The sequence below is a fragment of the Podarcis gaigeae genome (assembly GCF_964106915.1).
Source record: "Podarcis gaigeae genome assembly, chromosome: 12".
Lineage (NCBI taxonomy): Eukaryota > Metazoa > Chordata > Lepidosauria > Squamata > Lacertidae > Podarcis > Podarcis gaigeae.
In genome coordinates, this window is record NC_139688.1 from 36,627,848 (window position 1) to 36,699,775 (window position 71,928).

Sequence of the window (71,928 nt, forward strand, 5' to 3'; positions counted from 1 at the left end):
AAAAACAGTTGGAGACCCAACTTTGGGAAACACTGCTCTAGGATCTACTATGATAGTCTCAAAAGATACACTGTTCACTAATTTTAACAAACCACCTTCTTCTTCTTCTTCTTCTTCTTCTTCTCCTCCTCCTCCTCCTCCTCCTCCTCCTCCTCCTCCTCCTCCTCCTCCTCCTCTCTTCCCCCTGATAATTAGTTGGCCGCTAAATATATCCATTCCATTGTTTATGGAATGGTCCATGGAACTGCTCTGTGTGTGCATGCGTGGGGGAAATTCTTACAGAGCTTTCCACTGTATGAACCCTGCAACTTCAAGCGCAGATAGAATTAATCACACCCAAGTTTTTTAATAGAATATGGGCATCAAGGAACAGAACAGTCTTATAGGAACAAAGAATCACAGAGTTGGAAGGGACCACGAGGGTCATCAAGTTCAACCCACTGCAATACAGGAATATTTTGCCCAATATGGGGTTCAAACCCATGACCCTGATACTAAGAGTCTCATGCTCTACCTGACGGAGCATTGATATTTCTAGTTCCGGCGGTGAGCAGATCTAATGGTTGCTTCTTCATGATACATTGTGACTACGTTCTGGGAAAGATCAGAATCCTGCGCTTTTGCGGAAAGTGCTGCTGCAAATTTCCAGTTCAGTGTGACAAGCAAGACTGGTGAGCAGCAGGAAGCTTGTGAATTATACATAATAGAGCAGGTGGATGGTAATTACAAGACAAATAACGTAGCGTGAAGAATTATGCGTGGTTCAAAGGACTGCTTCCAGCAGCCATTGTTTCAGGACCACACAGTATGAGCTCTCCCTCATGCCACAATCGTTCTCTCTCTTATGCTCTCTCACACATATATATAAGCTTCAGATGACATTAGCATCCTTGTGTAATCAACCCCCCTTCCCCCCAAAATATACCAAGGCAAGTGAGCAGATAGTTCTCTTTACATCAAGCACACGAAAGCTTAGGTGGGATTTTCCTTTCATTTGCTACGCCAATTTGACTCTTTCTAGCTGAGAGATAATGGAATGCGCCTCTAAGGGTGAACAGTACTGAAGTGACCTGCCTGAGGCACAACCCTGGGCAGTGTGCATAGAGGTCTTGGGCTGCCCAGTCGACAAGACCCCCGCACCCTCTCGGCCCCACTGGTGTGGTCCAAAGGAAAGCAGCCAATATGTTTGGCACCAGCTTTGCTGCAGGAGTTGTCAGAAGGAATAATAATAATAATAATAATAATAATAATAATAATAATTTATTTATACCCCGCCCATCTGGCTGGGCTTCCCCAGCCACTCTGGGCAGCTTCCAATAAAATATTAAAATACAGTAATGCATCAAACATTAAAAGCTTCCCTTAACAGGGAACAGACTTGCCTTCAGAAGTCTTCTAAAAGTCTGGTAGTTGTTGTTCTCTTTGACATCTGGTGGGAGGGCGTTCCACAGGGCAGGTGCCACTACTGAGTAGGCCCTCTGCGTAGTTCCCTATAACTTCACTTCTTGCAGTGAGGGAACTGCCAGAAGGCCCTCAGAACTGGACCTCAGTGTCGGGCAGAACGATGAGGATGGAGACGCTAATTCAGGTATACAGTTGTACCTCTGGTTACGTACTTAATTCATTCTGGAGGTCCGTTCTTAACCTGAAACTGTTCTTAACCTGAAGCACCACTTTAGCTAATGGGGCCTCCTGCTGCCGCCACGCCACCAGAGCACGATTTCTGTTCTCATCCTGAAGCAAAGTTCTTAACCCGAGGTACTATTTATGGGTTAGCGGAGTCTGTAACCTGAAGTGTATGTAACCCGAGGTACCACTGTACTGGGCCGAGGCTGTTTAGGGCTTTAAAGGAAGGAAGTGTACAAGACACCATCCATCCATCTTAGGGACTCCATTCCGGATTTGTGTAGGGTTCACTCCCTTAGCCTTTTCTTCTCCTAAAGATATCCCACAAAGCAGTAGAGGTTTAAGATCAGAATTTTTCCTCTCCTAGATGAGCTACCTCCCTAGGGTAAACATCTTTAGATCCGGCCAATTTGGCCAACTATCGCCCAGTCTCAAATCTGCCATTCTTGGGCAAGGTGATTGAGCGGGTGGTTGCTGAACAACTCCAAGCACGCCTGGAGGAAACGGACCATTTGGATCCCTTCCAATCGGGATTCAGGCCTCACCATGGGACTGAAACTGCCTTGGTCGCGCTGGTTGATGATCTCCGGCGGGCTAGGGACAAAGGTGAGAGCTGTTTCCTAGTTCTGCTGGATCTCTCAGCGGCCTTTGACACCATCGACCATAACATCCTTCTGGACCGTCTAGAGGGGCTGGGAGCTGAGGGCACTGTCATACAGTGGTTCCGCTCCTTCCTCCTGGGCCGTGTCCAGAAAGTGGTGGTGGGGGGTGAGTGTTCAGACCCCTGGGCTCTCACTTGTGGGGTGCCTCAGGGTTCTGTCCTCTCCCCCATGCTTTTTAATATCTATATGAAGCCGCTGGGAGAGATAATCAGGGGGTTTGGACTGGGTGTTTATCAGTATGCAGATGACACCCAGCTCTACCTCTCCTTTAAATCAGAACCAGTGAAGGCGGTGAAGGTCCTGTGTGAGTGCCTGGAGGCGGTTGGAGGTTGGATGGCGGCTAACAGATTGAGGTTGAATCCTGACAAGACAGAAGTACTGTTTTTGGGGGACAGGAGGCGGGCAGGTGTGGAGGATTCCCTGGTCCTGAATGGGGTAACTGTGCCCCTGAAGGACCAGGTGCGCAGCCTGGGAGTCATTTTGGACTCACAGCTGTCCATGGAGGCACAGATTAACTCTGTGTCCAGGGCAGCTGTCTACCAGCTCCACCTGGTACGCAGGCTAAGACCCTACCTCCCCGCGGACTGTCTCGCCAGAGTGGTGCATGCTCTAGTTATCTCACGCTTGGACTACTGCAACGCGCTCTACGTGGGGCTACCTTTGAAGGTGACCCGGAAACTGCAATTAATCCAGAATGCGGCAGCGAGACTGGTGACTGGGAGTGGCCGCCGGGACCACATAACACCGGTTCTGAGAGATCTGCATTGGCTCCCAGTACGTTTCCGAGCACGATTCAAAGTGTTGGTGCTGACCTTTAAAGCCCTAAATGGCCTCGGTCCTGTATACCTGAAGGAGCGTCTCCACCCCCATCGTTCAGCCCGGACTCTGAGATCCAGCGCCGAGGGCCTTCTGGCGGTTCCCTCATTGTGAGAAGTGAGGCTACAGGGAACCAGACAGAGGGCCTTCTCGGTAGCGGCGCCCGCCCTGTGGAACGCCCTCCCATCAGATGTCAAAGAGATAAAGAATTACCTGACATTCAGAAGACATCTTAAGGCAGCCCTGTTCAGGGAAGTTTTTAATATGTAATGCTGTACGGTTTTTAACACTGATTGGGAGCCGCCCAGAGTGGCTGGGGAAAACTCAGCCAGATGGGCGGGGTATAAATAATAAATTATTATTATTATTATTATTATTATTATTATTATTATTATTATTATTATACTAGGGTGACAAGCCCCATCTGCCTCGCACTTCCCTCTACAATGCATGCAGAAACTGTTTTCTTGACCATTGGACCCACTATTGCTGTTGTCTGTTCAGTCTGCCAGTGCCTGCAAGGGAAGTCCCTAACTCACCAAGAGTTTGATACCCTTTGGCTGCCCTCACCTGGTTTAACAGCTCAGTTCAAGGATGTGGCCACTGTGGCATGCTGACAGCTTCTTGGAGCCACAGGTGAGAGCTGAGTTGAAGGTGGGGTGCCCAGAAGGAGCAAGGTGCGTCCCCCACCTGGAGTTACTATCCCTCCCCAAACAATTGGTATGAAACTTGGCAGGCCAGGAAGATCATGACATGGTATGTTGTCGTAATTCGTTTCTCCATTTTAGATGCTTTCCTCAGGCCAGCAAACAGGATTTGTGGGCAGATTAGTGGTGATATGGCAGAAAGGTTTTGTTTGACATGAACTTCTGCATAACCCAGAGTTTGATGCAGGGTTATTCTGCATGCTTTTCAATTGCCCTTTGTGAACTTTAGCAGAAAGTAACGAGCAAAACACAAGGGTTTCAGAGATTGTACTTTAGGTATGACATTACAGTACAATTCATCTTGCATCTTACTCGTGACAAAGATTCCTTTATTTTGTTAAAACATTCTACAAACCAATGTAAAGAGACAGTCTAGCACAAAATAACTAAGCAATCTAAAACTAGCATAATATTTTAAAACTAGCAGATTTAAATGAATATTTATACATTTGTAAATAAATTTGTAAGAAAATAATATTCTAAAATGGCAGTGACCTAAGAACAACGGGAACAGATTAATTGCTGTGGATTTTAAAAAATGGCACCAATTGCATAGCCCTAGAAAATTAGTTCTGTAGGGAAGGGGTTGTCCCTGAGAAGACCCATCACTTCTGCCCACCATCCTAACTGATCCTAAAGGTAAGCAAACAAGCAAGGCCTCAAAAACTGCTTAATGCATGGCCAGGTTCACCTTCAAGTGCCCTGAAAGTGTTTTGAAAACACTACTGAAGAGCTGACCGAGGGCACCTCCAAAACCATTTGCAACACCCAGCTATCAGCAGATTGTCAGGTCTTACAGAACAGTCTGCAGTGTTATTTGCAAGACTCTTGGTTCTTGAGAAGTCCCTGGCAGAGCATTCTGCAAGAACTCCACGACGTCTGCCAATCACCCAGGTCTTTCTTGCAGAGTGCTTTGAAGAGCTCTAGCGCAGGCACCCCCAAACTCGGCCCTCCAGATGTTTTGGGACTACGACTCCCATCATCCCTAACAGTACCAGTGGTCAGGGATGATGGAAATTGTAGTCCCAAAACATCTGGAGATGGGCCAAGTTTGGGGATGCCTGCTCTAGCGTATGTCTCTGCGTGGCTTGATTTCAATTTGCATAGGCCAAAAGATGTCACCAGGTGTCACTGTGATTGACAGATGGGTGGCCTTGCCCACCTGCCAATTTTGCCACTGGTGGAGATGATGACCCGGCCTGCTTGGAGGGTCACTCACTGTGAGTGTGAACATTACTGAACTAAGTGGACTTTTGAACTAAGTGGACAATTGTGTAATTAGGTCTAAGGCCGCCTCCACTATAGTTCTCTCTTTGGTCATTGCAGGAGGCAGGACTAAATGAATGTTGTGACCTGATCCAGCAGGTCTTTCCTGTTCTCTAGAAACCTGTTAGTCTTCGAATACATAATGGATAAGTCTATCAATGGCAATTAGCCTTGATGACTATATTATCCTTGCATTGTCGGAGGCAGTATGCCGCTGAGTAACTGTTGGCTAGGAATCACAAGTGAGGAGAATGATGCTGTGCTCATGCTCCCTGTTAACATCTGGTTGGCCACTGTGGGAAAAAGATGCTGGACTGTGGGAAAAAGATGGGACAGGACTTGGGGACATTTTTAAAGCCTTGGGGGCACATTCTCACACATGGGCGACCTGGGGGCAGAGGAAAAATATAAAAGTGGTGGACATGGTCAGAGGCACAAAAGTTTGAGGAGCAACTGATATGATCCTTGCCTTTATAAAGTAGGCTACTTTCAAGCCAGGCAAAATTCAGGATTTTCCCACACATACCTCTCTCCATCCAAGCAAGTTACAGCCATTATCCTAATGCAAGGACACATTATTCCCGGCAGGTAAAATCCCTGGGTGACTATTATAAGAAAAACTGCTCCCTTTCCCTTATTATGCGGTATTCCAGAGCCCATATAGAGTCTTTAAGTGGGTTCCCTATTGGTAGAAGAAATAACAGAGGTCAACCAGAGTATATTGTCTCAAGGCAAATCTAAAAAAAAATGTAGTATAAACATTGACAACTGGGAAACACTGGCCTGTGAGCACGCCAGTTGTAGAAGAGCATTTACCGAAGGTGTAATGGGCTTTGAAGACACTCGAACTCAGGACGCAAAGGAGAAATGTGCTAAGAGGAAGGCACACTTGGCAAATCCACACTGATCAACTCCCGCCCGGAAACCAATGTCCCCACTGTGGAAGGATGTGTGGATCCAGAACTGGCCTCCACAGTCACTTACGGACTCATTGTTAAAACCATGTTTATGGAAGACAATTTTACTCGGCTAAGAGTGATTGCCAAAGAAGAAAATTGAGAAGCAAAGCAGCTAGTAAGCCTTATCTTTATTCAAGGAACTGTTGCAACAGGGTCCCCACTCACCACAGACAGGAGGGAGGAGAACTCTGAACAATGGTGCGCAAGCCCTTATATAGACTTTTAAATAAATAAATGATGATGATGATGATAATTTATTATTTGTAGCCCGCCCATCTGGCTGGGTTTCCCCAGTCACTCTGGGCGGCTCCCAACAAAACATTAAACAGAATAAAACTTCAAATGTTAAAAGCTTCCCTAAGCAATTTTGAAATTGTCCACTCTGTAGCCCAAGACCACCCCCCTGAAACATCATACATACATCACAGAAGGAGGCGGTCTACAGCAGAAATCCTGCCTCCCAGGATACCTATAATGGTCACTGATTGCATTACCCAGGCAGTCTGGCCATTCTTTTGTGATGGTTAATACTTTAGTTCCTGAAACCAGGTCACAGGCTCACCTTATTCATACACAAATGTGCCCTTAAGACAGGATTTGCAAGCAAAAAATGACAATGGGAAGGCTTTCCCCATTTGCCTCCCTTACTGCAGAGGAATATTTGAGGTCATTGGGAGAGTCAAAAGGGCTTCAGGATTGCTCTCCCACACTATTTCAGACACATGGTTCATATATTGAGATATGTGTGCATTTATGAATATTTATTCTATATTTAAGACCTTAAAATTCTTATAACAGTGACCTTGGGCCTCTCAGCCTAACTGGGTCGGGGAGGGGGGTTAATAAAATGAGGAGAAACATGTAGACCACCTTAAACTCCTTGGGCCAGAGGCTTGCAAGGGAGACTGATTGCAAGAGTGAGCATTGCACCTTCCCCCTAAGCTGTTCAGAAACTTTCCAGGCCTTGGGCAGGAGGCACCAGGGGAACATTTGGGGTACTAGCCTAGTTTCCATAGTCGTGACCGCATGCCACTGGGGATGGATAAAAGGAAGGCAAGGGCGTGTCCTGGGAAGGAGAATGAGCCTGGATGGCTGCATTTGGGTTCTGGGTGTGAGGTTCCTTATCCCTGCTATAGGCCTTTGGTCTGGACCCCTGAGGCTTCTGATGTTCTCAAGTGCCGCAATCATCTCTCTCTCACTCTCTATTTGGGGTACCACAAAAAAGTGGCTGTTTGTTGTTTGACTTTTCATTTTCATTTTCTTTAACTGCACTATTGTGTATTGTATATATTTAAAAGAATGTGACGTCTGCTAAATATCTGCTTCTGATGTCGTCAAGTGCAGCAATCATATTTCTCTCTGTATTTGGGTCACTGCAAGAAAGTGGCTGTTTGTTGTCCGACTTTTGATTTCCATTTTCTTTAATTACACAATTGTTGCTAATAATAATAATAATAATAATTTATTATTTGTACCCCGCCCACCTGGCTGGGTTTCCCCAGCCACTCTGGGCAGCTTCCATAGAAACCAAAAATACACTAAAATCACACATTAAAAACTTCCCTGAAACAGGGATGCCTTAAGATGTCTTCTGAATGTCAGGTAATTGTTGATCGCTTTGACATCTGAAGGGAGGGCGTTCCACAGGGCGGGTGCCACTACCGAGAAGGCCCTCTGCCTGGTTCCCTGTAGCTTTGCTTCTCGCAATGAGGGAACCGCGAGAAGGCCCTCGGCGCTGGACCTCAGTGTACGGGCAGAACGATGGGGGTGGAGACACTCCTTCAGGTATACTGGGCAGAGGCCATTTACGGCTTTAAAGGTCAGCACCAATACTTTGAATTGTGCTCGGAAACGTACTGGGAGCCAATGTAGGTCTTTTAAGATCGGTGTTATGTGGTCTCGGCGGCTGCTCCCAGTCACCAGTCTAGCTGCCGCGTTCTGGATTAGTTGTAGTTTCCGGGTCACCTTCAAAGGTAGCCCCACATAGAGTGCATTGCAGTAGTCCAAGCGGGAGATAACCAGAGCATGCACCACTCTGGCGAGACAGTCTGCAGGCAGATAGGGTCTCAGCCTACATACCAGATGGAGCTGGTAAACAGCTGCCCTGGATACAGATTTGACCTGTGCCTCCATGGACAGCTGTGAGTCCAAAATGACTCCCAGGCTGCGCACCTGGTCCTTCAGGGGCACAGTTACCCCATTCAGGACCAGGGAATCCTCCACACCTGCCTGCCTCCTGTCCCCCAAAAACAGTACTTCTGTCTTGTCACGATTCAACCTCAATCTGTTAGCCGCCATCCAACCTCCAACCGCCTCCAGGCACTCACATAGGACCTTCACTGCCTTCACTGGTTCCGATTTGAAAGAGAGGTAGAGCTGGGTATCATCCGCATACTGATGAACACCCAGCCCAAACCCCCTGATGATCTCTCCCAGTGGCTGCATATAGATGTTGAAAAGCGTGGGGGAGAGGACAGAACCCTGAGGCACCCCACAAGTGAGAGCCCAGGGGTCTGAACACTCATCCCCCCCACCACTTTCTGAACACGGCCCAAGAGAAAGGAGCGGAACCACTGTATAACAGTGCCCCCAGCTCCCAGCCCCTCTAGACGGTCCAGAAGGATGTTATGGTTGATGGTATCAAACGCCGCTGAGAGATCCAGCAGAACTAGGAAACAGTTCTGTTTATACATACATACATATATATATATAGGGGACAGGGACACGGGTGGCGCTGTGGGTTAAACCACAGAGCCTAGGACTTGCTGATCAGGTTGGCGGTTCGAATCCCCGCGACAGGGTGAGCTCCCGTTGCTTTGTCCCTGCTCCTGCCAACCTTGCAGTTCAAAAGCACATCAAAGTGCAAGTAGATAAATAGGTACCACTGTGGTGGGAAGGTAGGCGTTTCTGTGCGCTGCTCTGGTTTGCCAGAAGCGGCTTAGTCATGCTGGCCACATGACCCGGAAGCTGTACGCTGGCTCCCTCGGCCAATAAAGTGAGATGAGCGCCGCAACCCCAGAGTTGGTCATGACTGGACATAATGGTTAGGGGTCCCTTTACCTATATACATATACATATATACAGTATACATATACATATATATGAATGTGACTTCTGCTAAATATCTGCTAAATGTGCAGCGCTAAAAAAGTGCCTTCCGCTAAATAAAGTATTTCCCCACTGAATTGATCTGCCCAAGCCTTCGGCGCCTCCTTATCAAACTTGCGGGACCCAGACGGGCTGCAATCCTGCTTCCCTTTCATTTCCCCGGCCCCCCCGCCTTCCTCCTGGTCTTTCCGATCAAGCCAGCCGCTCTCCCAGCCTTCTTCCATTGTTATCCCTCCCGCCTCCTCGTCGCAATCGCATCACGTGACGCCGCCCTCCGCGGCTCCTCTTCCTCCTCCTCCTCCTCTGGCTGGCGATCACGTGTCTGCGAGCTCTTTGCTCCTGCCCCGAAGTAGCCTCGGCGGCTGCTTTTTATTCATTCGTCGGCGCGTCTTAGCTACGGCAGCGCACAATCTCGGGCTGCTGTTGCTGCCGCCGGTCTCGTTGCGGGAAACGGCGCCCAGGTAAGTCCCCCGAGAAGCAGCCCCACCAGGCAGGGCAAAAGCGCCTCGGCTTGCCTCGCGGTTTCGGTTTCTACGGGAACGAGGGAAACCCAGCTTTGGGCGCTGATGCTGCGCGGGATGAGCGTCGGAACCGGGTCTTTCCCCCAGGGCTGGTCCGGGAGATGGTCTCTCCCCCGCCGTCACACCCCCCCAAGGGGGTTGAGGCATCGATCTGTCCCTGACCCGCTTCAGACCGCTAGCGATGCCTCCTTGGAAGGCAGCGGCAGGAATCATACAATTGGAAGGGTCCTCTGAAAGTCATCTAGTCCAAACCCTCGCAGGAATCGTTTGCCCATCGTAGGGCTCAAACCCACGTCCCCCGGTCCTGAGTGCACTTAGGGCAGGAGGCTTTAAGAAGAGCCCCGGGGGGATCTTTTTTTAGAGAGATCTGGTGGCTTTCTGGCTAGGGTGCCTTTGTTTTAAGCGCGTTGCTGGTGCCCAGGGTGAAAAAGTGAATACAGGAGAATAGTAGTAGTAGTAGCTTGGTAGGTAGAGCATGAGAATCCTAATCTCAGGGTCATGGGTTTGAGCCCCATGTTGGGTGAGGGGCTTGGAATAGATGACCCTGGTGACCCTTTCCAACTCTTATGATTCTATGAACAACAACAACAACGCTGCCTTTGCTCGTCCTGCTGGGACGTCGCTGTGATTCACCTCTGGAGATTAAAGCTCTTTAGCAAAGAGGAAAATGCACGAGGTCAGTTTGTGGGTCACCTCATAGGCGTGCCCAGCCCGGCATTCGTCACAGCTGATGGGGTGACGAAAAGCCTTGCGCTGGAAGTGATAGGAAGATTGCGCCTGCTTTTAGGTTTGGATGTGTTCCAGGTCATTTCCACAGGCACACTAGTCTCCTTAGGGTAAGGGTGGGAATTGGGATTTGATGGCTCTCAAAGGTTGCTGCTGGAAGACAATTTATATTCTTACTGCCCATTGGCCCTACTGGCTGGGGGTTGATGGACTTTGGGAGTCCAGCAACTTACGGGGGGGGGGGGGCTACAGGTTCTCCATCGCTATTTTAGGAACTTAAGAAGCTGCCTTATAACTAAATCATGCCATTGATCCACCTTGCTCTGTGCTATCTCTTTTGGCCAGCAGGGACTCCCCAGAGTTTCATAGAGGGGTATTTCCCAGTTTTTTCTGGAAGATGCAGTCACAATTTCTAATGGATATCAAAATTTTAAAAATGATCACCAATACAAAATACAACCACCGTGGACTGTCTTGAGTAAATTGGGTGCCAAACAACATCCAGACATTAATATTTGTGTTTTCATTTTGCATTTTTATGCTATGAACCTCCCTGAGAACTTTGGATGTAGGGTGGTATATATACGTAAAAAATAAAGAAGAATAAAAACAAAATGAGAGACCTATGGAAAGCAATCACATTTCTAATCAATATTACGCTTAAAAAAACACAAATAAATGCTGTTGCAAAATAGAATAAAAATGGGCTGTCTGGAATAAGGAAAAGTGGGATGCCAAACAGTATTCAAATATTTAATATGCATTTAGATTGAAAGGGAGATGGAACAGACTCTTCCTGAAAATTTAGGTAGGTGAAGAGTAGAAATCAGCTGAAGGAAGAGGGGATATTAGGATTCTATGCTTCTTGGATCTTGCTTTTAAATTTCTGCATCAAAACTATATTGGCTTCCTAGAGAACTTCTGCCGTGGGGCCGCTCTAGAAATCAAGTGGGTAAATAAATATGGGGAAAGCAAATTGTCAGAGAAAGATCTGAAATATTTTCCTTGAAGCTTGCATTTGTTTCATTCTGGATTGCTTTATCTGATGTTTTAATGTGTTGCAAACTGCTTTGAAATATTTTCTTTTTAAAATATAAAGCGTTATGAAAATGAAATTAATAATGATAATACATTTCACTGCAAAAAAGTTGCCTAGACATTCCGTTGTAGCCCACACAATGAGTTTTCTGCTTTTGACAGCAATTGCAATGTACTGTGCTAGATGCTATACGACCATTAATTGTATTTTTGTTGCTTCTTTTTTTCTTATAGATTGTATTTATTGTATGCTGTAGAATCCAAACTGTAATACAATGAAGCACAATATAAGGAATAATAGAAGCAAAAATCAGACTGATCTAGTAAATTAGATCAGTAGTTAGGATCCTTTTGAGGGTCTCCCTTGAGAGAGGTGGTGGACTCTCCTTCCTTGGAGGTTTTTAAGCAGAGGTTGGATGGCCATCTGCCATGGATGATCTAGTCAAGATTCCTGCAGTATAGAGGGTTGGGCTAGATGACCCTTGGGGTCCCTTCCAACTCTACAATTCTGTGACTCTATAATTCCATTTGATAAACCAACATGACAGTGATGAGGGATTGAGGATTGGAGTGATCATTCTGTGATACTATGGCGGTGGACAAAGCTGCATTGTAACTTTTGAATAAATGTGTTTTAATTAAAACAAAGAAATCGGTACAGCTGTTTATTGCAATGGGTGTGCCATCTCTGATCTTCAACCACACATCCACAAGCACATTGTAGGCCACTGTGGTTTGTGGACCATAATTTTGAGAACTGCTGCCCTGCATCTGTTTGCTGTAGCGTTGACAGTTTGCACTGGGTTTAGGTGACTTCCACTTACTGGTCAAACACAGCTGGGCAGCTAGCAATAAACTGAACCAAAGCTCCCTATGTGGACCTGTGGGATTGTTCAAAGTTAAAAGGTTAAGCAAAACAACTTTGACATCTTGTGCAATTGGGCATTGTATAATATGACTGAGAATTTAGCAACAATGAGCACTCCTAGCACAGGCAGCTACCTGGAGCTTACCTGGCGAGTATTTTCCATCAGTGGAAACTATAGCACGTTTGAAATAGCTACAATTTAAATGGCCTCTCGTACCAGCAACTAATGCGCTTATATTGCATTTCTTGTAGTTTTCAACAAACATTTGAAGTTTTGACTGATCCGCTTTGGGTTGTTGCCTGCTAAATCCGATCAGCAAGGTTTCGTGTACAAAACAAGCTCCCGTTACTCCTGGGTAAGTATGCATTGATGCACTTGAGATTTATATTCCTTTTTGAGATTACTGTGTTGATACTTACGGTATAATATGCATTGCTGCCACAGCAAGTAATGAAAGTTGTGGGCATTTACAGAAAGGGAACTGCTGCGAGTGTCAGGAGCCCTAGGTCACAGAATAGGCCAGGGATGGGGAACAGGTGGCCATTCAGATGTTGCTACAGTTCCCATTCTCCCTGACCATTGGCCATGCTGGAAGAGGCTGATGGGAGTTGTAGTCCAGGAAGGGCTGGATAGCTTGGTTGGTTGGAGTGTGGTGCTGATAATGCCAAGGTTGCAGGTTTAATAATAATAATAATAATAATAATAATAATAATAATAATAAATTTTTATTTATACCCCCGCCCTCCCCATCCAAGACCGGGCTCAGGGCGGCTAACAACCAATAATAAAAACAAATTGATTAAAATACAATTTAAAAGATTAAGATGCAACATTAAAACAATTAGGGAGCAATCTCTTCATAGGAGGAGAAAGGAAAAAGAAAGAGGGGGAGGGAATCAAACGGATTCTGAGCCAAAGGCCAGGTGGAACAACTCTGTCTTACAGGCCCTGCGGAAAGAGATCAGATCCCGCAGGGCCCTGGTCTCAAGAGACAGAGTGTTCCACCAGGAAGGCCCTGGCTCTGGTTGAGGCTAATCTAACTTCCTTAGGGCCTGGGACCACTAGGGAGTTGCTATATATGGACCTCTCGGGTGAAGACATATTTCTCCTGCATCTACAGTGCCCTAAGTGGCTGTTGCTTCCTCTTTCCCTTGGGAGTCGGTTCACAGGAATTACTTTGTAAGTGGCTCTGCAGTAGGAGGCCTTGCATTTGTCTTCTACAGTGTGCCGTGGGCGCAGTTGCTAGAAGGCAGGAGTGACCAAGGAAGACCTAGGACTCATGTTAGGGTCTCAGTTATGATGCTAATTTAGGGGGCCTTAATGAATGCACCAGGGATGTGGGTGGCGCTGTGGGTTAAACCACAGAGCTCAGGACTTGCTGATCAGAAGGTCGGCGGTTTGAATCCCCGCAATGGGGTGAGCTCCCGTTGCTCGGTCCCTGCTCCTGCATAAGGGACAGCTGCATATTCCTGTATTGCAGGTGATTCTCAGGGTCCCTTAAACTCTATGATTCTATGAAAACATCTGGAAAGGAAAACATCTGGAAGGTCACAGGTTTCCCACCCCTGGAGTAGGTGGTGATGCTATCAGCAGGAAGCAGACTGAGGAGGCTGTTTGTTTTAGCTGTTCTTCAAAAATTCCTTAGCTGTTCCCAGCCAACATTTCAGGAAATTAGTTGATGGGTGTTGTAGGAGAAAAGTCAGGTGCCAAGCACCCCAGATCTGTGATTCTACTCTCATGGTCTGCTATTCTATGGAGGCAACTGGTCTGTCCTCATTAGCAAGCAAATAAGTCAAAGGAATGTGTCTTCTTGCCTCTTGCTCAATTTTGTACCCATTGACACTAGTAAGAGGAACTGTTCTAACTAGATAATGCTTATGGCTGTGCCTTTTCTGATTCTGGGACATTTGCTTGTCCAAGTCAAATACATGAACAGGAGTGGCACTTAGATAATAGTAAGCAATACTTTTTTTTTGTTGGCATCTGTCTGTAACAAAAATAAAAGCTATGGACGGTGGCTGTATAGGCAGCGTTGACTTTTGCAGTCAAGATTAACAATCCATGGAATAAAATTCAATTTATTTAGATTGGCCTAATTGGAAGTAATAAAGAATGAACACCCATCTGGGTCCGCCTATCAATGGCCTGTGCATACTCATACATCAAGGGTAGGGAACCTTTGGCCCTGCAGGTTTTGCTGAACTACAACTCCCATCATCCCTGACCATTCACCATGCCTGCTGGCGATGATGGGAGTTGTAGTTCAACAACATCTGGCGGTTTCTAAGGTTCACCACCCCTGTGTTACAGCGCACAAGCAGAGTCCCCGGGAGCCTCAGGCGCACATGTTCCCTCGTCCTCCTCCCTTCACATGCTGCGATTTCTAAACTGACTTCTGGTTTGTTGGCAAACCAGAGTTTGTTGTTGCGTTCAAAGGCGGCAAGTTCTGGTTTGCTGAAGTCATTGTTTACTCTTAAACCAGGATCCCAGACAACAGTTTGACACTGGTTTGAGAGGCTGATTGAAGAGCAAATTATGGTTTGGATATACCAAGATTTGCCACGTTTTGCTGCAACAGCAAACCCTGGTTTTCCAAGGAGCTTTCTCTGTGTTTTCCTTTATTCTAAGCATGCATAGGATTGGTACCTTTGCCCGTGGTCCAGGCAGGAATGTTGCACCATTCTGCTTGTGCATGAGAAAGAGAGATGGGGAACCTGTGGCCACCCAGACATTGTCTTGTAATATTTTTTCCATTTTCTCCTACTATATTGCTCCTTCAGCAAGCCATTGCTTCTCCTTTTTTACCTTTCGTGATTGATTTCACCAGCTCTCATGGCTTCTTCATTGCATGCCGCCTCTGGCAGGCCCACACTTACCTAAATAATTGTTTGGCATTAGTCAGAAGCATGGAAAATCTGAAGTAGCCCTGAGCACAGTGGAGTAATTACAGATAGAGAGATGACGCAGTCACAGGTGAAGAGGTATTTCTCCTGGCTTTACAGTGCCCTAAGTGGCTGTTGCTTCCTCTTTTCCTTGGGAGTTGGTTCACAGGAATTACTTTGCAAGTGGCTCTGCAGTTGGAGGCCTTGCATTTGTCTTCTACAGTGTGCCGTGAGCACAGTTGCTAGAAGGCAGGAGTGACCAAGGAAGACCTAGGACTCATATTAGGGTCTCAGTTATGATGCTAATTTAGGGGGCCTTAATGAATGCACCAGGGACGCGGGTGGCGCTGTGGGTTAAACCACAGAGCCTAGGACTTGCCGATCAGAAGGTCGGCGGTTTGAATCCCCGTGACAGGGTGAGCTCCCGTTGCTCGGTCCCTGCTCCTGCCAACCTAGCATGTCAAAGTGCAAGTAGATAAATAGGTACCACTCTGGCAGGAAGGTAAATGGCGTTTCCGTGAGCGGCTCTGGTTCGCCAGAAACAGCTTAGTCATGCTGGCCACATGATCCAGAAGCTGTACACTGGCTCCCTCGGCCAATAAAGCGAGATGAGCGCCGCAACCCCAGAGTCAGCCACGACTGGACCTAATGGTCAGGGGTCCCTTTACCTTTAATGAATGCACCAGTCCTACCCCTGACTCCTCCCAATTTTCACCAAATCATACCTCCCCTGCACCCTTCTAAAAACAGTAGCTCAGACATACCATCGCAAAAGGGCCAGATTCCCTCTGATCCTTTCCTGTCCAAGCACTAAACACGTGGGTTAAACATCTGATTAGACAGCCTCAATAAACAGGTCAGGGGAAGCCTGGAGACCATGTTGCCTTCTTTGGCTAGACTTGTAGCCTGCCTGAGAGAGACATTGCGGGGTGGACCAGGAGAGCTGACTGGGAGCAACCCTTACACAGAGGTTGGAGGGCAAATCATGGCCTTGGCTTATAACCTTATATAGCCGTTGTTAGGAAGCCATTATAAAAGGTTGTTGGCATCGGTCTGTTTCGAGAGACTGTAGAGCAGGGGTCAGCAAACTTTTTCAGCAGGGGTCCAGTCAACTGTCCCTCAGACCTTGTGGGGGGCCAGACTATATTTTGAAGGGAAAATTCCTATGCCCCACAAATAACCCAGAGATGCATTCATGTAAGGACACATTCTATTCATGTAAAAACACGCTGATTCCTGGACCGTCCGTGGACCAGATTTAGAAGGCAATTAGGCTGGATCTGGCCCCCAGGCCTTAGTTTGCCTACCCATGCTGTAGAGTGCGCCTCCGGGAGTGAAGTCAAACTCTTGTATTAGCAGCACAGAAGTGACCTCCCTGGGGCGTAAGGCCTGGCAGAGTGTATGGAGGTCCGGGACTGCCCAGACAAGACCCCTAGTCTTGGCCTCACTGAGCAATATGTTTGATACCAGCTTGGCTTCATCAGTTTTTGGAAGGAGGCGTACAAGACATCATCCAACCGTTTTAGGGACTCCCTTCCAGATTTGAGAAGGGTTTACTCCTTAGCCTTTCCTTCTCCTGAAGATATCCCACAAGGCAGTGGAGGTTTAGGGTCAGATTTTTCCCTCTTCTAGATCAGGGATGTCCAACTTCCAAGAGACTGCGATCTACTCCCACTAAAAAAAACACAACTGGCGGTGATCTACCCATTATATTGACCAAGGTTGTTGAGCTTTTTGGGGGAGCATTGGTCAGAGTTGTTCAGCTTTTTTGGGGGAGGGAGGAAGACCTAAAGTTGTTGAGTTTTATGGGGGGGGGCAATCGATCAGGATCACGCGATCGACCAGGGACGAGGGACACCCCGACCAGTAGATCGCGATTGACCTGTTGGACATCCCTGCTCTAGATGGGCTACCTTCTCATGTTAATGATCCCCGTCTACCCCTCACTTCCCTCTACAGGACATGCAGGAAACCCCTTAAACTGAGTATTTTTTATTTTATCTTATAAAATAACTACTATTCCCCCCCTTTATTAATACATGAGCTGAAGCTAGCCTTCCCCAACCTGGTGCCCTCTAGAAGTTTTGTACTCCAAATCCCATCAGCCCCAGCCAACATGGCCAATAGTCAAGATTGATGGGATTGGTAGTCCATCAACATCTGGCAGGCACTAGGTTGCTGAAGGCTGGCTTTAGGCAAATGGAATGTGTTGATTATTATCAATGAGTTGTGCGTCAATGGGATGTGGATTAATGAGAGCTATTTTCAGCTTCCACCTCTGCTGTTGGCAAAGGGTGAGGCCTTGAACGAAGAACTGTTTTTGGCCTCAGGCTTCACATCTATGCATTCAGAGATGAAGATGTCCCAAGTGTCACAGGGTTGTTTGTAAAGCAGGGATGGCCTTCCAGACGTTGGACGTTTATATCTACGCCACTCCCCCCACCCCCCGATTCTTTTGGATGCCATCTTAAATCGGCTCCAGGCAGCAGAACTTTTGATTGCCAGGGATCAGGCCGGGAATTATGGGAGTTGTAGTCCAGCTTGTTGTAAGGGGAAACACAGGCCAGTCTGTCTGACACTTCCCAAATAGAAAGTGCTGTGGCAAGTCATGAGAACCAGTAGCTGCGGTTGTGGAGTTCCTTTGCTTTTATGTGGTGAATTGTGAATTGGTTCTGAAGAGCCACTTTATGTGCTAAAAAACCACCCTGATCCTTGAAATAGTCTGCTCAAAGGAGGGCTGGAATGTGTGGAGTCGACGTGGAGATAAACCCCTCTCCCAAGATAGTTCATTTCATAGATGTGGAACCACCAGAGCCGGCCCGCCCATGAGGCGTGGTGCACAACCTGCCTCAAGTACTGGAAGTGAAAGAGGCAGTGCTCCAGCCACCCCATTGCTTCCGCCACTGAGAGGGAGGTGTTCTGGCACGTGGCATTGCTGTTCATCTTCCTGACCCCCCCCCCCCCGGCAACGCTTTGAGGAGTGCCCTGGCGGAAGTGTGTGTGTGTGTTTGGTGAGATGGGGTGGTGGACAATTCCTGTTTTGCCTTGGGTGGCAAAATAGGACGGGCCACCCCTGGGAGCCACTATCGCAGCGTCTCCTCTTTCCACAGAAAGACTTTAGGAAGAGCTTTCTGATGGTTAAGAGCTGTTCAGACCTGCCTTCGAAGGTGTCAGGCTGTCCTTCATTGGATATTTTTAAATACAGTTTGGATGTTAGGGATTCTTTCGCTGTGATTCCTGCATTGGGGGGAGATGACCCGTTGGGTCCCTTTCCGCACTACAGTTCTAGGATTCTATCTATCTATGGTTTTGTACAACCTCCCCGCTCTTATGTTAAGCTGCTCACCTGAGTAGACCTCTTCTTCAAGGAGCTCAAGGTGATGTCCCCCCCCCACTCTCAATTTTGTCCTCACAACAACTTTGTGAGGTGGGTCTTATCCAAGAAGTCCAGGATGGTATATACATGGTTCTACCCTCCTCATTTAATTCCCACAACAGCCCTAAGAGGTAGGCTAGGCTGAGGCAATGACTGGCCCAAGGTCACTCAGTGGGCTTCCTGGCTGAGTGGAGATTTGAACCCTGGTCTCCTAGGCTCTAGTCCAGGGGTCTGCAACCTTTAAGACAAAAAGAGCCACTTGGACCCATTTCCGAAGAAGAAAAAAAACTGGGAGCCGCAAAACCATTGCGACATTTAAAACAAATATATCTCCAGAGCCGCGATCTGACAGCGGGTGGGAAGGTGACGTCGGGACAGTGCGTGACTAACGCACGCACCGCCCCCATGCGACATCACAGCCAGTACAGCGCCCGTCACAGTGGGGAGTGTCAGGGCGCACAATGCGCCTCCTCCCCTCGCTAGTATCCGCCCCGGAGCCGCGGCAAAGGTGTAAAAGAGCCACATGCGGCTCCGGAGCCGCGGGTTGCAGACCCCTGCTCTAGTCAAACACTCTAACCATTACTCCACCTGCTCAAAAACCTAGATCCTGCTCCAGTCAGGCAGGTATCAGACATCAATATAAGCTTAATTTCAGTCCAAAAGCCAAAATATGTTATCTCTTAGTGATTTACTTTATCCCATCTTGCTAGATGTTCAGCAGAGATTAAGGTGAGGCAAAATCACTAATGTGTGAGTCAGCGGTAGTGGTAAGAGGAAAATGTTAATGCGTGTGCATTCCTGGGTGGTTTTTCTCACCTGTCTCTACCATTTGATTTTCGCGGGAGAAAATTAATTTCTCCCCTATTCTCATACTCCATTTAGAAAGAAGAAAAACAAGACACAGGGATTGAATCTCATGTTAGGCATACTCAAAGAAGACTTGTTGAAATGAAAGGACAAGAGTAACTTAGGTTTATTAATTCCAGTGGGTCTACTCTTGAGTAAAACTTAGTTGGCTCCAATGCATTTCATTATGTAAGAAAGAATCCTATTTACTAAAAGTCTGACTAAGTTTCCGGAAAAGAAAAACATTGCGACACTGTCCCAATGAATATCCTGGTTTTCTTTTCCAGCTTCTTTTGCCTCCGGGTTAAACTCAGTAGTCAGTCATTTTGCATATGCACAACAACAACAATTAACTCCTGGGTAACTACTAAAGGAATGTGTGAGTGCCAATTGCCCGTTTGTCAGGTAGATGCATGATGATGAATCAGATCATCCTTTTAGTATCTTTGGGCGGAGATAGTATGTTGAGAAATGGAAGTGTCCTTTATCCCAAAAAATTATTTTGCCAGGGGTTCCAAAAACAACATCCTGGAATGTTGTAAGAGTTGTTTGTCTTCGAAGGATTTTTCACAAAGCCTTTTAGCCCTTGCCCGACCGGTGTGGCATGGGATTCATTTTCTGTTCCAACTTTTAGCAAGCGGGAAGTTCCAGCTGTACATGTGCTCAGGAAATGCATAAAGAGAATTGCACTGGCATGTTTAGAAACAAGTGGAACACACCCCACCAAATAAGTTATTATAATGACAATTAACTCCTTCTAATTATTCATTAAACAATTTACAGTGGTACCTCGGGTTACATATGCTTCAGGTTACAGACTCCGCTAACCCAGAAATAGTACCTCGGGTTAAGAACTTTGCTTCAGGATGAGAACAGAAATCGTGCTCCGGTGGCGTGACGGCTGTGGGAGGCCCCATTAGCTAAAGTGGTGCTTCAGGTTAAGAACAGTTTCAGGTTAAGAACGGACCTCCCAAACGAATTAAGTATGTAACCAGAGGTACCACTGTATTGCATTTCTACTCCTTTCCTTCAAGAAGACAGGCATTGCCCTTCCACTAGATCTTCTCGGCAGTGGTCCTGGTGGGTAGGTTTGGCTGAGAGATAGTGACTTTCGTAGTGTGGTTTGTGACTGTGTGAGAATTTGAACCTGGGTCTCTCTCCAGTCCTTGCCCATCACTCTCTAACCCTAAGGATTACCCTTGAGGGGGTACTGAAAAATTGGAGAAGGTGGGCATTTATTGCAAAAGAAAAGGAGCAGGGACTGAGCAACGGGAGCTCACTCTGTCGCGAGGATTCGAACCGCCGACCTTCTGACTGGCAAGTCCTAGGCTCTGCGATTTAACCCACAGTGCCACCTGTGTCCATCTTACCTTTATAGGTAACCAATAATTATGTCTGAGGCCACATCTGCACCAATACATTTAAAGTACTACTGTACTGCTTTGACAGTCCTGCCTTCCCCAAAGAATCCCAAACCGGAGTGGTGTAGTGGTTAAGGTTTTTGACTAAGACCTGGGAGGCCAGGGTTCAAATCCCCGCTCTGCCATGAAGCTATCTGCAATTGCTAAACTTGGAAGAATAGGAATCCTGTGCTAGCCTCCACCCACCATTCAAATGCAAAAGAGAGCGGCCTAACCTCTAAGTTCATTGAGCTATGGTTCATTGAGCTAAATTCATTAAGCTATAGAAGCATCTCTCAATCTCCCTATATCCTTATGTAATCAGGGCAACTTACTGCAAGTCTTTAACCAGCAATACCAAGAGCCCTGAGCTTGTCTGTCACCACCCTCACCCCCAAGAACAAAACGTACCCATTGATTGACGCTGTCCGCTTTAAACTGTTTACAGTACTGAATTTTACATTGTTGTAACCTGCCCTGGCACCTGATGTTAAAAGGGCTGGTAATGAATTCAGTACATTATACCGATGACGATATTGTTCTTCTGGCATCTCTTTGTTCCATTGTAAAACTGTGTACAGCAGATTATCCTTTTTTCCAGTCACCATAACTTCTTCTGAACCCATGAAGTGAGCATGCTTTGAGGAGAGGTCTTCCTAGCATTCTCAGTGCCCGATGAGAACTGTCTCAAAACTCTTAGAAGGCCATTGAAGAAGAGGCCTGATATCAAGGCTGTTTATTTATTTAGTACATTTACACCCCACCTTTTCTTCCAAGAACCTGAAGGTGACGTACATGGTTCTCTCTCCCCCCCTTTTAAAAAAAACTCCTCACAACGACCTTGTGGGGTAGGTTAGGCTGAGAGGCAGGGACTGTCAGCATGGAGAGGGCATGGAGGCCAGCTGGCTAGCCCCAACTGGGCCGTCTCCTTCCAGTCTTCCTGCTTCGAAGACCACCGGCATCTGTTCCGACGTAAACCAGCGACCCAGACTTCAAAGCCAGGCACACTATCAGCAGAGCGAACTGCGCACACAGAATAGGTGTGAGGCTTGTGAAAGCATACTACAACTACAGATTTATTAATCATAAATCAGGACAAAGAAACATGTCTCTCTCTCTCTCGTCTTCTGAGAGAGATAGGGAAAAGCAAAAGCTATACACACAACGGAAGTTCCCAGCAAGCTGTGCTGGAATGTAAACAGACATGTGATGCGCCACAGTTCCACACGTCTGCTCCTTAAGGTGGAATAGAAATGTTAACAGGGACTGTCTCGAGATCACACAGCAAGCTGCATGGCTGAGTGGGGATTCAAACCCTGGTCTCCCGTGCCATAATGCATCCATCCAGAGATGGAAAATAACCGGGTGCCAGTCACATTTCATGACAGGCCCAAGCAGCCTTTTGCAAGGAGTTGGAGATGTCTGGCCACCACATTTTGGCCCCTAGCATCTTCATCTGGCTAGCTGGCGCAGCTGCCAGGCAGCTGTCTTGTGGGGCGGCACGGCACCAAACGAAACACGCTTTTTGGTTCTGCGCAAGCCAATTGATTTGCGCAGGAGCTCGGCACCCAAAGGCAGCTGGTCTGAGGGGCACCTAGGCATTCCGTTGTGGTGACTGAAGCCGAGGTTTAAGTTGCCATTTGGCTCCCAGCTTTTAAATCTCAGTTTCTAACACTGTAACCATCAAGCCACACACTGTCTCTCGCATCTTGTTTTTCAGCATAGCCAAACAGATGCCTCTGAGAAGCCTATAGGCAGGACATTTCTGCCTAGCAGATCCCTTTTGCTGCGTGCCAAGAATGTCCAATACCCATTTCCTAGATCTGCATGCTTTTTGAGAGCCGACTTGCAGGGCAGCTTGGTGCCTTGGCTTTGCTCCTGGAAAACCCCGACTTTATACCTCTTCTGGTGCTCCTGTACACCAGACTCTTACAGCAGACCTTTCCAAACTGTGTGTTGGCTGCATTGTTCAGGTGTGTCGCACGAACACTCCCCACGCAGCTCCCAGGGCTGGAAAGGGGTTAGTTTAACCCAGGCATAGGCAAACTCAGCCCTCCCAAGATGTTTTGGGACTACAACTCCCATGATCCCTAGCTAACAGGACCAGTGGTCAGGGATGATGGGAATTGTAGTCCCAAAAACATCTGGAGGGCCGAGTTTGCCTATGCCTAGCTTAACCTCTGGTTTGCTAGTAAAACTGAATTACTGTGTCACGAAATGATGCATGTCTAAAAAGTGCGCCATCAACATGAAAAGTTTGGAAAGATCTGTCTAACAGGAATATAACTGTCTGCTGCCTTCATCTCCCCTACTTGTGCTGGACCCCTGAAGAGGCGCCAAACGACAGAATCAACAGCCTTCTCATTTGTTGCTCTTAGCCAGCGCAACACCCCTGACTTTATTTTAAGCCTCTGTTTTCCTATGCTGTTCTTTCGACTTCATTAACTCCTGCACCCAGCTGCAAACGGGCAAGAGTGTGCTTGATCCCTGCAGAGCTCCTTACTAAGTACACATGCATTAAGCCCGCATTTGCAAAGAGCACAACAGAAGACTCATGCAGAAAAGCTTTCTGCCCTGCCCAAATTGCCATGTAGCTTGAAAAACAGCTGATCAGTATTTAAAGTGGCCTATTCCCAGCCTCATCTGATGTTGAAAGGAAGCCCCTTTATGCGGTCTTCCCTAAGAAAGTTGCAAAACTGTGAAAAGTTTCTTCTTTTGGTGATTGCTTCAGGCTTTGTCTCGCGCACGCTGAACTTCCTGATTCTCAACTCTGGGCAATGGGATAAGAATACTGAGGAAGGAAATGCCTTGCCCTGTATTTTCTTAAAGATTGTGAGTTATTTTGGAATTGCCAAAATGTTACACAAGTTTCTTCCACCATTAAATAATAAAAGAAAACAGAGTCAGTTGGTTGCCACATCTCAGCGTGCCAAGTTCCTTTCATTTTCATTTTTTGCAGCAGAAAGTGTCACTGTCAGCACACTCTTGGAAATCCCTTCCTGATCCTGGAGGAATTTTTTGGGGGGGGGAACAGGCTAACTCTAGGCTGCCCAAGGTTGTGCCAATCGGTTATATGTAAGCAGTGTGCGGTTTTGCACCATGTAAACATCGCTTTTTAAATGACCTTCCTTAAACTGAATAAATTCAGTTCATTATTATGAATGAGGGAAGTGGCTTCTTGGAAGTGTTCTCATCGGTGGTCAAGGGAGAAACAGCCATCTAAAAGATGCTTTTTAACAGCACAGCTTTAGCAGAAGCATGGAATGAAATTTGAGAAGTACCGTAGTTTGGTTCTAGAAATCCTATAAAGTGGCAGAGTTGCTCTCTTTCTCTCCCCTGAACCTCATAGTGCCCTTGACCTCCCATAAGGAGTAGATCCTGCCACAGTTCAAGGAACAAGTTTTTTTCTCAGCAATGCACCTTACCTTATGTCAGAGAACCATAGTTAACTTCCACAAGCAGAACATAACAGAAGAGGCTGTAGAAAGGTACAGGGAAGGCTTAATTAAGCACACCTCTTGATTACCCTTGCAAGGCTAATGCAATTTTAGGCTGCATTAATAAGACCATCAGGAAGCTCTTCCAGTGCTTGACCCAAATCTACCCTTCTATTAGACCTGATCCTGTCCTCTGGGGCACAAGAGAACAAGTCTGTGCCCTCTTCAGTGTGTCAACCATGCAGCTATTTGAAGAATGCCGTCATGTTCCTCCTTCAACCTTTCCTTCTCCAGGCTAAAGATACTCAGTTCTTTCCATTGTTGCTCATAAGAATTGCTTTCCGTTGCCCTGCTTGTTGTTGTTTCCTTCCTTTGAACCCCTTTCAATTTGGACAAAAAGATCACATTCAATATAGCTCAGTAGTAGTAGTAGTAGTAGTAGTAGTAGTAGTTTTTGTTGTTGTTAATCCATTTTCAATGTTAATTACTTAAGCTTGCCACTTTTATTTTTTAGATAGACTTCACATGCAGTTTGCAAGATGACGCCAAAGCATGAAAAACAGGTAAGTGCTTCAATTTGTGTGTGTGTTGCTTTCTTAGTTTGGAAAGGGTGTTTTCCTAGAAATATGGAGCTTTGTTTTATACTACTAAAAGCAGAAATGTTCTGCAAAAATACTTCTGGATTGATCAGCCCACTATTCAGTGAACAGCTTTCAACTTGGGTGTGACTATATCACCAACCAGCACTGAGTAAACAGGGCAGCTTATATCTGGGTTAGCATCTTAGGAGACAAAGTAGGTTGTGTAATTGCTGGAATGAAGAGATGGCAGAAATAGTCCCCCTGGGGGAAGTCCCAAGTATCTGGCTCTTTTGCAAGCAGGGGACACAACGAAAGACAATTCTGCTGACATAGGCTGTTCCTCAGTGCTTGGAAGCAAGTTTGGGAGACCTTTGACCCTCCAGATGCTGCTGAACTACAGCTCTCATCATCCCTGAGCATTGGCCATGGTCGCTGAGGTTGATGGGAGTTGTAGTTCAGGACAGCCAAAGGTTCCCCACCTCTGGCTTATAAGAGCCATGTGTATAGACTGGCTCCCGGACAGGAGTTGACTCCTGCTATGCTCCTTCCTGGTCCTTTTAGCTCAGCGTGACATGGCAGCTAAGCCAAGGTTAGACTCAGAGTGTCGTCCAACCTAAGGATTGTGGTTAAGGAGGGGAGACCTTTACTGCGATCCCAGATTCTTGGATCTCTTGCTAAGCCAACCTTTGGCTGAGCTGCTATGCTGTGTAGAGCTAAAAGGACCAGTGATGGGAGCAATCCAGCAGTAAATTACACCAGGTATGCTGGAGTTGACCGTTAGCAAAAACAGGATCTGCACAGGAGGGTCATGCCTAATGAGACAGCAACTCATCTCTGGCAGGACTTGCCCCCGAAGCAGTTGTGGAGACTGAAGGTCCCCAACTTCCCACAGCTGCCTAACTCCCCTCGTCTTCAGGCTTTCCCCCACCCAAGCAATCTGAGATTGCGCCTGCGTGAAGCTAACATCTCTGCTCTTTTCATGCCTCTCCTGGTTCTGTGAGACCAGGGGGGCTTGTCGCAGCAGGAGGGAGAGATGCCTGTGCCTCTTCACCAGACGGCCTCTTCTCTGCCTCTTGGCTTCCCTCCGTTCCTGCTTCTCATTCTGGACTTCTCTCTGCCACAGACTTTCCCCCCACTCACTAAACCCTGCTACCTCTCAGCTTCCCATACCTCCTCCTCCCAGTCTGCTCCCTCTTCTCCCTCTGACATCTCATTGCTGTCCCACCACCACTCCTCGAGCTCTCAGTCTTTGTCAGCTGGTTCGTCTGCATCCAACCAGTCCGGGACAACCAGGGAGGAGCAAATGGGCTGCAAACTGCTCCCCCAGGACTTAGCTCATTCACACTGAACCATGGTTTAGTGTGAGACAGTAGTTGTGATCACACTAAACCACGGTTTGGCGTGAACACAACTACTGTCTCACAGCCTAATGCATCTCAAAGGATTGTGAAGATAAAAGAGGGGGCCATGCATATCACATCAAGCTCCTTAGAGGAAATATTGCCAATAAATGCATCTCATGCTTCTGAACAATCATGGCGTGTGCACCCTCTGGCTTATCCTGAGTCAGGCCATTCATTCAGTTAGTTCAGTGCTGTTTCCTTTGATTGACAGGGTCTGTAGCCCCTAGAACAGGTCATTCTCAGCTTGACTTCTTGACATCCCTCTAACTGGAGACTTGGGGGGCTGAGTGTGTGCTCTCCCACTGATTGGCGGCCCTCCTAATTGTCGCCAACATTGCTCTCACATGGGCTTTAACGAAGAAGAAATCAGGAGCTTCGTTTCCCTCGTCAAAACAATTTTTTGTGTGCAAATAAGCCCACAAGGAGGGAGTTCCAAGTTGCCCTTGTTAAATGTTTGGGGGCAGGCAACAGCCAACAGCCTTTAAAATGCAGAACCCCTGTTACGTTATTGCTGATGGATCTTCCCATTAAAAAGGCATTGGAATCGAGGCACAGTGGCATTAAGAAGAATTTGTAGTTCATGCAAGCAGCAAATGTAGAAATAATACGTATATATATGGGCCTGGTGTTTTATTTTTTTTAATGAGCCCAAACCAAACGGACACTTAGGTTCAATGAGACAGAACCAAAATCACATGCTGCTAATGGCAAATAATGTGGTTATAATTGTATATGGAGCGACACCTTGATGTTTCTAATCATCTTTAGGGCTAATGTTAGGGACATAACAATGCCAATTTATTGTGAGCTGTTGGTTCAGTGAATGAAAGTTAGAATGAAAAACAGCTGTCTGTCTTTTAAAGTGGGTGGGGATCTCGGGCCCCAGGTCCTCTCCAAGCCACACTTTGAGACCCTCTCCAAACCACACCTCCTTTCTAGCCAGTATACCTGTAGGAGCGTCTCCACCCCCATCGTTCAGCCTGGACACTGAAGTCCAGCTCCGAGGGCCTTGTGGCGGTTCCCTCACTGTGAGAAGTGAGGTTACAGGGAACCAGGCAGAGGGCCTTCTCAGTGGTGGCGCCTGCCCTGTGGAGCTCCCTCCCACCAGATGTCAAGGAAATAAACAACTATCTGTCTTTTAGAAGACATATGAAGGCAGCCCTGTTTAGGGAAGTTTTAAATGTTTGATATTTTATTGTATTTTAATTTTTTTGTTGGAAGCTGCCCAGAGTGGCTGAGGAAACGCAGCCAAATGGGTGGGGTATAAATTATTATTATTGCCACACCCCTCCCTCCCAGCCTTTCCGCCCTCTGAGTGTTTTTGCTTGATTGAAATGTCTCATTGAACTCATGCTTCTTGCTTGTCTGGCAGGAAGATAAGGGAGAGTCATAGGGCCTCATAAGAGAGAGTCATAAAGACAATCCTACCAAGATGAAATATACATTTTCTGCACCCACCCTTGCCTCTGGCCCCTAACTCCCAGAATGTCCTCAAGTCAACACAGTCCCCAGGCTGCAAAAGATTACTGTATTTTGAGGGAAGCAGGAATTTTTAACTTTCGCTTTTCATTTGAGGTCTTGCTCATTAGTGGCAAGCTTGTGGGGAAATAATTGACATGGAATCCACAAAGGGAGTTGCTCTTTGTACAGCAGGTGTAGTTTGGGGAAGTTAGCAAATTTGAAAATTGCCTGAGAGATGGGTTGCCACTTCTCCATCCCGTTTCAGTGGCCGGCTGCTTACGGTAGTAGCTGGCCAGTCCACTTCCCCTCTGCTCTACTGTTCTCACACCCCATCCCCCAATATATTGACCTCCAATTGGTAACATGCTAGGCGGTCCACCCCCCCTTCTTGCCCACTTTTTTGGTAGAGAAACACCCCCTGGCTTGATTGGGAACTGGGCTCGGTAAACAGGAAGATGTGAAAAAGTAAATAGTTTGGATTGCTCCAGATTGTGCCTCCAGCGATTTTAGGAGTGCGCTGAAGTCTGCACATTTTCTCTTAAAAAAATTTTTTTTTTTCTTAAAGATTTCTTAGTTTACAAAAATACATGCTTTTTCTTTTTTTTAAGTTGTGTTTTCTACAGTTTCGTTTGTAGTGAGACATTAGTGTTGCATGCATTATTAGCTTAGGAAGAAAAGAGGGGGAGGGTGGGGAATAGGAGTGGGATCGGGTGGTTACGCTTCTATTCTTCTGCTTAGTGTATGTGTGGGGTTTTGTGTCAGCATCACTTGTATGCGTTCTCTTACTACTGTATTCACTTGTTATATTTCCTTGGTGATGAGAGAGGTTGGGGGTGGCCAAGGGTGTGATTAGTTGTCTTTGGTTGGCTGTAGTGAGATTTGTTTTTGTGTGTGAGTGGGGTGTGTGTGTGTATTTTTGGATCAGGTTAGCCAGATTGATTCTCATGCTGTCAACGGATTCTTTATTGTCTTGTTGGGCTATGTATGTGATAAAGAGGAACCATATTGGGGTGAAGGCATCTTCTTCTATTTGTCCCCATGTCAGTTTCAGTTTACAGTAGCTTGGTTCTTGAACGCCTTGTGACTTGAACATTTTGGCTCCCAAATGCCGCAAACCTGGAAGTGAGTGTTCCGGTTTGCGAACTTTCTTTGGAACCCGAACGTCCGGCGCGGCTTCCATGGCTTCCGAGTGAGTGCATGAAGCTCCTGCAGCCAATCGGAAGCTGTGGTTTGGTTTTCGAATGTTTTCAGAAGTCAAACAGACTTCCAGAATGGATTCCGTTCAAGAACCAAGGTACAGTAGTACCTCGGGTTACATACGCTTCAGGTTACATATGCTTCAGGTTACAGACTCCACTAACCCAGAAATAGTACCTCGGGTTAAGAACTTTGCTTCAGGATGAGAACAGAAATAATGCTGCGGGGGCAGCGGGAGGCCCCATCAGGTAAAGTGGTACTTCAGGTTAAGAACAGTTTCAGGTTAAGAACGGACCTCTGGAATGAATTAAGTACTTAAACCGAGGTACCACTGTACGGCTGTATTGGTTAATTTTTCCAATAAGGCTGTTTCCCATACTATGTGATACCATTGGTCCATGCTTAACTCCTGATGGGTCTCTCCAGTGTCTGACTATGATGCTTCTGGCTGCTGAGAGTAGGTGGGTTATGAGCACTTTATAATGTGAGTGGGCATCATTATCTTGGAAGGTGTTTAGTAGGGCCCATTCTGGGGTGACTTCTAATACTTGCTTAGTTATCTTGCATAAGACGCAGGTGGCGCTGTGGGTAAAAGCCTCAGTGCCTAGGGCTTGCCGATCGAAAGGTCGGCAGTTCGAATCCCTGCGGCGGGGTGCGCTCCCGTCGTTCGGTCCCAGCGCCTGCCAACCTAGCAGTTCGAAAGCACCCCTGGGTGCAAGTAGATAAATAGGGACCGCTTACTAGCGGGAAGGTAAACGGCGTTTCCGTGTGCGGCTCTGGCTCTGGCTCTGGCTCTGGCCAGAGCAGCGATGTCACACTGGCCACGTGACCCGGAAGTGTCTCCGGACAGCGCTGGCCCCTGGCCTCTTGAGTGAGATGGGCACACCAACCCCAGAGTCTGGCAAGACTGGCCCTTACGGGCAGGGGTACCTTTACCTATCTTGCATATTTCTTGTATGACTGATGTCCAGAAGAGTTGGATTTCAGGACATTCCCACCACATGTGGAGGTATGTGCCTGTGGAAGTGCATCCTCTCCTGGAGTTTGCACATTTTCTAACTGGCTGCCAATCATCCAAAATCTGACTAAGAGTTTTCCGGTTTCTGGAGCCTGCCTTATGCTGTCCCTTCCGCTGACCTGGCCACCACTGCAGCAGGTCGCGGGGGAAATGTAATTTTCCCAGGGCTCAGGTGCCATGGCCTGGGGAAATTATATTTTTCAGGGTACCAAAAGCTAGGCTTCTTGGTGTGGCCTCAGTTGGCAGAGAATAACTTCTCCTGGCTACCCAAAAGTTTCATATCTGAGTCGTTTTGAACTTGGGTCTGCTCAATTCATGTGCATATTATATCTCTTCAGCTGCTAGGGGAAGATAAGGTGGCAGCTAGTTCTGTTTTTCCCCATTGCTAATTGTTTCTCAGATTACTCAGTAGTTTGTAGCTCCATGAATCTGCAAAACACAAGTCTATGTATCATCTGTTGTTTCCTTCTTTCTTCCATTTCTTATAATGCTTACTCACTGCAAATTTAATATTCTTCCTGATATTATTTTTCCAGTGTGTGTGTGTGTGTGTGTGTGTGTAGCCATAGAATACTAATTTTCACATTCTAGTCCAGTGTTTCCCAAACTTTGGTTTCCAACTGTTTTTGGACTAAATGCCCATCATCCCTGACCGCTGGTCCAGCTAGCTAGGGATGTAGTCCAAAAACAGCTGAAGACTCAGGTTTTCAAAACACTGTTCTAGATTGTCACTTAGCTGTTATTGCTGCTTATAGTCATAGATCAGCACTGAGGAACCTGTGTGGCCCTTCAGATATTGTCGGACTACAACTCCCATCATCCCAGGCTAGGACTGTTAGGAAAAGGAGAGCCATTGTTTCTGCACCTCTGCCATAGATGCATAATCATTAGAGAGCTCCTCAGCAAAAGTGTGTGTTGTTCTGAGTGCTTGTTCTAGAACATGGGTTTTCTCGAAGCACAGAATGGCAACCATCTTTCTCTCCATCCCTTCATGGATTTCACAGCCTTGCTAAAATCATTGTAGCAATAGTGGGAATAGTGTGCTAACCTCTATTTCCTTAGAAGACTGGGGAAGCAAGGCGGGAGGGGAATTCCTCTTGAGTAACAAAGAATTTAAAATACCACCTCACTTCTGCCCCCTCTCCCGATTTGGGTATTGCTGATTGCCACCATTCAGTTCATTTGCAAAACCTCGTTTTTATATTAGGTACTGTAATTCATGGCAAATAAAATAATCAACCAAGGTAATGCAAATATATTCTCTATTCATTTTATGAAAACATTCTAGCTGGCTTTTCTATGCCAAGTGTACTTAAGGTTTAGAGAACCAGTTTGATGTAGCTGTTAGTGCTGGACTAGGACCTGGGAGTGCAGCCATGAAGTGAGCCAGCTACTATCTCTCAGCTGAACCTACCTCTCAGGGTTATTGTGAGGATAAAATGGGGAGGGTGAAGAGCCATGTACACCATCTTGAGCTCACTGGAGGAAAGGTTTAGGGAAGCTTTTAATGTTTAATAGGTTATTGTATTTTAATATTCTGTTGGAAGCCGCCCAAAGTGGCTGGAGAAACCCAGCCAGATGGGCGGGGTATAAATAATAAATTATTACTATTATTATTATAAATGTAATACTAGCACTCCCTGTGGCACCTGTCCTAAAAGACCTACATTGGCTCCCAGTACATTTCCGAGCTCAATTCAAAGTGTTGGTGCTGATCTTTAAAGCCCTAAACAGCCTTGGCCCAGGATACCTGAAGGAGCATCTTCACCCCCATCATTCAGCCCGGATACTGAGGTCCAACTCTGAGAGCCTTCTGGCAGTTCCCTCACTGCGAGAAGTGAGGTTACAGGGAATCAAGGATAGTGGCGCCCGCCCTGTGGAACGCCCTCCCATCAGATGTCAAGGAAATAAACAACTGTCTGACTTTTAGAAGACAAGGCAGCCCTGTTTAGGGAAGTTTTTAATGTTTGATGTTGTCACTTTTTTATTATTAATATTCTTTTGGGAGCCGCCTAGAGTTGCTGGGGAAACCCAGCCAGATGGGTGGGGTATAAATAATAAACTATTATTATTATTATTATTATTATTATTATTATTATTATTATTATTACATAGTGTGTCTGGCTGCTAACCAGAAGGTTGGTGGGTCAAGCCCACCCAGGGACGGTTGTGGGTAGGATTCCTGCATTACAGGCGGTTGGATTAGATGACTCTTGAGGTCCCTTCCAACTCGACAAGTCTATGATTCTAGGAACATCTTAGAAATCATTTCCCTCGTGCTTAAGCTGGGCTCTGGAAAGCAAAGGGAGCCAACAAGATTCCGCAGGAAGACCAGTTTGGTAGTCCCAGTAAAGATATTGCCTAGCTGTTTAATACCCCTCTTGAACCATTTCCAAAGATTTTTAGCAAACAGGCAGCATGTTAATTGGTTTACCAGTGCCAGGATGTCTGTGTCACCAAGAAGGGTTTGGTGAACCCCCACTATTAAGTACGTAATTATCTGCATTTCATTTCCCTCTGACCTCTTTTTTTTTTTTTTGCACAATATTTTCCCCTCCCCAAACCATGTCTGTACCTATAACTCAGGATGTACCTATAACTCAGGATAATATTCCATCCATCTGATGAAGTGGAACACATGCACAATCAGTTGGTTAGACTTTGTTGTTGTTGTTGTTTAGACGTTTAGTCGTGTCCGACTCTTTGTGACCCCATGGACCAGAGCACGCCAGGCACTTCTGTCTTCCACTGCCTCCCGCATTTTGTTCAAACTCATGTTGGTAGCTTCGAGAACACTATCCAACCATCTCACCCTCTGTCGTCCCCTTCTCCTTGTGCCCTCAATCTTTCCCAACATCAGGGTCTTTTCCAGAGAGTCTTCTCTTCTCATGAGATGGCCAAAGTATTGGAGCTTCAGCTTCGGGATCTGTCCTTCCAGTGAGCTCTCAGGGCTGATTTCCTTCAGAATGGATAGGCTTGATCTTCTTGCAGTCCATGGGACTAGGTGCCTCAAAAGCTATTTCTTGTTTTTTTGCTGCACAGGCTCACTTGGCCGCTCTTCTGGAAATCCCTTTCATGTATGTGGTGAAAGGAGGTTGTTGCTTCTCAAAAGTAGATTCTGCAATGAATTGGTTAATCTCTTGAGAAGCCACAACAATCCTTTGCTGCTCTTACTGTGAACACTTCTAGAATTCGCTCCCACAGTAAACAGTGGTGGCCACCAGCTTGGACAGCTTTGAAAGAGTTTTATCTCACAGAAGATAAGATGATCAGTGACATCTACTATACCAGTAGTAGACACTGCTAAAATTTGGGGTTGGCTTTTACAGCCCAACTTTCCATCAAAGGATTTAAGTTTCCCCTAAGTCCATTATCTTTCTTTTTCTGTTGCAATAGAGTTCCCCTGCCCCCTTGCAAGGAGGTGAAGACACCGAACAAAGGCGTGCAATAAAATTATTATTATTATTATTATTATTATTATTATTATTATTGACTTTTAAAGACTTTAGAAATTGCCCAGCCCCTTCACCAAAGACCACCCAAAGCATCACACACGTTACAGAAAGAGGCAGGCTACAACAGTTTAATAATAGTATTATTTATATGCCGCCCATCTGACTGCATTGTCCCAGACACTCTGGGCTGCTCCCAACAAAAAACAGTAGAAACACAATACAAAATCAAGCATTAAAATCTTCCCTGAAATTTGAGATTGTAGCTTGTCGCATGTCTGACAAGATCAGTCAGGATAATGTTCACTGATTGCATTACATGGCCAAGGCGGCCATTCTTTTGAGATGGTAAATACCTTAGTTCTTGAATCCAGATCACAGACTGGCCCTATTCATACACAAAATAAACCCTCAAGAGACAGGATTTGTAAGGGAAAAGAACCACCAGGAGAGGTTTTCCCAGTCCTTGGTCAGAGGAAATATTTGGGGTCGTTAAGAGTCAAGATGATGTCAGGATTGCTCTCCTGTGCTATTTCAGACATGTGGTTTATATACATATGTAAGTATGTTTACCTCGTGCACTTAGGATCACTTGTTTTATATTTGAGACCTTAGAATTCTTAGAACAACTGAGTACCAGTTGCTGGAAATTTACAAGTGAGAGAAATGTTTTTGCACCCAGGTCCTGTTCCCAGACTTCCTGAGAAGCACATTTCCTGACTCTAAGCACATTTACTAGGGTATAAGCCCTTTTAAACACACTAGGACTTCCTTCTGTGTAAACGTGTGTAGGATTTTGCTGTAAAATTGTATTTCTTAAGAAGGTAGTCTTTAAAAAAAGAAGAAGTAGATCTGTTGCTTGTTTAAGCACTGGATATGGGAGAGTGAGAAGGACAAAGGATCAAGGTAAGAGAGAAAGCAGAGAGAGAGAGAAAGTGTAAATATAGAAACAAAAAGCTGCCCAGCCTACCAGCAATAAAAACAACATGTATGAAAGAGAAAATACCTAGCTAGGGCCCTTTGAAATGAAATGGGGAAATTCCAAGGAGAAAATACCTCTGTGTGTTTTTCCATAATGTGTTACCTGATGTAGTTTCCTGCATTTTTCAACTCAAGCTAAAACTTCATACAGCAATAGCGAAGGTTGACAAGTGGTATTGGGGTCTTCCTCTGGCGGGTGAAGGCACTGCCTGTCTAGGAAGGCGAAGGCTGGCTGCACTTCTTCTGCTCTATGGTTTGTTCTCTATGATGCAGTTGTGGTCGGTGTGGGGTGGGCGGGTTCCAGTGCTCACCTGATCGTCCCATCACTGGCATCGCTGTATCTTACTGAGAGGTGGAGGAGCGAGGTGGCAGCAGGGTCCGTGTTGTGCAATCTCACCATCAGGAGCACTGGTGGGTTTACACCATGCTAACCTTCCCTGTCTCTTGGGTAAGGCATAGCAACTCCCATGATGGGAGGTCAGGTAAGGGGGAAGAGTGTTGTGCAAAAATAGAGCCGTTATAAGTTGTATGTACTGTATTTTTCGCTCTATAAGACGCACCAGACCACAAGACGCACCTAGTTTTTGGAGGAGGAAAACAAGAAAAAAATATTCTGAATCTCAGAAGCCAGAACAGCAAGAGGGATCGCTGCGCAGTGAAAGCAGCTGTTGTGGTTTCTGGGATAGCTGCGCAGCCTGCATTTGCTCCATAAGACGCACACGCATTTCCCCTTACTTTTTAGGAGGGAAAAAGTGAGTCTTATAGAGCAAAAAATACGGTAAGTCATAAGCCAAAACATTGCCCATTACAGTGGAACTTTGATTTTCGAGTGTCTGGGAAGCGGAACAATTTGGAACATGAACGCCGAAAACCCAGAAGTAATCGCTTCTGTTTTCAAATGTGCCTTGGAAGTCGAACGGCTTCCACTGCATGTTTTCCCATTTTTTCAATGGATTTTGCCGACCACCCATGGATCCTTGGTTTTCAAATGTTTTGGAAGTCGAACGGTCTTCCGGAACGGATTACATTCGAAAAGCAAGGTTCTACTGTACCATGATTTGGCAGAAGCTTTCTTGATTAACCTAGAGCATTAGGCTAACATTCAGATTGGTTTTATATTTGAAAAGCAAAATATTTATTTATTTATTTATTTATTTATTTATTTCATTGTGCTGGGGAAAGGGCATAGAAACCTTTGACAGTGTTCTGGTTTGTCATGTAAATAAAAGTTGAATTTCCCCTCTTGCCTCACCTGGACTTTCCCTTTAGATAACGTGAAGCCAGATCATTTAAATAAAAAGGTTGGGCCTGCCAAGATTAACTAAAAGTCTGTGGCCTCCAGGCAAAGGTTTCTTTTGATCTCCTGCTCCCTCACCCACACACATCCCAATTATCTTTTGTTTTCTTCAATGAGGCAATTTGGGGGTGAGCAATTATATCCACAGACTGGTAGGTTTGAGCACTAAACTCAAAGCTCAAAGAATGGACTTCGCCCTGATATGAGAATATGGATAACGTTTTCATGCGCTGAAAGGAATCTGTTTTTCACTGGGTTTTTCCTCAAACTATGGCCCGGAAAGGTGTGTGGGGATGGAAACCCAGAGGGGAATGGTAGCATCTAGAACAGGCATAGGCAAACTCGGCCCTCTAGATGCTTTGGCACTACAACTCCCATCATCCCTAGCTAACAGGACCAGTGGTCAGGGATGATGAGAATTGTAGTCTCAAAACATCTGGAGGGCTGAGTTTGCCTATGCCTGTTCTAGAAGCAGATGGTGCCTTACCCCTCCAAGACCTCCGTAAATTTCAACGGAATTTATATCGCTCTTTCCTGGGGAATTGCCTCTGTACCAGCCTCTTACTTGCTCACAGGAGCTGAGATGGCTTTTCACCAAAGGGACTAAATTCTGTACAGTTGATGGAGTTTAACAAATGTTATGGGCAAAACAAAAAAAAATCCTTCCAGTAGCACCTTAAAGACCAACTAAGTTAGTTCTTGGTATGAGCTTTCGTGTGCATGCACACTTCTTCAGATACACATGTTATGGGGTTCAGTATGGTCCAGCTCAGCATTGCCATTCTGGATCACCAAAAATAGAGGATCTGGTACACTTTTTATTATGCTGTCCTTTCTATTGAGATCTGCGGATCTGCTACCTTGAGCCCCTTAGTGTTGGAATTACTAATAACAGCTCTCCTTTCAGCATTCTTTCTGTATTTTTATCTTGTGAACTGCTTTGAGATCTTTGGATGACGGGTGATCTATAAATCATCACCACCACCACCACCATCATCATCAATGTGTATTGGCCAGAGAAGATTATTATCTGACGTTTAGGACTGTGAAATTTGTTCCATTGGCTGTAGGGAGGTGGAAGACACTTGCCATTTGAGATGATAATGAATGTTAATACATGTTGATCAGTAGTAATAGAATAATTTTAATGATATTTCAGTATGGTTCAAAGTATTTTGCATGCACCTGCTTTGTTATTACTGTTTTAATGGTATGTGTGAATGGCCTGATTGACTTAACGAGCATTAAGCTTTGTGAATCAGGGCATACAGCGCGGATGGCACTGTGGTCTAAACCACTGAGCCTCTTGGGCTTGCCAATCAGAAGGTCGGCAGTTCAAATCCCTACGATGGGCTGAGCTCCTGTTGCTCTGTCCCAGCTCCTGCCAACCTAGCAGTTTGAAAGCACACCAGTGCAAGTAGATAAATAGGTACTGCTGTGGTGGGAAGGTAAACAGTGTTTTTGTGTTCTCTGGTTTCTGTCAGGGTGTTCTGTTGCGCCAGAAGTGGTTTAGTCATACTGGCCACATGACCCAGAAAGCTGTCTGTGGACAAACGCTGGCTCCCTCAACCCGAAAGCGAGATGAGCACTGCAAACCCGTTGTCGCCTTTGACTAGACTTAACCATCCAGGCATCCTTTACCTTTTACCACATGTGTTAGTGCCTATGAAAGAAGGCTCCACTTAACTAGATCTGTTCATTGTCATGTGGGCACTGGTGCTATGCCCAGGATGGGAATGACTAAGAGGTGCAACCTGGCACATATATTACACACCTGGGGGCATAGGAAGACTCATTGGAAGCTTCCTTATGCAGAGTCAGAGTGCTGATTGATCTAGCTCAGTGTTACCTACACTGTCATCAGCTCTACTGGGTTTCAGACAGGTATATTTCCCGGTCCTGTCTTGTGATGGCAGGGAGTGAACCTGGGACCTTCTGTGTGTGATCTATCACTGAGCTGCAGCCTTCCCCCACAAACTACTGAGCTATGGCCAGGGGAGAGCTAATCCTCATCTTAGAAGAATTTGGGTCTTGTTCCTTTGAACAAATGCTTCTGTTTGAACAAATGCTTTTAAGCCACTGCTTTGCAGTGTCAACCGAGGGCACTCTCTGCTCCTTTGAGTTTCATTCTTCTTAAATTGTTTGCTCAGCAACAGCGGCACAGGTGAGCTTTTCTAAGGAGACTCCCCACCTGTTCGGCAGCAGCTGTTGCTGGCATAAACCGGACAGAAAATTCCTGAAACTGTAGCTTAATAATCACACATTGGTTCGCTGGAAATACACTGCATTATTCAATTTAGAAATTCCCCTTTGGCGAGCTGACAAGTAGTTTTTCCGGACATGTGCCACAGGCAGGATGAGTCATGGCTTTTCATTTTGCTTCCTTATTTCTCCCCCCTCCGGAGCCCTTATTTAAAGTCTGTGACATTGGCTAACAATAACAGAAGTGGCTTGGGAACGGCCTCCTTCAAAACTCTCTTAGAAGAAGGATTCTTAACTTGCATATTCAACACTTTTTCATTATTATGCGCTTGCAGGAATTTGTCACGGTCTTGGTGCGAGACCCTCGGATAAAAAAGGAAGACTCCTGGCATTCACATATAGACTATGAGATCTTCATTCATGTAAGTACACCAGCTACAGGGAAATTTGCTTTTGCAGCACTTTTGCTCATGTCCTTTGATCGCTGTATACATATGCAAACTGTGTCTTACAGCGCATGAGACAAGCGGTGTCTTTAAACTGATGTGTGTGTATGTGTGGGGGGGTTGCTAACCCCCAGTTCAGGGGTCCGATCAGCCCCTCAAGCCTGTTTTTCTGCCACCTTCCCTCCCAGTTCCACCCGTTTTGGTGGCAGCAGGAAAAGGAAAATAAAAAAAATAAAGGAGAGACAGAACTGTCGCGGTCAGTGTCTTGACACACACGATCCTTTCCCTGGTTATCAGCTCTGATGCAATGCTTTTGGTGTTTCTACATGCCCTTGAGGTTTAGCTGTGGTCTCAAGCCTTTAATGTGGCATGTTCTGACCTGCGGAACTCCTTGCCAGTAGAAGTTTGGCCATACAATCCAGAAAGGGCCCCTGCCAGCCAGTTCTTAACCCAATGGTGTCTGACATTTTTTATTGCAATGCTGTGTTTTTAGTCTGCGTGCTGCCTTGTGATGTTTTCCTATGAAAGTGCCAATTATGCCGCTGCCCAGTGTACCTGAAAGAGCGTCTCCACCCCCATCGTTCAGCTGAGGTCCAGCACCAAGGGCCTTCTAGCAGTTCCCTCACTGTGAGAAGTGAGGTTACAGGAAACTATTGTGACTTTTAGAATACATCTGACATTAAAACATCAAACATTAAAACTTCCCTAAACAGGGCTGCCTTCAGATGTCTTCTGAACGTCAGATGGTTGTTTATTTCCTTGGCATCTGATGGGAGGGCGTTCCACAGGGCGGGCACCACTACCGAGAAGGCCCTCTGCCTGACAGATGACCCCTCAACCTCTGTTTAAAAACCTCCAGTGGAGGAGAAGCCCAAACCTTTCTTCAAGACGCAGAAAGGTATCTGAAGTTAAAAAGAATACAATTTAGTCCTTGGGAGTGTTATCCCCCCCCCCCTACTGAAACACAGGCAGTTTTATTTAAGTACATAGGGACTTACTCCTGGCCCACACTGGGGGGAGTGCTATTTTGAATAACTTGATATTTTTGCTAAGGCAGTTTATTATTGGGTGGTTATTGAATCCTGTACCCTAGTTTTACCTGCTTCAGATGTAATGGCCAAGTCTGAAGGCTGCAGCCACCCTTTTGAATTTCACCCTCTTGTTTGAATCCACATACCTGCTCTTTTCCCACACATCAGTTCTTTTCATCCGCTCCTGGTTTGTGCAAATTACAACTTGCCCAGATCTGATTTCTTGGCATAAATTGGGTGGAAAGGAAGTGTAGCATTATGCACAAAAGTGTCATTTCTGATTGTTCAAGCTGCAGTTTAGAGAATAATCCTAACCCTTCCTTTCTCCCTGTGGTCTGGAGCTTTGATAAGTAAGGAGAAATAATCTTCTTGATTTAATCCAGTACGCTAGTGAGACTAGGAAAAGCAATCACGTGAGTGATAACACAGGGCATAGTTTCATGAGCAGGTGATGCATTTTATCTTTCAGGCAGCAGTTGGGTGACTGACTTGGTCTCGTGCAGCAGCTATCACTGGCATCCGTGATAATTGCATTGTATTTAATGGAACAAGATAAGGGCATTGGTGGAGACATAGGGAAGCACTTAGACTTCTAGGAGTAAGAATCAGGATGTTGGATGGGCTTTAAATAAAAATGTAGGCTTTAATAGTTTGGTTCTGTCGCTACACACAACAGCATCCACAGTCTTCCTCAAACATTGCATGTATCAAAAGAACTGTGATGGAAACATGGCCTTGTGCTTTAGATGATAATTATTTTAACCTGGCAGTCACATGCAAAAATGTTCCTGTGAACATTCAAGGTTCTCCTGGATTCTCTTTTTAACTGTGGATTGTTTGGGACGGGGTTTGCAGATTCTGGTCTGGGAACTATAATCCTCTGGGATCAAGGGGATTTCTAGGCCTTGGCCAAGTACATTGGCTGAAACCTCCACGTTTTCCACTTGAGTTGCAGCTCCACCAATTTGCACTATTCTGACATTCAGGGGCAGTTTTAGAAGGCACTTGTTAGGTGGCACAGAGGCCTGCGGTTAAGAAAGGGGACTGCTGAGCATTTGCTACCTCGCCATGCCTTGCACTCCTCCTTCCGGCAACTTCTGAAGCTAAGCTGGTGCCGGACATATTGTGCTGCTTTCCTTTGGACCGCATCAGCGAGGCCCAAGCTCTTGTCATGTGGGCCACCCAGGACCTCCATACACTCTGCCCAGGTTTGCTTCCCAGGAAGGTCACTTTACTGCCGCTAGTGCAGCAGTTTGACTTCACCCCCAGAGGCACACTCCATTGGATGGATGCAAACAACGAAGGTCTTTGGTATTGGGAAGGTGGTGTATCTTCGAGTCACGGTGAACAAGTCCTGTTTCTTCACAGACAAACAGCATGTGCTTTACGAGGAAAACGTCTTGCGTCCGGCGGCGCTTTCGAGAATTCGTGTGGCTTCGCCAGAGACTTCAAAGTAACGCAGCGCTAATGTGAGTCAATGTCCAAATGTTTCTGAAACTCGCTTTATTAAAGCGTACACCTAGCCTTTTCCCTCTCCCAGAGGGTAGGTTAAAAACCTCATTCTTTTTCTGAAAGAGGAATAGGAAATATAGCCTTGATCTAGCGCTGTGGGAGAGAAGAAGCGCTTGATCTTTCTTGCCTCCTTCTCAGGACCGGCCCTACTAATAGACAGAGTGAAGCAGCTCCCTCAGCACAGGAGATGTTGGGGTGGAGGAATGGCAATAAAATGCTAGAGGCTGTGCTGTGTGTGGCACTTGCCTTGCCCCCTAGCCTGCTTCCCTCAGGGCAATGAAGGGCGTGCTCTGTTTCCAGTGTTGAAATAAGATTCAGATGCCAGTTCAGTTGGCTATTGCATGCAGGATGTGCAGGGCTTTTCCTTGTCCTTTGCCTTGGGCAGCAAAATATCTTGGACCAACCCTGCACCAATAATCAGTGTTATATGATTGCAGGGTAGGGAACGTGGAGAAGAGGGAGGCAAAGGCTTCCATTCAGACCATCCCTGTAGTACCTCTGCCTTTCCCAAGTCTCTTGTGCTATTAATAATATCCTGTATTATTTATGAAGTCCTTGACGTTTTGCTAAGTGCTGTGCAAGGTAAAGGATGCTGAACGTTTTGCTAAGTGCCTGGCAAATAATTAAAACAGACAGGCCTCTGCCAGAGCAACTTAACATTTTTTTTTTACATGGCACAAAGGAAGGAGAACATTTTGTGGACGAGGGACAGAGGAAGCTACAACATCAGTCATATATGAGAAGGATACCCACCCGTTCAGCAATGCACATGCAATTCCAGTTTAATGTGGGTACTGTGGTGTAAACCACTGAGCCTTGGGCTTGCCGATCAGAAGGTCGGCAGTTAGAATCCCCGCGACAGGGGGATTGTTCTGTCCCAGCTCCTGCCAACCTAGCAGTTCGAAAGCACGCCGGTGCAAGTAGATAAATAGGTACCACTCTGGCGGGAAGATAAACAGTGTTTCCGTGCGCTGCTCTGGTTTCGCCTAAGCGGCTTAGTCATGCTGGTCACATGACCCGGGAAAACTGTCTGCGGACAAATGCTGGCTCCCTCGGCCAGTAAAGCGAAATGAGTGTCGCAACCCCAGAGTCGTCTGTGACTGGACTTAGCTGTCAGGGGTCCTTTACCTTTTAATCATGAACAAGCTGTGATTTTTCATTCTCATTTGCTGGCCATAGTTTGTCAATTCAGACATCGCACCAAGCCATAGCTGAGCTCTCTTAACTATGGCTTTGTGTGCTGTCTGAATCGAGCTACTGTTCTTAGGAAGCTGGCTTTGGTCATCGCACAGATAGCACGTTCAGAACACTCCTCGCTCGGTGAAACTATGGTCTTGAAAGCACATATGGCCACCACATCATGGAAGCCAAGAGGTCTGGGTCAGTGCCTGCATGGGACATGCCTGGGAACCAAACCTATGTCACCTTGTTTTCCAAGATGAAAGAAAGCTGAGATAGCGATGTAAAAAAAATCCCCTAATTGCTGAGGGAGGGAGGGAGGGAGGAGTAAAGGATAGGAGAGATACCACCATCTAACACTTCATGTATCAAATGAAGGAGAGTGTAGTAGCCCATGGAAGCTGTTGGTGCAGTGTTAATCAGCTAATATTAGCTTGCCCTCAAACGGTTCATAGCTTTTGCCACAACAAGCGAACATGGCTGCAACTCTGAAGTTTGCTGTCAAAGTGTGTGGCTATTAGCTTTGCCAGGTGTTAAGTCGTTGCCCATAGAAATCCCAAGTCAGTACAGTGGTGCCCCGCAAGACGAACGCCTCGCAAGACGGAAAACCCGCTAGACAAAAGGGTTTTCCGTTTTGGAGGCGCTTCGCAAAACGAATTTCCCTATGGGCTTGCTTCGCAAGACGAGTTCCTGCGGGGTTTTTTCCCTTTCCCCTCCTTTTCCTAAGCCGCTAAGCCACTTATCAGCTGATCCACTGATAAGCTGCTTAACAGCTGATCGCTAAAAGCCACTAAGCCGCTAATAGCGCTAATCCACTAAGCTGTCAATGGGCTTGCTTCACAAGACGAAAAAACCTCTAGACGAAGAGCCTCACGGAACGGATTAATTTCGTCTTGCGAGGCACCACTGTATTGTTTCATTTTTCTCCATCTCAGTTCAGCAATCCTTTTAACCAGTGCTATTTATCTAGAAAAGAAGGTGTTCACTGGGAACGCCTCCCTTGTTCTCTTATAATGGCAACGGCGCCCACCTAAGAGGTGCTGAAACTTGAGTTCCGGCTGAAAAAAAAGCCCTGCTTTTAACAAACCAACAAAAGCATTTTTATCCATGTTTGTCATTTTGGGCTACTCACGCTTTCTGGTTTGTGTGTGTGTTTTAAAGACAACTGCCAGAACTTCCAGCCCGAACGCCCTTTTTCAACACCAATAACCCCCAACACGTGGACCAGCGCCGACAAGGCTTGCAGCAGTTCCTCCAAAAGTGAGTGCGCTTGTTTCTTCTTCTTCCCGTTTGGTGGTTTTCTTGTTTTAATGAGGTCATTAATTTCCGGGGCCCTCATCCCTTGTACACGACAGCCACCTTGTGGCCACAGTTGTGCATTTGCACAAGCTCCCAGGTAAGGGGCTGCATAATGTAGCTGAGATGCTGAGCACACTCTGTTTCCATTCCTGTAACGTTTTGTTTACTCTGGGATCCCCTCCCCCTTTTACCCTTTGAAGCAGCATTGCGTGTATGTATGTTTTTCTTGAAATGTGATACGGTGAAGGAACTAAATTGCCACTCTCTGGTGCAAGCTCAACAGACGTAAAATAGGCAAGAGGCTTAAATTGTCCTTTTTTGCAGCACAAAGAATATTAAAGCCTTACTTAAATAAAGAGGCAGCGTATGTATTGTGTTTGGTACTGTATTGTGTTCGGTATTTATTGTGTTGTGATTAGGATTGCAGCATCAATGGGAGTTTCACGGCAATAATTGCTCTTTTTTAAATATTAATTTTTATTAGTTTTCCACATTTTAACAAATCCATCCAAATTATTTAAATTTAATATATTCCCCCCCCAAATAGGTTTCCCACTCCCGTTACAAAGATATATGTCTATTACATTCCTGATGTTATTGCGTCATTCTTCTTTAATCACCTTCTCAACCTTCTATTATAATTGCTTTTTTAATGTACCTGCAAATTAGAAGCATACTCCTCAGATTTCATAAGAACATAAGGCAAACGTGCTGGATCAGGCCAGTAGCCCATCCAGTCTAGCATCCTGTTCTCACAGTAGCCGACCGGATGCCTGTGGGAAACCGCCAAGCAGGACCCGAACACAAGACCCACACTCTCCTCTTCTGTGGCTTCCAGCCAGTGGTATTCAGAACCGTTGCTGGCTCTGATTGTGGAGGCAGAGCCAAGCCATCATTGGTTGTAGCCATTGAAAGCTTTATTCTGTATGATTTTGTCCAACATTGCCTCCTGTGGCAATGAGTTCCACAGCTCAACTATACACTGTGTGAAGCTGTACTCTCAGTTCTGAATCTTCCATCCTGCAGCTTCCTTGGCTTTCCTTGAGTTCCAGGGTTGTGAGAGAGGGAGAAAAACTCTTCTCTGGCCTCCTTCTGCATGCAGGCATAATGTTATACAGGTCTATTGTGTTAACTTCTCTAAACCAGTGTTTCCCAAACTGGGGCTTCCAGCTGTTTCTGGACTACAGTTCCCATCATCCCCGACCACTGGTCTTGCTAGCTAGAGGTGATGGGAGTTGTAGTCCAAAGAACAGCTGGAGACCCAAGTTTCCTGAGCTCTAAACTGAGAAATCCCCAATGGTGCAAGCTTTTTTCATAGGGGGATTGCTCCATCTCTGTGATCATTTTGGTTGTGTCCAGCAAGCATGCGGCTGCTGTCGAACCTTCTCCTTTGGAATGGTGAAATCGATTAGTAACCCTCTTGAAAATCAGTGGTGCCACCGTGGTTGGACTTGGGGCAGACGTCTAGGGCTCTGCTCAACAGAGCTGCTTAACGCTGTAAGACCATTAAGTCCACAGTGGTCCTAATGGTCACATCCTATCTACAGGCTTCCTCTACAGTGGCCATCTGTTTGGCCACTGAGAGAATGGGATGCTGGCAGGGCCAGATTTAGCTTTGATGAGGCCCTAAGCTACTGAAGGTAATGGAGCCCTTTATATGTCCACCTGTCCTTTGTCACAAATTGTCGCTGTTTTTTGTGTTGAATATATGCTACATGGTAATTTATGGACCTAATAGGTATCTCAAGCCATTTGCACATAACAAAGTAGTATTTTATCAAAGTAATTGTTGAACTTACATTTTGGAAATGCACATCCAGGTTTTTTTCCCTTTAAATTTTTTTGGGCCCCCCAAGAGAGCGGGGCCCTAAGCTATAGCTTGTTTAGCTTATACATACATCCGGCACCAGAGCTCCCCATATGTTCTTATATAAAATTACGACGATTGTAAATGCATTCGCCAACCCCTGTTCACATGAACAATCCATTATTGATGGCCGTTCAGCAGTTTAAAAGAATCTTGTTCAGGTCTATGGGCCAACACTTTTTTCAGCTGTAAAAACAATCCTATTCTAATACAGTGGAACCTTGGTTCTCGAACTCAATCCATCCCAGGAGTCTGTACGACTCCTGAAACCATTCGAAAACCAAGGCACAGCTTCTTATTGGCTACAGAAGCCTCCTGCACTCAAGCGGAAGCAGCTTCAGGTGTTCGGCTTCCGAAAATGTTTGAAAACCAGAACACTTCTGGATTTTCAGCGTTCGGGAGCCAAAACGTACGAGTACCAAGGCATTCGAGAACAAAGGTACGACTGTATTGTATTATTGGTATTAGAGGCTGTGAATAGCACTGTCTTGTCATAATGCTATATAACTACACTCATTTTTTTTTCCTATTGGCATGCTCAAAACAGTTTATTTTTGCCAAAATAAACCTCATTTCATATTTGATCCCCTGTCCCCTCCACACCTTTAGCTTCTATCCTGTCCCATAAAGCTTCCCATAATTTTTCTTCACCGCAGTGAGATTACCTAGGAAAGATCCAGCGAGGGAGAGCCCTGATGTACTTTCATTGCCTGCAGCTGCCATTTTTTACTGGCGCAGAGGACTCTTATTCATAAGCAGGATTTATAATGTCTGGGAGAAACAGCTAGGATTATAGCTCCTGTTACAGTGTTTATACAAGCATTCCCTTCCATCCTGTGGCCACATAAACATCAGTGCGCTGATCGTCTGATGGAGGATCTGCCTTGGGGTGTCGCAAACTGGAAAGGCTGGGGAATCCCCCATCTGTGCAATGTGTAGTGAGGGGTGTGGGATCCTGAATTTATATTCCTTGGCTCGTGGGTTGAGCAGGAAGATGGAAGAGGAGAGAGTTGCATTGTGTAATGGAGCATAATTCATAAATAAGGGATTCCCAGCCTTTCCAAGGTGCAAATTCCCTGGAAAGGGAAGAAATGCTCAAAATAAACATACCAATTTTAGCCCAGAGATATAAGAGAACTACTACAGCCAACAGGAAAATTGAAAGCACGTTCCTAAATTAGAATTAAGAAGCCTCACTCACATAAGAATAGCCTCTGAATTGCATAATGCAATTATGTGGCCTTCTTGGGCACCCAAATTGTGCCACTTTTGAGATCAGGACCTCCGCCCCATCTAAATTTCCTGCTCACAAGCCATTTCTCCACCCACAAAACCCTTTTTCCAGTGCCACAGTCAACTGAGGGCCACAAAACACCCCTGGATTTACCCTAGGGGCCATCAATTGCTCACCCCTAGAAATACGTACAAGACTGAATAGCATTAGGGATACCTGTATTCGTGAGACAACTATGTAGACTGGTTTTTCTACAGTGAATATAGCTTTAAATTATTGTGCGGGGTTGGATCAAATGTTCCCACGGTTGAGGTTTGCGGGCTTGTGGACAGAGGTTCCCTGCTTGCCAAAGGTCCCTGGTTTCAATCCCTGCCCCCTGCCTGGACCCCTGAGGAGACAGAAGAACTAAATGGGTAGAACGGCAGCTCCTTATGTTTCAGAGGAGCTAAAGGTGTTCAGAGGCCTGCAGCTTTCCTGGCGAGTGGAATCTGAACATGCCCTGCCCAGAATCTTGAGAGAAGGGGCAGAGCATGTCCCTCAACATTGGACATGCTCTGTTCTCCTACTTTGAAAATCTAAACCAGAGGCGGTTTTTTTATTAAAGTGAACGAGCAGGCGCTCCCAATTAATTAATTTTTATGCGCAGGCTTTTTGTCTCTCTCTGCAGAGCCAGCGCAGCACCGACATAAAACGGTCTGCAGCTTTTATAAATAGCCGTGGCTGTTTCGGTGCCAGAAGCTGCTTATGGCCTGAATCTCTGGAAACACGGAGGAGGGCAGCAAAAAAGCAGCCTAGGGTTCGAGTTCCAACTTTCTGTGCCCCCCTCCCCCCGCATCTGAGGAGAGGGAGGAGAGGGAGAGTTTCCTGACGAGAATGTATGCCAAACCTTAAGTCCAGGCCCCACACAAATTTCTGTTGATACTGTCTGACTAGGATGGTACATCTACCCTCCTTTAACAGATGCACAGTCTATGAAGTAGTCGACAGTGTGAACTCTGGCCTCTTATGGGGGTCATCTCCATTTATTGGAGCAAATGAAAGGAAACTGCCCTTCCTAAGGGAAGGGGATGAAAGAAGATCCCCCCCCCACACCACCACCAATGTTGTGGAAGCTTAGGTAGGCCCAGCGCTGCTCTCTGTGGCACGATTATACTTCCTGCTGCCTGCTGGCATGGGAGAGAGGGCAGAGGAGCAAGCCAAGAATACCTGTTGCCAGAGGCAAAACTAGGCTTTACTCCCCCCCCCCAAAAAAAAACATTTCTGTACACACACACACACACACACAGAGAGAGAGAGAGAGAGAGAGAGAGAGGCTCAAGGGTGCTCCTCTGGAGGTTTCACCTGGGCAACCCCCCCCCCCCCATTACGGCGCTGCCCATTGCTGAGAGTGACAACAGTTTTTTTTTTAATGTACCAGATTTTCTGCAGAAAGAGTGAGTCCGCATAACATAGGGGGTTGTGGAATGTGTGCTGGAATTTAATGCCCACAACATCATGGGGACAGGGCCAGATTTAGGTTTGATGAGGCCCTAAGCCAGGCTTCCTCAACCTCGGCCCTCCAGGTATTTTTGAGACTACAGTTCCCATCATCCCTGACCACTGGTCCTGCTAGCTAGGGATCATGGGAGTTGTAGGCCAAAAACATCTGGAGGACCGAGGTTGAGGAAGCAAATTGTCACTGTTTTTTGTGTTGAATATATGCTATACCGTAATTTATGGACCTAATAGGTCCATACACAATGCAAAACACTGTTGCTGTATGTAGGTTTTATTTTATTTGTTTTTTATCTTTTATTTTGGAAATATACACCCAGTTTTTCCCTCTTTAAACTTTTTTGTGGCCCCCCAAGAGAGTGGGGCCCTAAGCTATAGCTTGTTTAGCTTCTACGTAAATTTGGCACTGCATGGGGATACTGTTTCATAAATCGGGGTCCTGCAGTCAGAACCCCTCTGCAAACACCCTTTCTTGGATTTCTTGCTATTAACCACCTCAGGGAAAAATTTGGATTTTAAAACAAAAATGGCAGTAACCCAAATTCTCCCCTAAACTATAAGGATTGCTGTTATTGTTTTCTTTCCATGAGATAACTATGAAAGAATGCATTTGTAAATGCAACAAAACCAAGAAGGGGTTTTCCAGTGTCGGCAACAAAATGACAAAGTCACAGGAAACAATTAAGATATTAAGTGGAACAAGCCAACAGAAACAAAACCTACCATGGCCACTATATAATAACAAACAAGGTACACTGTGTACAAGACACTGGAATGATCCAAACAGTACACTCCAAATAGAAAACAAATCAATTCTCCAATAAATATGAAATGAAACTTCCAGAACTGGAAGTCGTTTCATGCTTTTTCAACCAATGGCTGCTAAGAACCCCTTATTCTCAGTAGAGCATGAGACCCTTGATCTAAGGGTTGTGGGTTCGAGAACCATGCAGGGCCAAAGTTTCTTGCGTCGCAGGGGATTGGACTAGATGACATGTGGGGCCTTCCAACTCTACAGTTCTAGGATTGCCTCAATTCTCTGGAAGAATTTTTCTCTCTCTTTCTAGGTGGTGTCAGTACAATAGACCCTGAAAACATACATGTAATTTGTATGCTACCTTTTGTCTACACATGGAAAACTCATTTCAGTTTTCAATTTTGTTAAAAATATTCTTTTATTATTATTTTTTGCATTTATTTATTTTTTAGTAAACTTTATTGTAGCCTCCGTTTCGCGAAGATTCCTGCTGAAACGTCTATGTGTGTGCATTCAATAGAGGGCACCAGAACACAGGCTGTGTTTGCTTGTTTCTGCGGTCTTGTTTCGCCTCCTCCTCCTCCGCTCCCTCCCTCCCTTCCGCTGCCTTCACATCGTAATATGATGTAAATGGGCTGAGTAAATTTGTTGAAAACAAAATCAGAGTGTTAACCTTCTGCACACATGCAGGCCTGCATCTGTCACTATATTGGGTTACAGAAGATACAGGAAATCTTTAGTTAGGATTAAGTTGCGCTGCTCAGCCATATGCTCTCCTCCAACAGAACAGTGTGTAATAAACCTAATAAAATCATGTTGAAAAGAACCAGATTTTGGCCTCTGTCCAAACAAGACCAACCACATGTTTTGCCTTTATTAAAACATACTTGTTTTTAGCTTGGGGAGGAGGAATTCATTCTGATTCGCGCATCCTGAGCCCTCTGCGGATGGTCTAAAAGCAAACATCGCAGAGATTACTTTATGCACAAACTGTTCTTTGGAGGAGCCAAAATGTGGGTTTAGGCTCCCATTCCAGCAGAGATTAGGATCTTAAAAGCCTCTTTGTATGCAAATGCTCCAAGCTTCATGTGAGCCAGGATCTTGACCCACAAATATAAGAAGCAACAGAGAGTGCCTCTGAGCATGCGCAGACTGGTCTTCCCTTCCACCACTAGGTAGGGAAGAGTGCGGCCACTAAGCAGGCCTCAGGCCCTTCATGGGTCCATACAGGTGTAGACGAAAATGTAATATCTGTAAAACCCTTTGATTGTATCCCACTTTAATAAGAGCATTGAAGCCTCGTATAAATATTTGTTGTTCTGTAAATTCAGGTGTTCTGCAGGTGTTGCTATTTTGGATTTGGCTGGTAACGTCAAACTGCAGTGTGAAAATTTAGCCCTCTTTCTCCCTGTCTCTTGCCCTGGGGTGTTTTCCTTGAAAGATACTCTGTTCCCATCAGCCAGTTTTTTTTTTTTAAAAAAGGTAAAGTACCCTTGGACAGTTGCGTCCAGTCAAAGGGAACTATGGGGTGCGGTGCTCATCTTGCTTTCAGACCAAGGAAGCCGGCGTTTGTCCACAGACAGCTTTCTGGGTCATGTGGCTAGTATGACTAAACTGCTTCTGGCGCAATGGGACACCATGACAGAAACCAGAGTGCACGGAAACCCCATTTACCTTCCCGCTGCAGTGGTACCTAGTTATCTACTTGCACTGGTGTGCTTTAGAACTGCTAGGTTGGCAGGAGCTGGGACAGAGCAATGGGAGCGCACTCCGTTGCGAGGATTTGAACCACCAACCTTCTGATTGGAGAGGCTCAGTGGCTTAGACCACAGTTTAGATAACCCCCTTTGTGCTGATAGAATGCAGGAGAATTGACTGCGTTGGCTATCCCTGCCAACCCTCACTGCTGATATAAAGGGTGGTCATTTCTCCCACCTTGTATGCATGCCAAAGGAGGGCTATACATGTAGAGACCCTCCAGGCAAAGGGGAGATCCTGACTGGGCCTGGATCTCCCCTCAGATGTGCCTACAGTAGCATGCATGCAGAACCCCTTCTCGCATGTGCTGTGTCCCTCTCAAGATATGAGGCAGGCAAGCAAGACATTTACATCTACTTGTGGTTAGCTCTGCAGCAAGCCTGCAACTTAGGATCCTAGATTTGTAGAGTTGTAAGGGACCCAAGGGTCATCTAGTCCAGTCCCCTGCAATGCAGGAATCTTTTGCCCAATGTGGGCCTCCAACTCCCTAGTGCTGGGCATCATATATTACCCAAAACTGGTTTGAAGTCTATACTGTGATACTGGTTTCATAATTTTGGACCTGGAAATATATTGGAAAACATGGTTGGGGTGTGTGTGTGTGTGTGTGTGTGTGTGTGTGTGTGTGTGTGTGTACCCGCTAAGCAAAAATCACAATGCGGAAAAACTCTGAAGCCAGCCAATGCCTCTACATAACTCCATCCTTCACTCAGACATTGTGATATATCGGTATATCCTGATGTTTAGCTGGTGATATATAACAATGTTGAAAACCAGATATCGCCCAGCCCTAGGAACTGTGACCCTGAGATTAAGAGTCTGATGCTTTACTGACTGAGCTATCCCAGCATTTAACTTGTGCACATTTAGATTTATGCGCCTGGCAATAATAATAAAAATAGGGCACAGGCATCCAGGAAAAAAGACTTTGGCAGTCCTTCCCACCATTGAACCCAAGGTCTTTTAAGGTGATTTTGACATTAGGCATGATTCCCAGAACATAACCCCCGGGGCTTGCTATACATTTCAAGTAGTAGACCCTCTTAATGCAAAAAATATTGGAGCCCCACGGTTTATTTCATAATAAAAAGCTTGGGGGAAAGATGATTTTAGGGCATGTGGGTGAACAAAACCCATATTTCAGTTCACAGGTTGACTCAGCATCGACATGTTTGCGCTGCCAAGTTCCTGTACCTGTTGTTTAAGGGGCGTCTTTCTGATTTATTATTTCTGGTCCCTTCACTTCTTTCATAACCTCCAGATGGCACTGTTAAGCAGAAAAGAGAATAACTGTAAAATAACGAGCCTAATGCAAAATAAAATTGGAAATTGAATTATAGCTATTGGGGTGGGGGCAGGGAGGGGGGGAAAGAAGGTAGCCTTGAGGTGCTGACCAACCTGTGCTTTTATCACTTCTGTTTGCTGTTCCCAAGTGTTAGATTACCAGCAAGTTAATAACAGGACTTCGTTGGTTCAAGGCTTAGCAGAATTGCACTGGACACGAAATAAAGCTAAAATGAATTTCTGTCCAATATCATTGACATTAGTGCTCATTACTTTTGTGGCGCAACGCCTCAAACCATCAAAAATCAATTTTAAAGATTACCGATTATTTTATAAAGAAAATAAAATACATTTCAAACAGCAACAAAGCAGTAACAGAGTATACTCTCATGAACAGTGACTTAGGTTTTAGTTGGGTGGCAAAATCAAACTACTTATAGCACCATTTTTTATTATTACAAAAAACAACAACACCCTGCTGAGAACTGAATTGCATGCATGCTGTATTCAAATGTCTTTTTTGTTACAAAACTCTGAATTTAAAAATAGGGATGTCAGCATGTTGTTTAAAAAAACCCTACGTTCTTCCTGATCTTGCAACAAATTTCGAAAGCAAACACTGATGATACTTTCCTTTTTAAAAAAACAAACAAACCAACGCTACTGCTTTTTTGTGTGAATTATGGTTTGAAGTCATAGAAGCTACTGAAGGCATCAAGAAAGGTTCCTGAGTTACGATTAAGACCTACTGAGTTTGATGGAAGAATTGAGCAAGCCGGTCCCTTTCTTCAATGTAAAATGCTTAACTTTGGCCACAATTTGATCCGTTGTTTATTAACAGAATTCAATATATTGCATGGCTTTAGATGTAAAGTGGTACCTCAGGTTACATACGCTTTAGGTTACAGACTCTGCTAACCCAGAAATAATGCTTCAGGTTAAGAACTCTGCTTCAGGATGAGAACAGAAATTGTGCTCTGGCGGCGCAGCAGCAGCAGGAGGCCCCATTAGCTAAAGTGGTGCTTCAGGTTAAGAACAGTTTCAGGTTAAGAATGGACCTCCAGAACGAATTAAGTACTAAACTCGAGGTACCACTGTACTGGAGTTAAGAAAAGTCATTCATACTCTATATACTATTTATGTATTTCAATTACACCTCACACTTTATCCAAGAGGCTCAAGTTTGTGTACGTGGTTCTCCCCCTTGTCATTTATCCCCAACAACCCTATGAGGTAGGCTAGACTGAGGCAACAACTAGTCCAAGGTCACCCAGTGAGCTTCATGGCTGAGTGAGGATTTGAACCCCCATTTCCTCGGGCCTAGTCCAACGCTAACCACTGCACCTCATAGTAAGTGGGGTATTTGGAGATTTGCTGTTATTTGGATAGTTGCGGGTAGAAAAAGGCTGCTTCACTCACTGTTAGGAGGGTAATAGCAAGACAGAGAATATTTGCTTAATTCTTCATATCTCCCCTGCCCTATTGCAGTTGGAAGCACTCAATAACGTGTGGCATATTGATGGCCAAAGGTATAGTTGCACTCTGAGCAGACCCACTGAAAACAACCGACTTAAAGTGAACCGTGACTTTTAAGTTTGGTCATCTTAATGGATCTGCTGTTGACTATAAGTGTCCTCTTTGGTTGCATTCCTAACTCCATTTACCTGTGGGTAAGCCCCATTGAATTCAGTAGGCCTTCCGAGTATACGTAGTTAGGATTGTGCTGTGCGCAAGATTTCGCCACAGGGCAATGAACCCTAATCCATTGGTGCTCATGGACAGCTGAAGTATATGCAGGGATTCTTAACCTGTCTGAATGCAGTATTTGAAATCTTTGTTTCAAATGGCACTTTGTTTCAAACGGCACTGAGTGGAGTGGGTGACCAGCCCCTTTTTTCCAGATAAATATATAGCCACCCCTGTTTTGTTTCAGGTAGACATAACTGATTTTGGCTTAACCATCTCATAATAATCTTCTTTAATCCTCATAATAATTAATACTGTAGATTTCCAGGCCTAGCCTATTTATTGACTCGATAGGCTTTTGCTCAAGACATATTATACTGTATCAAGTACTGGACCCTTCTGAGAGAAGATTTTAATAACATTGTCCAGTTTTAATGGCCAAATGACACTTGAGATAATCAGTATGTGCTTTTATGCTAACCTTCCGTGGGGCAGGCAGGGGATGGCTTTCGTTGGCCATATTGAACAAATGGTCCCTTAGAGAAAATTGTTTACTTTGATTGGTTTCAGAAATGAAAGTTGGGGGCTTGATGCTATGAACTATTTATTAAAACAGCTAAGCTTATCTGTGTAGTATTTTAAGGACCTAATTCTCCAGTTACTGGGAGCAGTCCACTTGCATTTTTAAAAATGTTTTGCAAAAACCAGATTAGTTGTGCCAGGGAGGGCGAGAATGCTGTTACTGTTTAATACAGCTTGTGCTAATTGCACATTTAGTTGAATTAAACATTTTATGCAGAATTGAGTGTTTTTTATTTTAAATGTGTGTATTGCAATTATATTTTAAAAAATCACTGAAATGTAAGGTTACCTTGCTCCAGCTTCCACAAATTACTTTCCCAACCTGTGTAACAGTAGATAATAATTACACATGGCATTCAATTTGTAGATATCTTTAAAATACATATTTTTTTGCATTTGCACATTAAATGATTTCTGTTTTACAAAGGCATTTGAAGGTCCAAATCTTACAGCGCCTTAGACTTCGTAATGTTTTTGATGTGTATACAAAGTAACTGATTCTGAACCAGTTTCCATAGTAGTATGTTATTTCAGCCCTTTCGCCCCAGCCAAAAAAGTAATTGATCCACATGGTAGTAGCAGATGGTTAAATGGAAAAAAATGTCCTTGGAATTATTCTTATAACAGATGTTCAAAACTATTAGTACCATGCTTTTATTCACCTAAAATTCCAAATAATTTATTAAAGAAAAGCACACATCCAACCATGCCAACATATATACTGGATTCAAAACTGTATTGGAAGTTAAGTTAAAAAATATTTTTAAAAGGAAGACAATGTTGAAAAAATGATCTTGGAAAGTGGTTCATTTTTTCTTCTTTATTTTCTTTAAAGGATTCTGCAGAATCCTCTTCTGCTTTCAGACAGTAGACTTCACCTCTTTGTACAAACCCAGCTGAACCCAGAGGACATTGAGGCATGTGTATCTGGGCACACGAAATATTCCGTTGAAGACGCAATCCACGAGTTTGCCTGTTTGAAACGACGCTTTCCTGTAGAAGACGAAGGGAGGAAAAAGGAGAATTATGCAGATTCTGATTCCGAAAGGTTACTTCCTTACATTTTGCTAAACATGCACATATGATAATAAACACAGTTCACTTTTGTTGTTGTTGATGCAGTGCTAAGATAATGAAAAAATTAATTGACTGAGATTTTATTGAGCTGTGACAGCTCATCATAGAAGTCTTCACATACACCTCCACACTGAATTAATGAATGCAGTAGAAATTCAATTATCTGCATTCTGATTATGTGAATTTCATTTAGTCAGACTTGAATTATTCGCGTTTAAATTATCTCGCTAAAAAAAATATCCAACTGCACTCCAAATGGCTAATTAAAAGTCCAAATTTCCTGTCTCTCTTTTGTGACTGGGGATAATTAAAGTTCTCCTCTGTTACTCAGGCTTTGAGTGTGTTGTGAAAACCAATTTCCTCTCTCTTCTTTCTCTCCCTCCCCCCCTTTTTTTTCCTCCGCAGTTCATCCTCAGGGCTTGGACACAGCAGTGATGATAACATTTCCCATGGATGTAAAGGAAGCACAGACACAGTTCCTGAAGAACCCTGAAATATCATTTATGTGTTGCCATCACTCAAATGACAGATACACGGCTTCTATCTTGGTCGAAAGTTACAGATGTCATAGACTGACCATGCACCCAACTCAAGACATATTATACTGTATCAAAACAGCCTGTTCATTTGCTATGTATGCATTTTGTAGCCTTTGTTATATTGAACGATACAAATACTGTCTGAACCACAACACCTAAATCAATGAGATTTCTTAATGTGATACTGTGGTGTTCACTGTAAGGGAAAGAAAAGGGGTGGGGTGGGGAAACCCTAGAATATCAACATTCTGGGAATCCACAAAATATATTTTTATCTGGCATTTTAAATGGTGATACTGTAGTGTTGACTACGTAACTCAGTTGCAATGCAGAAAACCAAAATGCCATTCAGTCACAAGGTAGCAGAGGACTAAATGACCAAATGGGTTTTCTGAAAAGTATGTTTCGTTATTAAGCTTTCACCTTGAAAGGGAACGCTTGGGTACAATGCTATATGGCCAGTTACAGGCCGCTTGAATTAAATAGGCTTGACAGTGCAGTTCTGTATATGTCTACTCAAAAGTAAGCCAGATTGAGTTCAGTTAGGCTTGCTCCCAGGCTGCAGTCCTGCAATCTACCTGGCAATAAACCCCAGCTGAGACATATATAGGATGGTGCTGTAATCCTTCCTAACCGTGGCAACAGGTCTTACTTTTGTTTGCGTGGCTAAGAAACACGTGTCTTGTGAAGAGGCCTATCATTAAAAAACCTGTGCTGTTACATGGATATCTATATATATTTACACTGAATGTTCTTGCAGGAGGATGAAGGAAGGGAACACGTTAACCAGCGATAACAGAAATAAACTTCTGGATGAAAGCTTACTGTATCACTGCAGATGTTTAAAGTATCTAGCTTGGCAGTGCCATAAATTAATTTGTGTATGTTTTGACAGCCTCACTATAACTTCACTGGCACTCCACCCAAAATTACATTTATTAGGAAATAAGTTGTGTTCAAATCTAGTGAGGCTGAAATCTTGTGACTACGTAACTGGGAGGAAACCTTCCTGAACTCTGTGACCCTTACTTCTGAGTAGTCAGGAATAGGATTACACTCCAGTTGTGTTTTAAGGACCAAGGTGACTTGGGGGAATGGGGAGGCCAGATAACTACCACGAGCCAATGATTTTTGTGTGCATGTGATGTCAGCATTTGCACAACGTAAACTTCATTAAGTGTCTTGCAGATATTTTTGTTGAACTGTACAAAAATATCCAGGGGCCCAATCACTGAAAGGGAGCTAGCAGCAAGATACATATTTAGGCTGCGGTTGGAAAAATAATAAATTAAATATACAGTGATTGGAATTGTTGCTGAAAAATTAGCAACAGACATTAAATAGGAAAACTGCAGCAGTGACTAAAATGAACTGGAAGGAGACATTGTTTACTTTTTAAAATGACATAGCTGTGCTCATTACTGTTAATTTGAAGCAATTTGTGCACTTTAGATTTAGTAGTCTGCGAAGATACCAAGCCTAAAAACCTCTCAACATCGATGTGATTGCACTTACTTGATATTTCCTCATTTGATATTTGATATTTAGTTATTTCAGCCTGAGCATCATTTCAGAGTTTATTCAGTCTCGAGTTTGGGATTTGTTATGGTCAGAGTGTTGTTTGCTTTATCACACATTGCACAAATTCACATTTTGTATTGTTACTGTGTATTAGTTGCTTCCTATACCTTGGACAGCTGCCTTTCACACTGTAACTGTGATTTTCTTTTTTTTGTACACCAAATATTAGTGAAACATTTACATGCTGACTCTTCTGTGTTCTACCTTTTTAATATGTGTAGAAAATGTTTGTATTTTGTCACATTTCAAAATAAAATAACCTGTAAGTATTTTATTCTTTATTTAAATTCAGGGTGCTGACTTGCTCCTGGCTAACATTTGTAGTGTGTTAATGATGAGATTTACTATAATATTTTGTTTTCTAATCATATATCATTAACATTCCCCCCTTTTAATGTCAATTAATTCCCAGATTTTAATTTTTTAATGCTTTCCCTTTTTGAGTACATTCAAAATATAAAGGAGAAAAAAATGTTATATTTCCAGAGTTTATATTTATCCATTATTTCATGCAGGCTAACAGCTCAAAAATATTTTTGTTCTTTGTCAGTATCTACTGGTAGTAGGAGCAATATTTTATTTTTATTTTTTATTTTACACTTTTTGGCATAATACACAACACCTTACAGAAAACATATTGCAACAAACGTATTTGGAACAACTCAGCTTTTGCAGGAAACAAGAAACAATACACAATTTTTCATTTTAATTAAACAGTTTAGAGTCTTTCCACACACACCCCAATGTAAATTTTAAAAAAGTACTCTGCTCCTTTGCTTCCTGGTAGTTATAAAAACATTAACCAAAAAAGGTGTTTTCCTTCATAGGAAACTAAGTGTTTTCACGCATAAAAGGAATACTTGCTTTAGCAATGCATCCAACTTTGCTTAAATTGTAAAGTGTCCCAATAGTTTAGGTTTTTTTTAGCAAAGGCTAAAAATCCAGACTTATGAGAGAGAAAATCAGCATTTATAAAATACCATATTGTTTCTCTCTCCTCCTTTTGAGTACACTGCATCTATAAAAACAATTCTATACACCCTCCTTCATTTATTTGAAAACGCTCAGAAGTGCTACTGCTTCTGTATATTATATTTTGTGCACTTTCTCTCTCTCTCATATTAATTTGATACAAACCCGAAACAATCAGACAGAATAGTTCCTTTTTCCTGAAATGTTACTCTTCCCTTAAAAATGGCTTCGCTCCCGTTCTACATCGAACAGCGAATACCAGATACACAACTACAAATAGGGCAGCGAGGGGAGGCTTAGAGAGGGTAAACACCGAGAGGGAGAGTATCCTTCTGAGAGGGTCTCGAACTTCCCAAAAGCAAAGTAACCCTTTCCCTGCTGGACTCCTGAGACTTCGAAACCAGGCGCGCATCCACAAACCCAACTTTCCCAAGTATTCGCTCCATCGCAGCGCTTTTCCAATAACTTTTCTTTTTCTTCTCACGGATTAGTTGCTGCTCCTCCTCCTCCAGGTGGATTTTTTTTTTTAAAAATGAAAAATAAAGATGGGACAGTTGACTTTCTTAGCAACACCCCTGTGTTGATTTCCAGCCCACCTTCCCAGTTCCCACTGCCTAACTTTTTGTTGCTGTTAAGGCACACAAACCCGCAAGGAAAAATCTCTCTACTAACCATCTGCCCGAGGACCCAAACGAGGACTGCCTTCGTTCTCAACAAGCCTCTCCATCCCGCCCCAAAGTCTTTGCTCCTCTGGCTACCACCTTGAGTAACAAGATTGCGGGTTCCTTACCTCCAAGGGCCTCGATCCACTCTTCCATCCCCCGCCTCCCCCTTCCAACCCACATGGCTGGACCTTTTTTTTCCTAACCCCCCCCCCCCCCCGCAGCAGCAGCAGCAGCAGCAGCAGCAAATGTTGCGCGCTGAAGTGCGGGCGTGTGCAGAGCGCTTGCTCAGCAGCAGCAGCAGTAGCAGCGCGCGCGCCCTCGCTCCCCTCCCGGGGACGCTGCTGCTGCTGCGTTCCGCGCGCCCTCCATGTGCCCAAGCGCTGCCGGAGGCTGGTTGTCGGGGAGGGAGACGGAGTGGGGGGGAGAGAGGAGGCTGCCGGCCTTGATCCCGTAACCCATAGCAACGGGCCAAATAAAAGACTAGCGGGGGTGGGGGGTGGGGGAGAGAAGACGGGAGAGAGTCAAGCTTCGTCTAGCTCATCCAGCGAGCCGGCAGATCAAAACACCAACCGATTATTTTGCTTATTGTTTTGATCTTCCGGCTCCGGTGATCCATAGCTTGCAGATTATAGCGTTTACAGGCGCGCGGGCACAAATGAAAATAAATATAGCGCGCGCCCGCGAGCACACAAAATCTATATGTTTGCGTGTTATATGTACAGTGCTTTCCCCCCCTAAAAGAATTACTCTCATTTTCCTATTGGTATTGAAATACTGCCCCTCAATGAGGCCAAACGTAGAATCACAAAATGTTTAGGGGTATTCGTCCCCCCCCCAGGAAAAAAACACTGTAATATGTATATACAGACACATGCATGCATATACATAGATACATAATAGCGTGCACGCAGACGCATAAAGAAATATACATAAGTATGTGTATACAGAGATATATACAGACATACATGCATAGGAATATACCTACATATGTATAGCGTGTGTTCTCTATATATGTATGTCTAGACACATAAATACATACATATAGTGTGTGCATGCTGTATGTATGCACACACACACACATTCATCTATGTACACGTGTACGTGTGGATGCGGATAGAGAGAAAGAAATTGGGCGTATGGACAAGTCGACAAACAAGACCTTAAAACATTACTACTGCAAGAACACACATATGCACACATATATTGATATGAGTGCGGGTGGGGGGTGTTTTTGCAAGCAGCAGCCATGCGATTCTAAGGCTTTCTCTCTCTGCTTGTCTGGCCTCCTGATTTCTTTCTCTCCCTTCTGTCCCTCCCGCGCTCCATTTGCATGAGAAGATAAACATAGAAGGGGCTGGGAAACGTTAGGCAAATAGGCTGCCGCCGCCGCCGCCGCTGCAGGGCGGGGGGCGAGGAGGACGCCAGGCCCCGGCGCGGCGGGGAGGGCCGCCTTTGTTATGCAAGCTGCCTCCCCGGCTGCCGGCTGTCGCGGCTGCGCGTCCAGAGCGAGGTTGGCCGGTGACTCTGGGCAAGAAAGGTCATCGGAGCTGGGAGGGGGCTTTGTTGTCTGCTAGGCTCTGTGCAGAGAGAGGGAGCTGGAGAAGAAAAGGAATCGCAGGGATGGGGAGCTGGAATAGAGGCAGGAAGAAGAAGATGCCCCCTGGAAAAGGAGGAAGAGCCCGTTTTAAAGCTGCCTGGTCAAAAGTTTAAAACGGGGAAAAATCTGTAGGCCACACATTCCACATTGGGTTGGAGCAAAGCAGCAAAGGCCTAAAGTCTTCATAGGGTCACCCACTATATAATTGGATTATTCGCAGCTAAATTATTCTGTTGTTTGTTCACTAGGCCTTGAATGTCCTAGGGTAAGCTATGCCCTTTAGGTAAAGGTAAAGGGACCCCTGACCATTAAGTCCAGTCGCGGACAACTCTGGGGTTGCGGCGCTCATCTCGCTTTACTGGCCGAGGGAGCCGGCATTTGTCCGCAGACAGCTTCCGGGTCATGTGGCCAGCATGACTAAGCCGCTTCTGGCGAACCAGAGCAGCGCATGGAAACGCCGTTTACCTTCCTGCCGGAGCGGTACCTATTTATCTACTTGCACTTGATGTGCTTTTGAACTTCTAGGTGGGCAGGAGCAGGGACCAAGCAACAGGAGCTCACCCCGTTGCGGGGATTCAAACCGCCGACCTTCTGATTGGCAAGCCCTAGGCTCTGTGGTTTAGACCACAGCACCACCCGCATCCTTTAGCAAACTTTAAAATTTGTCCCTTTGATGGCGCTGTCAGATGTTGCCCGTTTCGCAGATGGGAGAATTGAGAGGCTGAAATCTCCAAGGCGGAGTCTCACTTTTGTCTGGAAGTCACATTGCCTGATCTTGCAAGCCTGAGCAATAAATGTCAGGCACATGGCAACTTGGCAATGGCTACCTGGGGACTGGTGAAAATGCACACTGCACGTGCTCAGGGGCATCAGGTATGTTCCAGAGCTAAGAAACAGTATCCTGACTGAGACTTTGTAATGTGTCCATCAGCTTGGTAGGCTCTAAGCTTGGGCCAACTCCAAGTGTTTAGTCCTATTTCAGCTCCTTTTGTGCCATTATTTGCTTCTCTCCTTAGTTAGCCCTTCCTCAGATCTTTTGAGCCTCTCTGCATCTTAACAGATCATAGAACCACAGAATCTTAGAGTTGGAAGTGACCCCAATGGTCATCTAGTCCAGTGTTTCCCAACCTTGTGCCTCCAGATGTTTTTGGCCTACAACTCCCATCATCCCTAGCTAGCAAGACCAGTGGTCAGGGATGATGGGAGTTGTAGGCCAAAAACATCTGGAGGCACAAGGTTGGGAAACACTGAATTCTAGTCCAACCCCCTGCAATGCAGAAATTTCAGCTAAAGCATCCATGACAGATGGCCACCCAACCTCTGCTTAAAAACCTCAAAGGAAACAGAGTCCACCACCTCTAGTGTGAGTCTGTTCCACTGCTGAACAGCTCTTACTATCGGAATGTTTTTCTGAATGTTTAGTCAGAATCTCCTTTCTTGTAACTTGAAGCCATTGGTTTGAGTACTACACTCCAGAGCAGGTACCCCCAAACTCTGCCCTCTAGATGTTTTTGGGACTACAATTCCCATCATCCCTGAGCACTGGTCCTGTTAGCTAGGGATGATGGGAGTTGCGTCCCAAATCATCTGGAGGGCCGAGTTTGGGGGTGCCTGCTCCAGAGCAGGAGGAAACAATATGCTCTCTTCCTTCATGTCCTTAAGATATTTGAAGATGGTTATCGTACCTCCTCTCAGTCTCCTCTTTTCCAGGCTAAACACACCCAGCTCCTTCAAGCGCTCCTCATAAGGCTTAGTTTCCAGACTCTTGATCATCCTAGCTGCCCTCCTCTGCACACGTTCCTTCTTAAATTGTGGTGCCCAGAATTGGACACAGTATTCCAAGTGTGGTCTGACTAAGGCAGACTAGAGTGGTACTGTTACTTCCCTTGATCTGGACACTATACTTCTGTTGATGCAGCCTAGAATAGCATTAGCTTTTTTTGCTGCTGCATCACACTATTGACTCATGTTAAGCTTTGAACTAAGGAGGGAAGATGGCTTTGAAGAGCAGATGGGCTCATGCCAAATTCCAATATCCTCTCAAAATGAAGGGCAGTTCCAAAGTATTTCATATTCTCTCTCTCTCTCTCTCTCTCTCTCTCTCTCTCTCTCTCTGCCTGTATGGTTTCCATGTGAGGCAGATAAAGCATTTGTTCGAGACAAAGTTATGAGAAAAGGTTCAGTCCATCATGCAGCGAAAGGCACAGGAGCTCTGGCAGGAAAAAAGTCTGCAGCCCTGCATGTAGGTCAAGAGTAGAGAAACCTCAAAAGAACGAACAGTTGGGGAATGGCGTTATCTGCCCCCCCCCACAATTTTTTTGAAGTGAGGATCAGTGTATTAGATGACAGTTGTTTTGTTACTGCACAGCACTGTCATTGCGTCAGTTGGAAAAGTCACCTTTCCTTTATCAACCCACGCTGCAAATCAGAAGCTGCCATTTCCAAAGCCTGCGATCTCTGTGCTCCTGTTTGAAACCCCCACTATTTAGACAGCTCAGAATTTGCTGGCAGCAGAAGCATAACTTTCACCCCATATTGAAAGGAGAGTGTCTGAAAAAAACCTGGTGGAACATGGATCTTTATTTGAAATAGAGTATTTTCAAAAAATAATTTGCTCAGAGATATGGCCTCTGTGTCAAGTCAGTTTTTAAAAGCAGATGGCAGAGTAGGAAGGAAGATGCATATTCCAAGTCTGACGGTTGATGGCATGTTCTACACAGATTGGCAGCAGTTCTCCAGGTATTCAGACAGGTGTCTCTCTCAGCCGTACCTGCAGATGCCAGGTGTTGAACTGAGGACTTTTTGCATGCAAGGTAAATCCTCTGCCTCTGAGCTGCAGCCCTTGCCCATGTAAAGCAACATATTAGGTAAGGTAAAGGTAAAGGAACCCCTGACCATTAGGTCCAGTCGTGACCGACTCTGGGGTTGCGGCGCTCATCTCGCTTTATTGGCCGAGGGAGCCGGCATACAGCTTCCGTCATGTGGCCAGCATGACTAAGCCACTTCTGGCGAACCAGAGCAGCACACGGAAACGCCGTTTACCTTTCCACCAGAGCAGTTCCTATTTATCTACTTGCACTTTGACGTGCTTTGGAACTGCTAGGTTGGCAGGAGCAGGGACCGAGCAACGGGAGCTCACCCCGTCGCGGGGATTTGAACCGCCGACCTTCTGGTTTAACCCACAGCGCCACCCGCATCCCAAAGCAACATATTAGCCTGACTAGAAATCACAAACCTTCATCCCACAATACTAGTTAGGAGAGGGCAGATTGTGGTTGCTTGGTAGTGGGAGGCAGCCTGCACATGCTCAGAGGTTGGTTTGTTTTGTTGTTTTTTAAAAAAAACCTTTGCACATCCCCCAGGGCTATTCCATATTCCATGAAAGCAGTTTGAGGAGGGGGCACTGTGTACTGCTGAGCATTAGCTTAAATTAAGCACCAGCGGAAAAGGTAGAATGGCAGATTTTAACAAGGCGCAGTGCTTATTCCCTGTGTGTCTGCCAGGGTCGCCATCTCCTTACTCTCTAATGTGATTGTGTAAAGCACTTTTCAGTCACAGGTGTCAGCTTCTGAGCAAAGGCGTAATAACTCATAGCAAGCATATGACTTTAACTCAAAGGGACAATCGGTACATATTTCACATGTGTCTGAGGCACTGGCATGGCAATGCCGCCAACCAGCCTTAGGTTGCTGGAAGGATGCGACGTGTGATCTCATGGATCCCCAAATACTGCGCAACTGCTGCTGGATCCCATGTTATGTCATCCATGATGCCACAGCTGTCATACAGGTGCAGATGGATTGTGTGGAGACCCACTGAACTGTGTAAAAAGGGAGCGGGTGGCGCTGTGGTCTAAACCACTGAGCCTCTTGGGCTTGCCAATTGGAAGGTCAGTGATTCAAATCTGTGCGATGGGGTGAGCTCCCGTTGCTCTGTCCCAGCTTCTGCCAACCTAGCATTTTGAAAGCACACCAGTGCAAGTAGATAAATAGGTACTGCTGCAGTGAGAAGGTAAATGGCGTTTCTGTGCACTCTGGTTTCCATCACAGTGTTTTGTTGCGCCAGAAGAGGTTTAGTCATGCTGGCCACATGACCCGGAAAGCTGTCTGTGGACAAATGCCGGCTCCCTCAGCCTGAAAAGCAAGTTGAGCGCTGCACCCCATAGTCGCCTTTGACTTGACCATCCAGGGGTCCTTTACCTTTTGTGTAAGCCAAGCCTAAAATAACTTTTTTTCAAAATAAACATTTATAAAAATTGGGGCAGTCTCTTTTCCTCATACTGCAATATTTGGGGCAGAATTATTCTAGACTTAAATTTATGTTTTGTTTTAACAAGTATAATATTACCCAGAAAGCACTTACTGTTATTTTGTCAAGCTGTGTATGTTTGCAAGTGGATGAATATACACACATAACACAGCCATTGAGGCCATGGTCCAGAGTTATAAAGGTTTCTCATCAGTTTTGTTTTCATTAGTTCCTCCTCCCCAGCCCCTAAATTATTTCAGATGCCTTTTTATCTTTCTGACATGACAGTAGATGAAAATAAACAGATGACTCTGGAGTATTCTAGAATGTGCACCACACACGTCACCTTTCTGGATTGCTTCCAGGGGTGACAGTACTCTTCTACCTAATATGCCAGTGCACAATTTTCATATTAATTTTTGAGATGGTAAAAAAAAAAATCCATAAGAGGACATGGGTCTTTTTTATTTCCATTTTTAAATGGTGAAGCTTACTTTTGAATTCCCTCTAGCTGGTGAGCTATTTCTTAACCGTGTTTAAAACAAAATGTTAACGTTGTGGTATATTTTTATCTCTCCACAAGGGGGGGTGTATATTCAGACAAAAGTTTCTTTTTGTGAAAAGGACAAAAGCAGGGGTTGGAGTTGGACAGAATCCCACAGTGACCTCCCCAAAACGGATGTGAGAATTAAGCTTCCTCCCTATTGACTGAATAGTCTAGAAGGTTCTAGATGTTCACAGTGTCTAGAAATTTAACAACGGTACTTCATTTTACTCCTGTTTTTCCCCCAAAGCACACAAAAATAAATGCCATAGAGAACCTGCCTTAGTGCCTTGGGGGGGTCATCTCCCCTCCCACAATATGCAATGAGAGAGTTAGCCTTTCTTTCAGGTTGGTAAGGGGAGGAACAGATTTCTAGGGTCCCACTCCCCTAACCTCTCCCTCCCCGAACGCACTGCCGCAGTACAGCTTTTAATTTAATTTTTTTTAAAAAACAAAAGCAATTACAGAGAACTGCAAATCCAATGCATGACATTTAACACTTGGCTGTGGCAGCCGGGCTGTGCTTAAATGGGGGCCTTTCTGCGGAACAACAAGAGCCAAAAGGCCTTGTGTCATGGAGTAATGTAAGACACAATCTCGCCTGAAAATGCACAATGAATCGGGAAGGATTTATGTAATTAATTGACCAGTCTTAACCTGTTATCGTGATGTAAGGAATTTGGAACTCATTAATTTGGGCTCTGACAGATTTCATATTAGAGCTGGCAAATATGGATTGAGCCTCTTATTCGTGTAGCAGCTGGAATTTCCATGACAGTGAGGATTAGTGAAGAAGACCTATTGCTGGAGTCAAACTGCCTCTTTTGTAATCAGCAGCCCTGCTCTGCATTAAAGGGATAATGGGAAAAATAGAGCAGTGGGGGGAAGGGAGATTACCCTGCCGGCAGAGGAGAGGATGGCAGCAGTTTTGCTCGCTCTGCTAATATTTATATTGAGCACCAGCTTTTGCAGTTGAATGAAAACATTAATTGCAATCATAAAGTGAGGGGAACTGAATCCTCCCCCAGACAAAGGGGCAGGAGACAAGGCTGCCTTGGGCCCTGGTACTGTTGCCTTGAGGAGGTGTTCCCTCCTTTTAAATGAGGAGTTTTGAGGGTCACATTTGTCATAGAAACCATGGCCTCTGCAAAGCACAGAAACCTTAGTCTTTAAAGGAGCAAAGACAAGCGATTGGGTTGGTGGCTGAAGAATAGGTACGTACTTAGCACATAGCAAGGGACGCGGGTGGCGCTGTGGGTTAAACCACAGAGCCTAGGACTTGCCGATCAGAAGGTTGGCGGTTCGAATCCCCGCAACTGGGTGAGCTCCCATTGCTCAGTCCCTGCTCCTGCCAACCTAGCAGTTTAAGGCATGTCAAAGTGCAAGTAGATAAATAGGTACTGCTCCGGCAGGAAGGTAAACGGTGTTTCCGTGCACTGGTCTGGTTCGCCAGAAGCGGCTTAGTCATGCTGGCCACATGACCCGGAAGCTGTACGCCGGCTCCCTCGGCCAATAAAGTGAGATGAGCGCCGCAACCCCAGAGTCGGCCATGACTGGACCTAATGGTCAGGGGTCCCTTTACCTTTATAGCACATAGCAAGGTGCACAGAAAGCTGCCTGATGGAACGCCCTCCCATCAGATGTCAAGCAGATAAGTAATTCTACAACCTTGAGAAGTCATCTGAAGGCAGCCCTGTATAGGGAAGTTTTTAATGTTTATGTTTTATTATGTTTTAGTGTATGCTGGAAGTCACTTATAGAGTGGCTGGGGCAACCCAGTCAGATGGGTGGGGTAAAAATAAGACAATTATTAAAATTATTACATATACTGAACATCTTGGGCCTGATTCACACCTTGCATTCAAAGCACTGTGATACCACTTTAAACAATCCTGGCTCCCCCCCCCCCCCAAGGATTATGGGAGCTGTAGTTTGGCTAAAGTTTCTGAGAGATGTGAGGAGAGGACGCCACTATTCCGCTCAACAGAGCTGCAATTCTCAAGAGTTCCCTGTGAAGAGGGATTGACTGTTAAACTGCTCTGGAAACTGTTGTCACCTGTGAAGGGAATAGCAGGGCAACAGCTTTCAACCCACTTAACAAGATGCAGTTCCCAGGATTGCTTGGGGGAAGCCATGACCATTTAAAGTGGTATCAGTGCTTTAAATATATGGTGCAAATGTGGCCTTGGTTCGTATTGTCACTATTAATGGGCAGCAGTTCTCCAGGTTTTCAGGCAGGGGGCGCTCCCAGCTGTATCTGGAGACTGGAGACCTTTTGGGTGTGAAGCAGATACTCTGCCTCCTGGAGCCATAACCAAGACCAGGCCTGCCATCTACTGCCACTACAACTTTCTATGCTCTTTCAGCAGCTGCTGCTGCCAGGCCTCTCCAAGTCTGGCTGCTGTGTTTCCTTAGGATTGCACATATCATATGCATGCGTCTACGGTCATTTTAAAATATCCATTGCACAGAAGCACACATGTGGTACCTTGGGTTAAGAACTTAATTTGTTCCGGAGGTCCGTTCTTAACCTGAAACTGTTCTTAACCTGAGGTAAAACTTTAGCTAATGGGGCTTCCCGCTGCTGCACGATTTCTGTTCTCAACTTGAAGCAAAGTTTCTGGGTTAGCGGAGTCTGTAACCTGAAGCGTATGTAACCTGAAGGGCATGTAACCTGAGGTACCACTGTATATGGATGCACCTAGACGTGCTACTTTTTCCTTCTTTCGAAGCATGCTAACAGAAAAAGGCTGGTGGTACAAGGACGGGGACCTGGGTGTCTTGTCAAGGAAATGAATAACACAGATATAGCAATGCCAGAGTTATGAACTGATGGGGCAATCAAATGTCCCACCTATTCTGGACTCGCTTCTGGACATGTTTGTGGTCCGTCCCTTTGCATCCATGGGGACATCTGGGAATGCTTATATGTAAGGAAATCAGCCATCCTTAGGCGGCCATCTCTCATACATTCAGAGCACATCAAAAGGGATTCTACACACTTGTATAGTGTTCCTCCATGCGTATGGGGTGTGGAGGAGCCACTGTAGAGTTGAATGGGTCCATGAGGATCATCTAGTCCAACCCCCCTGCAATGCAGGGATATGCAACCGTCCCATACGGGAATCGAACCTGCAACCATGGCATTCTAAGCACCATGCTCTAACCAACTGAGCTGTCCATGCGCTCTATGTGTGTACATTGATATGCGCACACTTTTGACATGAACCAAGCGCACACAAGACAGTTGCTGGGTATGGTCTCTGGGTGTGCTGGCAGCAGGCTGTGGGGCTGGACTGCACGGACCCACAACCTCCCTCATGCACTCTTTCAGCGTGTGAAGAGGAGCTCCTATGAACCCCTTTATTGTATGGCTAGCTGGGTTTTTTTTGTGTGGCAAAATGGATGGGTGGCTTGAGACTTGACAGAAGGACTTTACCATAATGGCTTTATAATCATCTCCGCCTGTAGAGGTTAACACCCATCCACTGCTTGGAGGAGAAAAGAAAATCTGGTGGAAGGTTTGCTAATAGATTTGAGAGTGATTTTTTTTTTGACTTGAGGTCTGCTGGACTGGAAGCAGACAAGACGAGGTGTTGCTGCATCACCTCAAAAATCTGATGCTGGATACTGTAAGTGGTTTGTGTGTGAGCTATTCCTGTTTGTGCTATACCTGCTTGTATGCTGGTTAATAAAACTGCAAGCACCAAAAGCCTTCCTTGCTTGGGAACTAAACTAGGCACCATGATCCGATGTATTCTTGCCTCACAGGGAAATGTGAAGAGAGTCAGATTGCCATCAGACATTGGATATTGTTTGTGTAAAGGGCTGTTGACAAAAGCAAATAATCAGATCCTTCACAGAAATTGAAAGAGATGGAGACTTCACAGCAGCAGCTTGCAGTGGACCTTCAAAGCCTAAAAATGTTAAGTCCAGTTGCAGATGACTCTGGGGTTGCAGCGCTCATCTCGCTTTACAGGCCGAGGGAGCCGGCATTTGTCCGCAGGCAGATTTTCCGGGTCATGTGGCCAGCATGACTGAGCCGCTTCTGGAGCAACGGAACACCAAAACCAGAGCAGCGCACAGAAATGCCGTTTACCTTCCCACTGCCAACCGCAGTGGTACCTATTTACTTTTGGTGTGCTTTCAAACTGCTAGGTTGGCAGGAGCTGGGACAGAGCAACGGGAGCTCACCCCGTCGTGGGGATTCAAACTGCCAACCTTATGACTGGCAAGCCCAAGAGGCCTCGTGGTTTAGACCACAGCACCACCTGTGTCCCCAAAATGTTACTAGCCTGCAGCAATTTTTACTGGCCTGCTAAGAGGCTACAAGGCTATGTTTCCAGGCAGAAGTGAATCCCTCTCCTGTGACCAGCATCAACAGGAAGCAGGAGCTCTGGTAATTATTATTTTTTTAAACTTGGGACACAGGTCCATGATATGAATCTGCATACAATTTGTATATGCTGTGTATATGGATGCAAATTTAGGATGCCTTTCAAAGGGGAAAGAAACAAAGTCTTTCATTCGCCATATTGAATCTGGATATACTGCTTCTGCATGGGTTTTTCCTTAATGGATTTCCCACAGAAACGGTAAATCTAGATTAAATGGCGAAATCATGTGGAGCATTTTGTTAAGGACAGCTGCACCAAATTTGCACAGCAGCGCTGAGGCATGTGAAAACACCCAAAGAAAAGTTGACAGAATAAGGTCACCTCCACATCATACATTTAAAGCACTTTTATACTACTTTAACAGTCATAGCTTCCTCCCTCCCCCAAAGAATTCTGGGAGTTGTAGTTTGTTAAGAGTGCTGAGAGTTGTAAGGAGGCACCTCACAGAACTGCAGTTCCCAGCATGCTGCATAAACTACAGTTCCCATATTCTTTTGTGGAAGGCATGGCTGTTAAAGGTGGTATAAGGGTGCTTTAAATGTATTGGGTAGGTGTGACCAGAGTGCAGGGATACATTTTCCCTCAGAAGTAAGTCTTGTTGAGTTTAATGGGTCTTATTCTCACAAAGAGGGTTCAGGATTGTGGCCACTGTGAGGAAGCTGCCACAAAATAGTTAACCATGACTTCTTGAAGAATATGTTTGCGCGTAAAAGAGAGAGAGAGAATTATTCATAGGGCTCATCAGAGTATTTGGGGGGGGGGGATGCATGTCTTATTGCCATTCTAGACTAAATTGTGTTGGATAACCTCCATACAACAAAGTACTGACATTTTTGATGTCTGCAAATAAATATCTGAACGGCTACAATTTTTGCACTTTTGGAAGCAGCAGCAGCAGGAAACGCTACTTTAATTAGGTTAGAGATGGACAAGCTGCGAGCTTCTATGTTATTGAGCTCCCAAGCAGCCTGGTCTATCATCAAGGGGGAGGCTGTACTTAGTACCCAGTGCCCATTTAGACACAAGTAACTCCCACTATGTTCAACAGGGCTTACTCCAAAGTAAGTGTGCATAAGCTAAAAACCATTTTGCTTAGGCAAGCCTACCAAGAAACATGATTTTATTTACATTTATTTACTTTTTGGGTAATTTTATCTGCTGTTCTTAAAGGTTGCTTTTGTTGTTATTCTTTTGATAACCACTTAGAGATATATGTTTTGATGAAGTGGTATATCAATCTCGCTGAATAAATAAGGAATATCTGAAGCGCCACAAGTTCTCCAGCCCTGCCTTAGGTGAACGACTGTGGTTTTCTTCCAGGAGTGCCGTGGGAAGTGGTTCCTCTTACCCTCATCCTGTTCAGATCAGTAAATCTTCGAAAACTGGCTAAGGGGGAAGGGCTGCCCAGTTGAGAATGACACAATGGTGCCATTGTCTGTCTCCCTGTAAGCATGAACTTGCCTAATCTTTTTAGCCATCCAAGTTGGCAGCCAATGCTACACCTTTTGAGAACAAATGCCACAGTATATGGGTTGTGTGGAGAAAGTTATTTTGTTTGTTCCAAATCTTCCAGTTTCATGGATTGACCCAGATTCTAGTATTCTAGTATTAGTCTTATACACCTGGATCATGTCCCAATGCCCTTGCTTGCTTGCCTTTTTTTCTAAACTTTTTTTCTAAACTTTTCCCTCAAATGTGTCCTTTCCTCATAGGTGAGATGCTCCAAGCCCTTGATTGTTTTGGTTGCCTTTTTTCTGAACCTTCTCCAGCTCTACAATGTCCTTTTGGAGGTGAGGCAACCGGAACTGTACATAGTATTCCAAGTGCGGTTGCACCATAGATTTATATAATGCCGTTTTTATATTGGCAGTTTTATTTTCAATCCCTTTCCTAATGATCCCTCACATGGAATATGCCTTTTTCACAGCTGCCACACACCAGCTCAACATCTTCATCAAACTATCCACTGTGACTTTAAAGTCTCGTCCCTGGTTATTCTCTGCCATTCCAAACCCCATGAGCATACTCATGAAATTTACTACTTCTTTTTCTTTTTGCCTAAATGTATATTGCTTTACAGGGACACGGGTGGCGCTGTGGGTTAAACCACAAGAGCCTAGGACTTGCTGATCAGAAGGTCAGCTGTTCGAATCCCCGTAACTGGGTGAGATCCTGTTGCTCGGTCCCTGCTCCTGCCAACCTAGCAGTTTGAAAGCACATCAAAGTGCAAGTAGATAAATAGGTACCGCTCCGGCAGGAAGGTAGACGGCGTTTCTGTGCGCTGCTCTGGTTTGCCAGAAGTGGCTTAGTCATGCTGGCCACATGACCTGGAAGCTGTAATCCGGCTA

At 45.3% G+C, this 71,928-nt stretch overlaps 1 protein-coding gene across 2 annotated transcripts; it reads left to right on the forward strand.

The window, feature by feature from the left end:
• Window positions 1–9,433: 9,433 nt before the first annotated feature.
• Window positions 9,434–57,426, forward strand: SNX10 (sorting nexin 10). 2 transcript variants are annotated; one of them, XM_083706111.1, is made up of 8 exons: window positions 9,434–9,605; window positions 12,550–12,653; window positions 24,754–24,802; window positions 38,167–38,253; window positions 40,677–40,777; window positions 43,161–43,259; window positions 54,796–55,008; window positions 55,443–57,426. In XM_083706111.1, the coding sequence occupies exons 3-8, from the start codon at window positions 24,779–24,781 to the stop codon at window positions 55,528–55,530; spliced, it is 612 nt and encodes a 203-aa protein (XP_083562237.1). In that variant the 5' UTR covers window positions 9,434–9,605; window positions 12,550–12,653; window positions 24,754–24,778; the 3' UTR covers window positions 55,531–57,426. The 2 variants fall into 2 exon arrangements, with proteins under 2 accessions (XP_083562237.1, XP_083562238.1); XM_083706112.1 differs by having other exon boundaries at window positions 9,451–9,605; window positions 24,758–24,802.
• The last annotated feature ends 14,502 nt before the right edge of the window (window positions 57,427–71,928 follow it).

Bases quoted from the DNA above. Each gene is read 5' to 3' on its own strand.
- SNX10 (XM_083706111.1), top strand. From the start codon at position 24,779: ATGACGCCAAAGCATGAAAAACAG. The intron at 38,254-40,676 runs GTAAGTACACCA...GTTTCTTCACAG, and splicing joins ACTATGAGATCTTCATTCAT to ACAAACAGCATGTGCTTTAC. The intron at 40,778-43,160 runs GTGAGTCAATGT...TGTGTTTTAAAG, and splicing joins CAAAGTAACGCAGCGCTAAT to ACAACTGCCAGAACTTCCAG.